This window comes from Fundulus heteroclitus, unplaced genomic scaffold, assembly GCF_011125445.2.
Source record: "Fundulus heteroclitus isolate FHET01 unplaced genomic scaffold, MU-UCD_Fhet_4.1 scaffold_443, whole genome shotgun sequence".
Lineage (NCBI taxonomy): Eukaryota > Metazoa > Chordata > Actinopteri > Cyprinodontiformes > Fundulidae > Fundulus > Fundulus heteroclitus.
Genome location: NW_023396861.1, coordinates 21,893 through 93,981, shown reverse-complemented (window position 1 = coordinate 93,981; position 72,089 = coordinate 21,893). Strand labels below are relative to the sequence as shown.

Below are 72,089 nucleotides of genomic sequence, written 5' to 3'. Positions count from 1 at the left end.
GAGGAAGCAAAAACCTTAAGGAGTGATTAACAGTATTTATCATTTAAGATGTTGTGCTGCTAATTTGTTTGGGTAAGATTATGCAAAGTAATTTAATAAATCAGTTACACAGAAGTGGGCCAGTTTGTTGGCCAACTGCTCAGATAAGATTATAAGAAAAATTGTAAGTTACAATAAGACGTGACTATTTTGAAAAATCTATTAGAGTCAAAGCATTCAGTCATAATCTTTTGTTTTCTCTGCTGACTTTGCAGATGAAGGAACAAAATCACGCAAATAGCATGTCAAAAAGAAGAGCCAGACTTAGTCCAGAAGCTGAGGCTATCCAGTTCATTTTATCTGGAATTGACAAGCCTTGTCTAAAGGTTCAAAGGATCAGTGTCTATAAAGGTATGTATGTTAAAATGAAGTCCCCAGATTTACTGTTTACTTAGAGAAAAGATATGATTAACTCACTGTCATAAAGTCCCATCTTGGTTCTGGTCTCTGCTGTATAGGTTTGGAAATTAGTGATTTGGATGTATTGCATGAAAATGATCAATTAGTTTTGTTTTATCAGGGCGTGGTGTATTTGCTTGGGAACCAATCGAAAAGGGAAGCTTTTTTGCCGAATACCGTGGGGAATTGATCTCAAAACATTAAAGTATGTCTGATTCTGATAAGTTGCGGTCTATCAAAATCATATGTTCTTGCCAGATTTATAGTTTTAGGGAAGAACACAGAGAAATCAAATTTAGATTTAGCATTGATGTCTCCCACAAAGATGGTTCTTTTGGTCGGGTTGTCAATGATGACCATAAATCCCCAAACTGTAAAATGAAGAAGCTAAATGTCAAGGGAAAACCTCATCTTTGCTTGTTTGCTATTAAAAACATCCAAGCAGAGTGTGAAATAACCTACAACTACGGAGACTCTCTATGGCCAAGGCGAGTGCTGGTAAATGAACCTTCTATTAAACAGTGTATGATCAGAGTTTGCGAAATTTCAGATAAAATAAATTCAAGTACTATTAAGAGTTATGTACATTGCAAATAGAACACGGTATTATTGACTTTGTAAAAGGTCTTCTATGATAAGTTTTGGACCTTATTCAACTAGGACTGTCATTAGTTTATTACATAATGAATTTAACAGTTTATTTGTATGTTTGTTGTAGTCACCAAATGCCGAGATCCAGACCCAACCTGCAGAAGAGCTGGGAATGAGGGAAAACTGCACCTCATTCTTCCAAAAGGTGATTTTATACATTTTCAATTCCAATTAAACACAAATAAATGTCACAGTTGGGTCCACTGCATAGGTAAAATACCTTTTCAACAATCAGATTGTTTAAAAGATCAACAATATGATCATTTCTATTATTTGTTCACCCATAATTTGGCAGAAATACTTTGGTTTCATCAATTCCCAGCAGTAAGGTCTGCTTTATACTTCAAATTAATCCTTAAACTATCATTAAGCTTTATATAGTTTTTCATTTTACATATTTTTGTCCTTTTAACATACTGCTGAAGGCTTTACATGAATTAATTCTTTAGGAAGTTGAGCCATTCACAATAGGGAAGACTTCAGAACTTGCTTTGACAACAGCAGAAGATGTCAGAAATTGGGAAGACAGATTGAACATGTTCATAGTCGTCATGTCCTCATATAGTCTGAATAAACGTTAGTGTGTGAGTCAAAATGTCCCCATATTGTATTAAATAGGAACAAAATGAGTGTGTTTAATCTATCGTCCTCATGGTCTAAATAAACGGTAGTGTTGGAGTCAAAATGTCCCCATATTGTATTAACTTTGAACAAAATTAGTGTGTTTAATCTAACGTCCTCACATGGTCTGAATAAACGGTTGTGTGTGTGTGTGACAGCGCCTTCATATTGTTTATGGTGAAATACTCTACAGTGTTAAATCTTTCTATAGGGTCTAGTATAATAAGCCTGACCCCTCGTTACACTAGGATTGTCATTGGCTTATTGCATAATGAATTTAACAGTTTATTTGTATGTTTTGTTGTAGACACCAAATGCCGAGATCCAGATCCCAACCTGCAGAAGAGCTGGGAATGAGGGAAAACTGCACCTCATTCTTCCAAAAGGTGATTTTATATACATTTTCAATTCCAATTAAACACAAATAAATGTCACAGTTGGGTCCACTGCATAGGTAAAATACCTTTTCAACAATCAGATTGTTTAAAAGATCAACAATATGATCATTTCTATTATTTGTTCACCCATAATTTGGCAGAAATACTTTGGTTTCATCAATTCTCAGGAGTAAAGTCTGCTTTATACTTCAAATTAATCCTTAAACTATCATCAAGCTTTATATAGTTTTTCATTTTACATATTTTTGTCCTTTTAACATACTGCTGAAGGCTTTACATGAATTAATTCTTTAGGAAGTTGAGCCATTCACAATAGGGAAGACTTCAGAACTTGCTTTGACAACAGCAGAAGATGTCAGAAATTGGGAAGACAGATTGAACATGTTCATAGTCGTCATGTCCTCATATAGTCTGAATAAACGTTAGTGTGTGAGTCAAAATGTCCCCATATTGTATTAAATAGGAACAAAATGAGTGTGTTTAATCTATCGTCCTCATGGTCTAAATAAACTGTAGTGTTGGAGTCAAAATGTCCCCATATTGTATTAACTTTGAACAAAATGAGTGTGTTTAATCTAACGTCCTCACATGGTCTGAATAAACGGTTGTGTGTGTGTGTGACAGCGCCTTCATATTGTTTATGGTGAAATACTCTACAGTGTTAAATCTTTCTATAGGGTCTAGTACAATAAGCCTGACCCCTCGTTACACTAGGATTGTCATTGGCTTATTGCATAATAAATTTAACAGTTTTTTTGTATGTTTTGTTATAGACACCAAATGCCGAGATCCAGACCCAACCTGCAGAAGAGCTGGGAATGAGGGAAAACTGCACCTCATTCTTCCAAAAGGTGATTTTATATATTTTCAATTCCAATAAACACAAATAAATGTCACAGTTGGGTCCACTGCATAGGTAAAATACCTTTTCAACAATCAGATTGTTTAAAAGATCAACAATATGATCATTTCTATTATTTGTTCACCCATAATTTGGCAGAAATACTTTGGTTTCATCAATTCTCAGGAGTAAGGTCTGCTTTATACTTCAAATTAATCCTTAACCTATCATCAAGCTTTATATAGTTTTTCATTTTACATATTTTTGTCCTTTTAACATACTGCTGAAGGCTTTACATGAATTAATTCTTTAGGAAGTTGAGCCATTCACAATAGGGAAGACTTCAGAACTTGCTTTGACAACAGCAGAAGATGTCAGAAATTGGGAAGACAGATTGAACATGTTCATAGTCGTCATGTCCTCATATAGTCTGAATAAACGTTAGTGTGTGAGTCAAAATGTCCCCATATTGTATTAAATAGGAACAAAATGAGTGTGTTTAATCTATCGTCCTCATGGTCTAAATAAACGGTAGTGTTGGAGTCAAAATGTCCCCATATTGTATTAACTTTGAACAAAATTAGTGTGTTTAATCTAACGTCCTCACATGGTCTGAATAAACGGTTGTGTGTGTGTGTGACAGCGCCTTCATATTGTTTATGGTGAAATACTCTACAGTGTTAAATCTTTCTATAGGGTCTAGTATAATAAGCCTGACCCCTCGTTACACTAGGATTGTCATTGGCTTATTGCATAATGAATTTAACATTTTATTTGTATGTTTTGTTGTAGACACCAAATGCAGAGATCCAGACCCAATCTGCAGAAGAGCTGGGAATGAGGGAAAACTGCACCTCATTCTTCCAAAAGGTGATTTTATACATTTTCAATTCCAATTAAACACAAATAAATGTCACAGTTGGGTCCACTACATAGGTAAAATACCTTTTCAACAGTCAGATTGTTTAAAAGATCAACAATATGATCATTTCTATTATTTGTTCACCCATAATTTGGCAGAAATACTTTGGTTTCATCAATTCCCAGCAGGAAGGTCTGCTTTATACTTCAAATTAATCCTTAAACTATCATTAAGCTTTATATAGTTTTTCATTTTACATATTTTTGTCCTTTTAACATACTGCTGAAGGCTTTACATGAATTAATTCTTTAGGAAGTTGAGCCATTCACAATAGGGAAGACTTCAGAACTTGCTTTGACAACAGCAAAAGATGTCAGAAATTGGGAAGACAGATTGAACATGTTCATAGTCGTCATGTCCTCATATAGTCTGAATAAACGTTAGTGTGTGAGTCAAAATGTCCTCATATTGTATTAAATAGGAACAAAATGAGTGTGTTTAATCTATCGTCCTCACATGGTCTGAATAAACGGTTGTGTGTGTGTGTGACAGCGCCTTCATATTGTTTATGGTGAAATACTCTACAGTGTTAAATCTTTCTATAGGGTCTAGTATAATAAGCCTGACCCCTCGTTACACTAGGATTGTCATTGGCTTATTGCATAATAAATTTAACAGTTTTTTTGTATGTTTTGTTATAGACACCAAATGCCGAGATCCAGACCCAACCTGCAGAAGAGCTGGGAATGAGGGAAAACTGCACCTCATTCTTCCAAAAGGTGATTTTATACATTTTCAATTCCAATTAAACACAAATAAATGTCACAGTTGGGTCCACTGCATAGGTAAAATACCTTTTCAACAATCAGATTGTTTAAAAGATCAACAATATGATCATTTCTATTATTTGTTCACCCATAATTTGGCAGAAATACTTTGGTTTCATCAATTCTCAGGAGTAAGGTCTGCTTTATACTTCAAATTAATCCTTAACCTATCATCAAGCTTTATATAGTTTTTTCATTTTACATATTTTTGTCCTTTTAACATACTGCTGAAGGCTTTACATGAATTAATTCTTTAGGAAGTTGAGCCATTCACAATAGGGAAGACTTCAGAACTTGCTTTGACAACAGCAGAAGATGTCAGAAATTGGGAAGACAGATTGAACATGTTCATAGTCGTCATGTCCTCATATAGTCTGAATAAACGTTAGTGTGTGAGTCAAAATGTCCCCATATTGTATTAAATAGGAACAAAATGAGTGTGTTTAATCTATCGTCCTCATGGTCTAAATAAACGGTAGTGTTGGAGTCAAAATGTCCCCATATTGTATTAACTTTGAACAAAATTAGTGTGTTTAATCTAACGTCCTCACATGGTCTGAATAAACGGTTGTGTGTGTGTGTGACAGCGCCTTCATATTGTTTATGGTGAAATACTCTACAGTGTTAAATCTTTCTATAGGGTCTAGTATAATAAGCCTGACCCCTCGTTACACTAGGATTGTCATTGGCTTATTGCATATTAAATTTAACAGTTTATTTGTATGTTTTGTTATAGACACCAAATGCCGAGATCCAGACCCAACCTGCAGAAGAGCTGGGAATGAGGGAAAACTGCACCTCATTCTTCCAAAAGGTGATTTTATACATTTTCAATTCCAATAAACACAAATAAATGTCACAGTTGGGTCCACTGCATAGGTAAAATACCTTTTCAACAATCAGATTGTTTAAAAGATCAACAATATGATCATTTCTATTATTTGTTCACCCATAATTTGGCAGAAATACTTTGGTTTCATCAATTCCCAGCAGGAAGGTCTGCTTTATACTTCAAATTAATCCTTAAACTATCATCAAGCTTTATATAGTTTTTCATTTTACATATTTTTGTCCTTTTAACATACTGCTGAAGGCTTTACATGAATTAATTCTTTAGGAAGTTGAGCCATTCACAATAGGGAAGACTTCAGAACTTGCTTTGACAACAGCAGAAGATGTCAGAAATTGGGAAGACAGATTGAACATGTTCATAGTCGTCATGTCCTCATATAGTCTGAATAAACGTTAGTGTGTGAGTCAAAATGTCCCCATATTGTATTAAATAGGAACAAAATGAGTGTGTTTAATCTATCGTCCTCATGGTCTAAATAAACGGTAGTGTTGGAGTCAAAATGTCCCCATATTGTATTAACTTTGAACAAAATTAGTGTGTTTAATCTAACGTCCTCACATGGTCTGAATAACGGTTGTGTGTGTGTGTGACAGCGCCTTCATATTGTTTATGGTGAAATACTCTACAGTGTTAAATCTTTCTATAGGGTCTAGTATAATAAGCCTGACCCCTCGTTACAGTAGGATTGTCATTGGCTTATTGCATAATGAATTTAACAGTTTATTTGTATGTTTTGTTGTAGACACCAAATGCCGAGATCCAGACCCAACCTGCAGAAGAGCTGGGAATGAGGGAAAACTGCACCTCATTCTTCCAAAAGGTGATTTTATACATTTTCAATTCCAATTAAACACCAATAAATGTCACAGTTGGGTCCACTGCATAGGTAAAATACCTTTTCAACAATCAGATTGTTTAAAAGATGAACAATATGATCATTTCTATTATTTGTTCACCCATAATTTGGCAGAAATACTTTGGTTTCATCAATTCTCAGCAGTAAGGTCTGCTTTATACTTCAAATTAATCCGTCAACTATCATTAAGCTTTATATAGTTTTTCATTTTACATATTTTTGTCCTTTTAACATACTGCTGAAGGCTTTACATGAATTAATTCTTTAGGAAGTTGAGCCATTCACAATAGGGAAGACTTCAGAACTTGCTTTGACAACAGCAGAAGATGTCAGAAATTGGGAAGACAGATTGAACATGTTCATAGTCGTCATGTCCTCATATAGTCTGAATAAACGTTAGTGTGTGAGTCAAAATGTCCCCATATTGTATTAAATAGGAACAAAATGAGTGTGTTTAATCTATCGTCCTCATGGTCTAAATAAACTGTAGTGTTGGAGTCAAAATGTCCCCATATTGTATTAACTTTGAACAAAATGAGTGTGTTTAATCTAACGTCCTCACATGGTCTGAATAAACGGTTGTGTGTGTGTGTGACAGCGCCTTCATATTGTTTATGGTGAAATACTCTACAGTGTTAAATCTTTCTATAGGGTCTAGTATAATAAGCCTGACCCCTCGTTACACTAGGATTGTCATTGGCTTATTGCATAATGAATTTAACAGTTTATTTGTATGTTTTGTTGTAGACACCAAATGCCGAGATCCAGTCCCAACCTGCAGAAGAGCTGGGAATGAGGGAAAACTGCACCTCATTCTTCCAAAAGGTGATTTTATACATTTTCAATTCCAATTAAACACAAATAAATGTCACAGTTGGGTCCACTGCATAGGTAAAATACCTTTTCAACAATCAGATTGTTTAAAAGATCAACAATATGATCATTTCTATTATTTGTTCACCCATAATTTGGCAGAAATACTTTGGTTTCATCAATTCTCAGGAGTAAAGTCTGCTTTATACTTCAAATTAATCCTTAAACTATCATCAAGCTTTATATAGTTTTTCATTTTACATATTTTTGTCCTTTTAACATACTGCTGAAGGCTTTACATGAATTAATTCTTTAGGAAGTTGAGCCATTCACAATAGGGAAGACTTCAGAACTTGCTTTGACAACAGCAGAAGATGTCAGAAATTGGGAAGACAGATTGAACATGTTCATAGTCGTCATGTCCTCATATAGTCTGAATAAACGGTAGTGTTGAGGTCAAAATGTCCCCATATTGTATTAACTTTGAACAAAATTAGTGTGTTAATCTAACGTCCTCACATGGTCTGAATAAACGGTTGTGTGTGTGTGTGTGTCACAGCGCCTTCATATTGTTTATGGTGAAATACTCTACAGTGTTAAATCTTTCTATAGGGTCTAGTACAATAAGCCTGACCCCTCGTTACACTAGGATTGTCATTGGCTTATTGCATAATAAATTTAACAGTTTTTTGTATGTTTTGTTATAGACACCAAATGCCGAGATCCAGACCCAACCTGCAGAAGAGCTGGGAATGAGGGAAAACTGCACCTCATTCTTCCAAAAGGTGATTTTATATATTTTCAATTCCAATAAACACAAATAAATGTCACAGTTGGGTCCACTGCATAGGTAAAATACCTTTTCAACAATCAGATTGTTTAAAAGATCAACAATATGATCATTTCTATTATTTGTTCACCCATAATTTGGCAGAAATACTTTGGTTTCATCAATTCTCAGGAGTAAGGTCTGCTTTATACTTCAAATTAATCCTTAACCTATCATCAAGCTTTATATAGTTTTTCATTTTACATATTTTTGTCCTTTTAACATACTGCTGAAGGCTTTACATGAATTAATTCTTTAGGAAGTTGAGCCATTCACAATAGGGAAGACTTCAGAACTTGCTTTGACAACAGCAGAAGATGTCAGAAATTGGGAAGACAGATTGAACATGTTCATAGTCGTCATGTCCTCATATAGTCTGAATAAACGTTAGTGTGTGAGTCAAAATGTCCCCATATTGTATTAAATAGGAACAAAATGAGTGTGTTTAATCTATCGTCCTCATGGTCTAAATAAACGGTAGTGTTGGAGTCAAAATGTCCCCATATTGTATTAACTTTGAACAAAATTAGTGTGTTTAATCTAACGTCCTCACATGGTCTGAATAAACGGTTGTGTGTGTGTGTGACAGCGCCTTCATATTGTTTATGGTGAAATACTCTACAGTGTTAAATCTTTCTATAGGGTCTAGTATAATAAGCCTGACCCTTCGTTACACTAGGATTGTCATTGGCTTATTGCATAATGAATTTAACATTTTATTTGTATGTTTTGTTGTAGACACCAAATGCAGAGATCCAGACCCAATCTGCAGAAGAGCTGGGAATGAGGGAAAACTGCACCTCATTCTTCCAAAAGGTGATTTTATACATTTTCAATTCCAATTAAACACAAATAAATGTCACAGTTGGGTCCACTACATAGGTAAAATACCTTTTCAACAGTCAGATTGTTTAAAAGATCAACAATATGATCATTTCTATTATTTGTTCACCCATAATTTGGCAGAAATACTTTGGTTTCATCAATTCCCAGCAGGAAGGTCTGCTTTATACTTCAAATTAATCCTTAAACTATCATTAAGCTTTATATAGTTTTTCATTTTACATATTTTTGTCCTTTTAACATACTGCTGAAGGCTTTACATGAATTAATTCTTTAGGAAGTTGAGCCATTCACAATAGGGAAGACTTCAGAACTTGCTTTGACAACAGCAAAAGATGTCAGAAATTGGGAAGACAGATTGAACATGTTCATAGTCGTCATGTCCTCATATAGTCTGAATAAACGTTAGTGTGTGAGTCAAAATGTCCTCATATTGTATTAAATAGGAACAAAATGAGTGTGTTTAATCTATCGTCCTCACATGGTCTGAATAAACGGTTGTGTGTGTGTGTGTGACAGCGCCTTCATATTGTTTATGGTGAAATACTCTACAGTGTTAAATCTTTCTATGGGGGTCAAGGGAAAATCGTACGAAACGACGCCTTCGGCCGTACAGCCGCAATGATTTTGAATACCGTACGTACGGATTTACACATACAATCTGTATGTATGTGTTCGTTACGAGGTAGTGTACGTACGCGCGCAATAAAAGCTCCAGCATTTCGCCCGCTTGGTCCAAGTCGGCGTTTCGTACGGGCGTGCCGCCTTCCGTGCACCATGTGATGGCGCTCTCTTCTAGATTTAGCGTATCGGGGGGTGTCGGAGGGGGGGGCGCGTACGAAAGGAAGGATAGCCGTACGTTACAACGGATTAGACCGCCCAGGATAGCGCCACCAACGTGTCGGAAAGTGCACTGCACGAACACAACTACGGAGGGGTGGGGAAGCTTCTGCTATTGGCCGAGACCGTGGCTTATTTAATTAGGGGCGTTTTTTAGGGGCCAAGGTGTACATAAGGAGGGAGGCTGTACAGAACTATTTCCATTGCTTTACAATGGAAGGTGTACAGAAGGAGGGAGGCTGTCCGGAACTGGTCCCATTGCTTTACAATGGCTTATTAGCCCACCCAGCATAGCGCCACCAACGTGTCGGAAAGAGCACTGCACCAACCAACTACGGGCGGGAAGGGAAAAGTGGGGAAGCTTCTGCTATTGGCCGAGACCGTGGCTTAATTAATTATGCGTGTTTTTTAGGGGCCAAGGCGTACATAAGGAGGGAGGCTGTACAGAACTGGTTCCATTGCTTTACAATTGAAGGTGTACAGAAGGAGGGAGGCTGTCCGGAACTGGTTCCATTGCTTTACAATGGCTTATTGGCCCACCCAGCATAGCGCCACCAACGTGTCGGAAAGAGCACTGCACCAACCAACTACGGGCGGGAAGGGAAAAGTGGGGAAGCTTCTGCTATTGGCCGAGACCGTGGCTTAATTAATTATGCGTGTTTTTTAGGGGCCAAGGCGTACATAAGGAGGGAGGCTGTACAGAACTGGTTCCATTGCTTTACAATGGAAGGTGTACAGAAGGAGGGAGGCTGTCCGGAACTGGTCCCATTGCTTTACAATGGCTTATTAGCCCACCCAGCATAGCGCCACCAACGTGTCGGAAAGAGCACTGCACGAACCAACTACGGGCGGGAAGGGAAAAGTGGGGAAGCTTCTGCTATTGGCCGAGACCGTGGCTTAATTAATTATGCGTGTTTTTTAGGGGCCAAGGCGTACATAAGGAGGGAGGCTGTACAGAACTGGTTCCATTGCTTTACAATGGAAGGTGTACAGAAGGAGGGATGGTGTACAGGCCTGTCCAAATATCAATAGCACCAATGGTGGTGGGGAATGGTACTGCAGCATATGGCCAAGAGTGGAAATCTGGGCCCGTTTTGTTTCTGGAGCTATGCCACCAGCCAAGCAATATTTGATTTTTGATAATTGAGGCCTTTGCAGCTCATGGATTTGGACCAAACTTATAAATGCTCATTTCCTGGAAGTGCTCTACAACATGCCACTAACCACATCTTCTTATCTCATTGCTAAAAGGAAGTAGATATAGGAAGGGGATACAGGTATGAGCTCTTACCCGTTGGTAGATGCCTCAAAGGGGCTCCTGTATGCCGAGTTTGAGCTGGAACAGACAAACCGTGTGTGAGCTGTGTGCCATCAAAGGTTGCAAATTTTCACCTTTTGACCCCCACTGTGTCCACGTGGAACCACCCAGGGAGTTCAAAATCACAGGTTCTGCTCCTCATAAGGTCACCTACAAAATATGTTAAAATCAGCCTCCTGTGAAAAAAACAACAAAAGCTGTTTGTCCCAAAAAATTCAGCCAACTTCCTAAGGGTTCAAGACAGTATTTGAGTCTCAAAAGCTGAGGAAGAAAGGTTTATTTATGCGCAGTGATACCAAACTTTAGATATGAGTTCTAGCTCACCCCTCAACCGCCGTCTGTGATTTTTGTGCCTCTGGGTGCTTGCGTCTAAGAATGGCAACCGTTTGAAGTATGAAAAAGAGATGCACAAAACACAGAGAAGCAGTGTGTTTTGTGCCACTGTTCAGCATAGGAGCAACAAAGGGTCACAAACTTGGTACCAAACGAAAGAGTAAATAGAGACGATCGAAACAAGCCCACTTGAGCCCATGTAGCTTTTTCCTTTGTCTCCCACCAGCTTGTTTTTTCACCTTGCTTAGGAGGCTCAATGGGGCCTCCTATAAACCAGTGTTCTGTGCCACTGTTTAGCAAAGCAGCATCGTAGCCTCACAAACTTGGTACCAAATGAAAGAGTAAATAGAGACGATCGAAACAAGCCCACTTGAGCCCATGTAGCTTTTTCCTTTGTCTCCCAGCAGCTGGGTTTTTCACCTTGCTTAGGAGGCTCAATAGGGCCTCCTAGAAACCAGTGTTCTGGGCCACTGTTTAGCAAAGGAGCATCGTAGCCTCACAAACTTGGTACCAAACGAAAGAGTAAATAGAGACGATCGAAACAAGCCCACTTGAGCCCATGTAGCTTTTTCCTGTCTCCCAGCAGCTGGGTTTTTCACCTTGCTTAGGAGGCTCAATAGGGCCTCCTAGAAACCAGTGTTCTGTGCCACTGTTTAGCAAAGCAGCATCGTAGCCTCACAAACTTGGTACCAAACGAAAGAGTACATAGAGACGATCGAAACAAGCCCACTTGAGCCCATGTAGCTTTTTCCTTTGTCTCCCACCAGCTTGTTTTTTCACCTTGCTTAGGAGGCTCAATGGGGCCTCCTATAAACCAGTGTTCTGTGCCACTGTTTAGCAAAGCAGCATCGTAGCCTCACAAACTTGGTACCAAATGAAAGAGTAAATAGAGACGATCGAAACAAGCCCACTTGAGCCCATGTAGCTTTTTCCTTTGTCTCCCAGCAGCTGGGTTTTTCACCTTGCTTAGGAGGCTCAATAGGGCCTCCTAGAAACCAGTGTTCTGTGCCACTGTTTAGCAAAGCAGCATCGTAGCCTCACAAACTTGGTACCAAATGAAAGAGTAAATAGAGACGATCGAAACAAGCCCACTTGAGCCCATGTAGCTTTTTCCTTTGTCTCCCAGCAGCTGGGTTTTTCACCTTGCTTAGGAGGCTCAATAGGGCCTCCTAGAAACCAGTGTTCTGTGCCACTGTTTAGCAAAGCAGCATCGTAGCCTCACAAACTTGGTACCAAACGAAAGAGTACATAGAGACGATCGAAACAAGCCCACTTGAGCCCATGTAGCTTTTTCCTTTGTCTCCCACCAGCTGGTTTTTTCACCTTGCTTAGGAGGCTCAATGGGGCCTCCTATAAACCAGTGTTCTGTGCCACTGTTTAGCAAAGCAGCATCGTAGCCTCACAAACTTGGTACCAAATGAAAGAGTAAATAGAGACGATCGAAACAAGCCCACTTGAGCCCATGTAGCTTTTTCCTTTGTCTCCCAGCAGCTGGGTTTTTCACCTTGCTTAGGAGGCTCAATAGGGCCTCCTAGAAACCAGTGTTCTGGGCCACTGTTTAGCAAAGGAGCATCGTAGCCTCACAAACTTGGTACCAAACGAAAGAGTAAATAGAGACGATCGAAACAAGCCCACTTGAGCCCATGTAGCTTTTTCCTGTCTCCCAGCAGCTGGGTTTTTCACCTTGCTTAGGAGGCCTCAATGGGGCCTCCTAGAAACCAGTGTTCTGGGCCACTGTTTAGCAAAGCAGCATCGTAGCCTCACAAACTTGGTACCAAACGAAAGAGTAAATAAAGACGATCGAAACAAGCCCACTTGAGCCCATGTAGCTTTTTCCTTTGTCTCCCAGCAGCTGGGTTTTTCACCTTAGTTAGGAGGCCTCAATAGGCCTCCTAGAAACCAGTGTTCTGGGCCACTGTTTAGCAAAGCAGCATCGTAGCCTCACAAACTTGGTACCAAACGAAAGAGTACATAGAGACGATCGAAACAAGCCCACTTGAGCCCATGTAGCTTTTTCCTTTGTCTCCCAGCAGCTGGGTTTTTCACCTTAGTTAGGAGGCCTCAATAGGCCTCCTAGAAACCAGTGTTCTGGGCCACTGTTTAGCAAAGCAGCATCGTAGCCTCACAAACTTGGTACCAAATGAAAGAGTAAATAGAGACGATCGAAACAAGCCCACTTGAGTCCATGTAGCTTTTTCCTTTGTCTCCCACCAGCTTGTTTTTTCACCTTGCTTAGGAGGCCTCAATGGGGCCTCCTAGAAAGCAGTGTTATGTGCCACTGTTTAGCAGAGGAGCATCGTAGCCTCACAAACTTGGTACCAAACGAAACAGTAAATGGAGACGATCGAAACAAGCCCATTGGAGCCCATCTAGCTCTATATTTTGTCTTCCAGCAGCTGGGTTTTTGACCTTAATGAGGCCTTAATCAGGGCCTCCTAAAAAGAAGTGTACCAAACTTGGTACTGTCATGGTTTTCAGATGACGAGCCCACATGCAGATATGATCGGGAAGCAAAGCACAGTTTTAAAATGTTTATTTAGGAAACAGGCAGCTATAACGGACGGGACTATGGACAACTCGGCAGGGTCAGAACGTCACGGCTGGAGAGACTGCAAAGAGAAGAAGAGTAAGTGACTCTGAAAGGTGAACCAGGAGAACTACTAGAAGCTGCACTGCTTACCATAAAGCTGGGCAGAAGTGGGTGACAGATGGATTGACCAGAGTGAGGGAAGAACCAGCAGGATCCAGAAGCACCAAAAACTGTGACAAAAACAGGGAGATCCAAAATTAGTTCAAAGTTCAAAGATGAAAAAACTCACCAGCAGGTTTTCAGGAGTTGGGTCAGAGGCCACGTCGTACCACCACTGCTTAAGGCTCTGGCGTCTTCCATCTGTCAGCGCTCTGCTTAAGAAGCCAGAGGAAGCCGCCTGCAACGAGCTGCAGGTGTGGGCCACACCCCCTCAGCCAACTAGGCACACCTGAGGAGTAGAGTTAGAGCAGGACAACACAGAGGGCCAAGGTGTACAGAAGGAGGGAGGCTGTACAGGCAACATGGAAGTACAAAACGGTTCTCTGCCCCCTATATATAGGGGCTAAGGGGTGTAGCAGAGTGGATAACAACACTGCCTTCCACCCAGAGGAGCAGGGTTCGAATCCCACCTCAGCCATCATATTCTCATTTACAACATTAAAGTAAATAAACAACTTAGACTTGAAATATTTTTCTAATTTCTTAATAGGGCTCTGGAAGGGAAATTTGGAAACAGATTTAATAATAATTTGAACATTATCTTTTAAAAAGTGGCGTTTTTTTTTTTCGATCCTAGATGTACATAACACGGTAGCAGACGTACATATAAATTGTACATAACACGGTAGGTTACGGGCTGAAGGTGGGACTCATTGGAAATCAAGCTCCACTGTTGTGTCTGAAACTGCACTACACGACCACAACTACCGGGGGAGGGGAACAGCTTTTGCTATTGGCTGAGAGCGTGGCCTATGTAATTATGTGGGTTAAGGAGGGGTCAAGGTGTACAGAAGGAGGGAGGCTGTACAGGCAACATGGAAGTACAAAACGGCTCTCTGCCCCCTATATATAGGGGCTAAGGGGTGTAGCAGAGTGGATAACAACATTGCCTTCCACCCAGAGGAGCAGGGTTCGAATCTCACCTCGGCCATCATATTTTCATTTACAAAATTAAAGCAAATAAACATCTTGTACTTTGAAATATTTTTCTAATTTCTTAATAGGACTCTGGAAGGGATATTTGGAAACAGATTTAATAATAATTTGAACATTATCTTTTAAAAAGTGGCGTTTTTTTTTTCGGTTCTAGATGTACATAATGCAGTAGCTGACGTACATCTAAAGTGTACATAACGGCGTAGCTGCCGTACATATAAAGTGTACATATCGCAGTAGGTTATTTTTAATAAATATAAACTGTAACCTGCTCTACCAAACATTTAGAGATGTTGCCTGATGTATGTCAGAGCTCCAGCAGGGGGGGTCATCGTTCCAGCACTCTAGCCCAGCGAGAGGCACTCTTCCTGGGGAGAGGTCTGTGACTGAGACCCCCCAAGCCTGGAGGTGGAATTTTTAAATATGTGTCAAAATGTCTGTGAGTAGTGGTAAGAGCTTAACTTAGCTTATCACTCATTTATTTCCTACAGTTTTCTCAAAACAGCGCAGGTTTTGTGGATGAGATGCTGCCAAAACCTGTCCCCGGGGGAACGATCGGTCAGCATCTCACTGGAATGAGCTCCAGCAGGGGGGGTCATCGTTCCAGCACTCTAGCCCAGCGAGAGGCACTCTTCCTGGGAAGAGGTGTGTGACAGAGACCCCCCCAGCCTGGAAGTGGGAGATTAATTTTTTTTTTTTAAATTTCACATTAAGGGTCTGGAAGCTATATTTGCAAACGGGTTAAATAATAATTTTAACATTATATTAAAATAAGTGGCGTATTTTTTTTGAGTTCTGTCTCCAGCATGGCGTGGATACGAATTTAACAGGAGTAGCTCAAATTATGCCTATGGTAAGGCAGACTTCCAGAAGGGGGGGTCCAGTCAAGCACTCTAGCCCAGCGAGAGGCACTCTTCCTAGGGAGAGGTCTCTGACAGAGACCCCCCCAGCCTGGAGGTGGAATTTTTAAATGTGTCAAAATGTCTGTGAGTAGTGGTAAGAGCTTAACTTAGCTTATCACTCATTTATTTCCTACAGTTTTCTCAAAACAGCGCAGGTTTTGTGGATGAGATGCTGCCAAAACCTGTCCCCGGGGGAACGATCGGTCAGCATCTCACTGGAATGAGCTCCAGCAGGGGGGGTCATCGTTCCAGCACTCTAGCCCAGCGAGAGGCACTCTTCCTGGGGAGAGGTGTGTGACAGAGACCCCCCCAGCCTGGAAGTGGGAGATTAATTTTTTTTTTTTTAATTTCACATTAGGGGTCTGGAAGCTATATTTGCAAACAGGTTAAATAATAATTTTAACATTATATTAAAATAAGTGGCGTATTTTTTTTGAGTTCTGTCTCCAGCATGGCGTGGATACGAATTTAACAGGAGTAGCTCAAATTATGCCTATGGTAAGGCAGACTTCCAGAAGGGGGGGTCCAGTCAAGCACTCTAGCCCAGCGAGAGGCACTCTTCCTGGGGAGAGGTCTCTGACAGAGACCCCCCCCAGCCTGGAAGTGGGAGATTAATTTTTTTTTTTTTAAATTTCACATTAGGGGTCTGGAAGCTATATTTGCAAACAGGTTAAATAATAATTTTAACATTATATTAAAATAAGTGGCGTATTTTTTTTGAGTTCTGTCTCCAGCATGGCGTGGATACGAATTTAACAGGAGTAGCTCAAATTATGCCTATGGTAAGGCAGACTTCCAGAAGGGGGGGTCCAGTCAAGCACTCTAGCCCAGCGAGAGGCACTCTTCCTGGGGAGAGGTCTCTGACAGAGACCCCCCCCAGCCTGGAAGTGGGAGATTAAATTTTTTTTTTTTAAATTTCACATTAGGGGTCTGGAAGCTATATTTGCAAACAGGTTAAATAATAATTTTAACATTATATTAAAATAAGTGGCGTATTTTTTTTGAGTTCTGTCTCCAGCATGGCGTGGATACGAATTTAACAGGAGTAGCTCAAATTATGCCTATGGTAAGGCAGACTTCCAGAAGGGGGGGTCCAGTCAAGCACTCTAGCCCAGCGAGAGGCACTCTTCCTGGGGAGAGGTCTCTGACAGAGACCCCCCCCAGCCTGGAAGTGGGAGATTAATTTTTTTTTTTTTAAATTTCACATTAGGGGTCTGGAAGCTATATTTGCAAACAGGTTAAATAATAATTTTAACATTATATTAAAATAAGTGGCGTATTTTTTTTGAGTTCTGTCTCCAGCATGGCGTGGATACGAATTTAACAGGAGTAGCTCAAATTATGCCTATGGTAAGGCAGACTTCCAGAAGGGGGGGTCCAGTCAAGCACTCTAGCCCAGCGAGAGGCACTCTTCCTGGGGAGAGGTGTGTGACAGAGACCCCCCCAGCCTGGAAGTGGGAGATTAATTTTTTTTTAAATTTCACATTAGGGGTCTGGAAGCTATATTTGCAAACAGATTTAATAATAATTTGAACATTATCTTTTAACAAGTGGCGTTTTTTTTTAGGTCCTAAATGTACATAACGCGGTAGCGTACGTACATATAAAGTGTACATAACGCGGTAGCGTACGTACATATAAAGTGTACATAACGCGGTGGCTGCCCTACATCTAAATTGTACATAACGCGGTAGCGTACGTACATATAAAGTGTACATAACGCGGTAGCGTACGTACATATAAATTGTACATAACGCGGTAGCTGCCCTACTTCTAAAATGTACATAACGCGGTAGCGTACGTACATATAAAGTGTACATAACGCGGTAGCGTACGTACATCTAAAGTGTACATAACGCGGTAGCGTACGTACATCTAAATTGTACATAACGCGGTAGCTGCCCTACATCTAAAATGTACATAACGCGGTAGCGTACGTACATATAAAATGTACATAACGCGGTAGCGTACGTACATATAAAGTGTACATAACTTGGTAGCGTACGTACATCTAAAGTGTACATAATGCGGTAGCGTACGTACATCTAAATTGTACATAACGCGGTAGCGTACATACATCTAAAGTGTACATAACGCGGTAGCGTACGTACATCTAAATTGTACATAACGCGGTAGCGTACGTACATATAAAGTGTACATAACGCGGTAGCTGCCCTACTTCTAAAGTGTACATAACGCGGTAGCGTACGTACATCTAAATTGTACATAACGCGGTAGCTGCCCTACATCTAAAATGTACATAACGCGGTAGCGTACGTACATATAAAATGTACATAACGCGGTAGCGTACGTACATCTAAAGTGTACATAACGCGGTAGCGTACGTACATCTAAAGTGTACATAACGCGGTAGCGTACGTACATCTAAATTGTACATAACGCGGTAGCGTACATACATCTAAAGTGTACATAACGCGGTAGCGTACGTACATCTAAATTGTACATAACGCGGTAGCGTACGTACATATAAAGTGTACATAACGCGGTAGCTGCCCTACTTCTAAAATGTACATAACGCGGTAGCGTACGTACATATAAAGTGTACATAACGCGGTAGCGTACGTACATCTAAAGTGTACATAACGCGGTAGCGTACGTACATCTAAATTGTACATAACGCGGTAGCGTACATACATCTAAAGTGTACATAACGCGGTAGCGTACGTACATCTAAATTGTACATAACGCGGTAGCTGCCCTACTTCTAAAATGTACATAACGCGGTAGCGTACGTACATATAAAGTGTACATAACGCGGTAGCGTACGTACATCTAAAGTGTACATAACGCGGTAGCGTACGTACATCTAAATTGTACATAACGCGGTAGCGTACATACATCTAAAGTGTACATAACGCGGTAGCGTACGTACATCTAAATTGTACATAACGCGGTAGCGTACGTACATATAAAGTGTACATAACGCGGTAGCGTACGTACATATAAAGTGTACATAACGCGGTAGCTGCCCTACTTCTAAAATGTACATAACGCGGTAGCGTACGTACATATAAAGTGTACATAACGCGGTAGCGTACGTACATATAAAGTGTACATAACGCGGTAGCGTACGTACATCTAAAGTGTACATATCGCGGTAGGTTATTTTTAATAAATATAACATTGTCTTATGAAGTTCAGCATGTGGCTACCACTGTTACAAACTGTAACCTGTCCTACCAAACATTTAGAGATGTTGCCTTATGCATGTCAGAGCTCCAGCAGGGGGGTCATCGTTCCAGCACTCTTACCCAGCAAGAGGCCCTCTTCCTGGGGAGAGGTCTGTGACCAAGACCCCCCCAGCCTGGAAGTGGGAGATTAATTTTTTATTTCACATTAGGGGTCTGGAATCTATATTTGCAAACGGGTTAAATAATAATTTTAACATTATATTAAAATAAGTGGCGTATTTTTTTTAGTTCTGGCCCGACGGCAGCGGCAAAGGGAGTCTATGGGTCCTGTACGGCCGGTCCACGTTTCGGACGCTTGGCCCTCCCAAAAATGCGCCACTTTGACGGACGTGCGGGCTCGGCCAATGCGTGAACCTTTCCCGTTTTTCCCTTCCCGCCCCCTGCCACGCTGGCGCCATCCCCGCTCCGACAGGTTGGTGGCGCCGAAGGCCCGACGCCAGCAGCAAAGGGAATCTGTGGGTCCTGTACGGCCGGTCCACGTTTCGGCCGCCTGGCCCCTCCCAAAATCGCGCCACTTCGACGGACGCGCGGGCTCGGCCAATGCGGGGCTGTACGGCCCCCCCCCTCCGCCTGCGTACGGTTCTCGACCCTACCCCCGGGCGCCACACTGTGGATGGAGCCCGCGCTGCGAGCGGAGAAGGGCCTTCTTTGGGGGGCCGCCGCACGGCCGCCGTGCGCGGCGGCGGGACGGCGGCGGCGGCGTGGCGGGCGGGGATCCGCTCTGCACCTGCCCGGCCCGCCCGCCGATTTTTAAGGGGGCCGGCCCGGCCGCGGCGAGCTTCGGAACGCCGCCGCGCATACCTGGGCATTGGGGCTGTACGGGGCTGTACGGAAATGGAGGGTCTCGTTTCGCCCGCCCGCCCTGGAAATTTTGGTTTTGGCCCTAGGGGGGTCTAGTATAATAAGCCTGACCCCTCGTTACACTAGGATTGTCATTGGCTTATTGCATAATAAATTTAACAGTTTTTTTGTATGTTTTGTTATAGACACCAAATGCCGAGATCCAGACCCAACCTGCAGAAGAGCTGGGAATGAGGGAAAACTGCACCTCATTCTTCCAAAAGGTGATTTTATACATTTTCAATTCCAATTAAACACAAATAAATGTCACAGTTGGGTCCACTGCATAGGTAAAATACCTTTTCAACAATCAGATTGTTTAAAAGATCAACAATATGATCATTTCTATTATTTGTTCACCCATAATTTGGCAGAAATACTTTGGTTTCATCAATTCTCAGGAGTAAGGTCTGCTTTATACTTCAAATTAATCCTTAACCTATCATCAAGCTTTATATAGTTTTTCATTTTACATATTTTTGTCCTTTTAACATACTGCTGAAGGCTTTACATGAATTAATTCTTTAGGAAGTTGAGCCATTCACAATAGGGAAGACTTCAGAACTTGCTTTGACAACAGCAGAAGATGTCAGAAATTGGGAAGACAGATTGAACATGTTCATAGTCGTCATGTCCTCATATAGTCTGAATAAACGTTAGTGTGTGAGTCAAAATGTCCCCATATTGTATTAAATAGGAACAAAATGAGTGTGTTTAATCTATCGTCCTCATGGTCTAAATAAACGGTAGTGTTGGAGTCAAAATGTCCCCATATTGTATTAACTTTGAACAAAATTAGTGTGTTTAATCTAACGTCCTCACATGGTCTGAATAAACGGTTGTGTGTGTGTGTGACAGCGCCTTCATATTGTTTATGGTGAAATACTCTACAGTGTTAAATCTTTCTATAGGGTCTAGTATAATAAGCCTGACCCCTCGTTACACTAGGATTGTCATTGGCTTATTGCATATTAAATTTAACAGTTTATTTGTATGTTTTGTTATAGACACCAAATGCCGAGATCCAGACCCAACCTGCAGAAGAGCTGGGAATGAGGGAAAACTGCACCTCATTCTTCCAAAAGGTGATTTTATACATTTTCAATTCCAATAAACACAAATAAATGTCACAGTTGGGTCCACTGCATAGGTAAAATACCTTTTCAACAATCAGATTGTTTAAAAGATCAACAATATGATCATTTCTATTATTTGTTCACCCATAATTTGGCAGAAATACTTTGGTTTCATCAATTCCCAGCAGGAAGGTCTGCTTTATACTTCAAATTAATCCTTAAACTATCATCAAGCTTTATATAGTTTTTCATTTTACATATTTTTGTCCTTTTAACATACTGCTGAAGGCTTTACATGAATTAATTCTTTAGGAAGTTGAGCCATTCACAATAGGGAAGACTTCAGAACTTGCTTTGACAACAGCAGAAGATGTCAGAAATTGGGAAGACAGATTGAACATGTTCATAGTCGTCATGTCCTCATATAGTCTGAATAAACGTTAGTGTGTGAGTCAAAATGTCCCCATATTGTATTAAATAGGAACAAAATGAGTGTGTTTAATCTATCGTCCTCATGGTCTAAATAAACGGTAGTGTTGGAGTCAAAATGTCCCCATATTGTATTAACTTTGAACAAAATTAGTGTGTTTAATCTAACGTCCTCACATGGTCTGAATAAACGGTTGTGTGTGTGTGTGACAGCGCCTTCATATTGTTTATGGTGAAATACTCTACAGTGTTAAATCTTTCTATAGGGTCTAGTATAATAAGCCTGACCCCTCGTTACAGTAGGATTGTCATTGGCTTATTGCATAATGAATTTAACAGTTTATTTGTATGTTTTGTTGTAGACACCAAATGCCGAGATCCAGACCCAACCTGCAGAAGAGCTGGGAATGAGGGAAAACTGCACCTCATTCTTCCAAAAGGTGATTTTATACATTTTCAATTCCAATTAAACACCAATAAATGTCACAGTTGGGTCCACTGCATAGGTAAAATACCTTTTCAACAATCAGATTGTTTAAAAGATGAACAATATGATCATTTCTATTATTTGTTCACCCATAATTTGGCAGAAATACTTTGGTTTCATCAATTCTCAGCAGTAAGGTCTGCTTTATACTTCAAATTAATCCGTCAACTATCATTAAGCTTTATATAGTTTTTCATTTTACATATTTTTGTCCTTTTAACATACTGCTGAAGGCTTTACATGAATTAATTCTTTAGGAAGTTGAGCCATTCACAATAGGGAAGACTTCAGAACTTGCTTTGACAACAGCAGAAGATGTCAGAAATTGGGAAGACAGATTGAACATGTTCATAGTCGTCATGTCCTCATATAGTCTGAATAAACGTTAGTGTGTGAGTCAAAATGTCCCCATATTGTATTAAATAGGAACAAAATGAGTGTGTTTAATCTATCGTCCTCATGGTCTAAATAAACTGTAGTGTTGGAGTCAAAATGTCCCCATATTGTATTAACTTTGAACAAAATGAGTGTGTTTAATCTAACGTCCTCACATGGTCTGAATAAACGGTTGTGTGTGTGTGTGACAGCGCCTTCATATTGTTTATGGTGAAATACTCTACAGTGTTAAATCTTTCTATAGGGTCTAGTATAATAAGCCTGACCCCTCGTTACACTAGGATTGTCATTGGCTTATTGCATAATGAATTTAACAGTTTATTTGTATGTTTTGTTGTAGACACCAAATGCCGAGATCCAGTCCCAACCTGCAGAAGAGCTGGGAATGAGGGAAAACTGCACCTCATTCTTCCAAAAGGTGATTTTATACATTTTCAATTCCAATTAAACACAAATAAATGTCACAGTTGGGTCCACTGCATAGGTAAAATACCTTTTCAACAATCAGATTGTTTAAAAGATCAACAATATGATCATTTCTATTATTTGTTCACCCATAATTTGGCAGAAATACTTTGGTTTCATCAATTCTCAGGAGTAAAGTCTGCTTTATACTTCAAATTAATCCTTAAACTATCATCAAGCTTTATATAGTTTTTCATTTTACATATTTTTGTCCTTTTAACATACTGCTGAAGGCTTTACATGAATTAATTCTTTAGGAAGTTGAGCCATTCACAATAGGGAAGACTTCAGAACTTGCTTTGACAACAGCAGAAGATGTCAGAAATTGGGAAGACAGATTGAACATGTTCATAGTCGTCATGTCCTCATATAGTCTGAATAAACGTTAGTGTGTGAGTCAAAATGTCCCCATATTGTATTAATAGGAACAAAATGAGTGTGTTTAATCTATCGTCCTCATGGTCTAAATAAACTGTAGTGTTGGAGTCAAAATGTCCCCATATTGTATTAACTTTGAACAAAATGAGTGTGTTTAATCTAACGTCCTCACATGGTCTGAATAAACGGTTGTGTGTGTGTGTGACAGCGCCTTCATATTGTTTATGGTGAAATACTCTACAGTGTTAAATCTTTCTATAGGGTCTAGTATAATAAGCCTGACCCCTCGTTACACTAGGATTGTCATTGGCTTATTGCATAATGAATTTAACAGTTTATTTGTATGTTTTGTTGTAGACACCAAATGCCGAGATCCAGTCCCAACCTGCAGAAGAGCTGGGAATGAGGGAAAACTGCACCTCATTCTTCCAAAAGGTGATTTTATACATTTTCAATTCCAATTAAACACAAATAAATGTCACAGTTGGGTCCACTGCATAGGTAAAATACCTTTTCAACAATCAGATTGTTTAAAAGATCAACAATATGATCATTTCTATTATTTGTTCACCCATAATTTGGCAGAAATACTTTGGTTTCATCAATTCTCAGGAGTAAAGTCTGCTTTATACTTCAAATTAATCCTTAAACTATCATCAAGCTTTATATAGTTTTTCATTTTACATATTTTTGTCCTTTTAACATACTGCTGAAGGCTTTACATGAATTAATTCTTAGGAAGTTGAGCCATTCACAATAGGGAAGACTTCAGAACTTGCTTTGACAACAGCAGAAGATGTCAGAAATTGGGAAGACAGATTGAACATGTTCATAGTCGTCATGTCCTCATATAGTCTGAATAAACGAACGGTAGTGTTGGAGTCAAAATGTCCCCATATTGTATTAACTTTGAACAAAATTAGTGTGTTTAATCTAACGTCCTCACATGGTCTGAATAAACGGTTGTGTGTGTGTGTGTGTCACAGCGCCTTCATATTGTTTATGGTGAAATACTCTACAGTGTTAAATCTTTCTATAGGGTCTAGTATAATAAGCCTGACCCCTCGTTACACTAGGATTGTCATTGGCTTATTGCATAATGAATTTAACATTTTATTTGTATGTTTTGTTGTAGACACCAAATGCAGAGATCCAGACCCAATCTGCAGAAGAGCTGGGAATGAGGGAAAACTGCACCTCATTCTTCCAAAAGGTGATTTTATACATTTTCAATTCCAATTAAACACAAATAAATGTCACAGTTGGGTCCACTGCATAGGTAAAATACCTTTTCAACAGTCAGATTGTTTAAAAGATCAACAATATGATCATTTCTATTATTTGTTCACCCATAATTTGGCAGAAATACTTTGGTTTCATCAATTCCCAGCAGGAAGGTCTCCTTTATACTTCAAATTAATCCTTAAACTATCATTAAGCTTTATATAGTTTTTCATTTTACATATTTTTGTCCTTTTAACATACTGCTGAAGGCTTTACATGAATTAATTCTTTAGGAAGTTGAGCCATTCACAATAGGGAAGACTTCAGAACTTGCTTTGACAACAGCAAAAGATGTCAGAAATTGGGAAGACAGATTGAACATGTTCATAGTCGTCATGTCCTCATATAGTCTGAATAAACGTTAGTGTGTGAGTCAAAATGTCCTCATATTGTATTAAATAGGAACAAAATGAGTGTGTTTAATCTATCGTCCTCACATGGTCTGAATAAACGGTTGTGTGTGTGTGTGACAGCGCCTTCATATTGTTTATGGTGAAATACTCTACAGTGTTAAATCTTTCTATAGGGTCTAGTATAATAAGCCTGACCCCTCGTTACACTAGGATTGTCATTGGCTTATTGCATAATAAATTTAACAGTTTTTTTTGTATGTTTTGTTATAGACACCAAATGCCGAGATCCAGACCCAACCTGCAGAAGAGCTGGGAATGAGGGAAAACTGCACCTCATTCTTCCAAAAGGTGATTTTATACATTTTCAATTCCAATAAACACAAATAAATGTCACAGTTGGGTCCACTGCATAGGTAAAATACCTTTTCAACAATCAGATTGTTTAAAAGATCAACAATATGATCATTTCTATTATTTGTTCACCCATAATTTGGCAGAAATACTTTGGTTTCATCAATTCCCAGCAGGAAGGTCTGCTTTATACTTCAAATTAATCCTTAAACTATCATCAAGCTTTATATAGTTTTTCATTTTACATATTTTTGTCCTTTTAACATACTGCTGAAGGCTTTACATGAATTAATTCTTTAGGAAGTTGAGCCATTCACAATAGGGAAGACTTCAGAACTTGCTTTGACAACAGCAGAAGATGTCAGAAATTGGGAAGACAGATTGAACATGTTCATAGTCGTCATGTCCTCATATAGTCTGAATAAACGTTAGTGTGTGAGTCAAAATGTCCCCATATTGTATTAAATAGGAACAAAATGAGTGTGTTTAATCTATCGTCCTCATGGTCTAAATAAACGGTAGTGTTGGAGTCAAAATGTCCCCATATTGTATTAACTTTGAACAAAATTAGTGTGTTTAATCTAACGTCCTCACATGGTCTGAATAAACGGTTGTGTGTGTGTGTGACAGCGCCTTCATATTGTTTATGGTGAAATACTCTACAGTGTTAAATCTTTCTATAGGGTCTAGTATAATAAGCCTGACCCCTCGTTACAGTAGGATTGTCATTGGCTTATTGCATAATGAATTTAACAGTTTATTTGTATGTTTTGTTGTAGACACCAAATGCCGAGATCCAGACCCAACCTGCAGAAGAGCTGGGAATGAGGGAAAACTGCACCTCATTCTTCCAAAAGGTGATTTTATACATTTTCAATTCCAATTAAACACCAATAAATGTCACAGTTGGGTCCACTGCATAGGTAAAATACCTTTTCAACAATCAGATTGTTTAAAAGATGAACAATATGATCATTTCTATTATTTGTTCACCCATAATTTGGCAGAAATACTTTGGTTTCATCAATTCTCAGCAGTAAGGTCTGCTTTATACTTCAAATTAATCCGTCAACTATCATTAAGCTTTATATAGTTTTTCATTTTACATATTTTTGTCCTTTTAACATACTGCTGAAGGCTTTACATGAATTAATTCTTTAGGAAGTTGAGCCATTCACAATAGGGAAGACTTCAGAACTTGCTTTGACAACAGCAGAAGATGTCAGAAATTGGGAAGACAGATTGAACATGTTCATAGTCGTCATGTCCTCATATAGTCTGAATAAACGTTAGTGTGTGAGTCAAAATGTCCCCATATTGTATTAAATAGGAACAAAATGAGTGTGTTTAATCTATCGTCCTCATGGTCTAAATAAACTGTAGTGTTGGAGTCAAAATGTCCCCATATTGTATTAACTTTGAACAAAATGAGTGTGTTTAATCTAACGTCCTCACATGGTCTGAATAAACGGTTGTGTGTGTGTGTGACAGCGCCTTCATATTGTTTATGGTGAAATACTCTACAGTGTTAAATCTTTCTATAGGGTCTAGTATAATAAGCCTGACCCCTCGTTACACTAGGATTGTCATTGGCTTATTGCATAATGAATTTAACAGTTTATTTGTATGTTTTGTTGTAGACACCAAATGCCGAGATCCAGTCCCAACCTGCAGAAGAGCTGGGAATGAGGGAAAACTGCACCTCATTCTTCCAAAAGGTGATTTTATACATTTTCAATTCCAATTAAACACAAATAAATGTCACAGTTGGGTCCACTGCATAGGTAAAATACCTTTTCAACAATCAGATTGTTTAAAAGATCAACAATATGATCATTTCTATTATTTGTTCACCCATAATTTGGCAGAAATACTTTGGTTTCATCAATTCTCAGGAGTAAAGTCTGCTTTATACTTCAAATTAATCCTTAAACTATCATCAAGCTTTATATAGTTTTTCATTTTACATATTTTTGTCCTTTTAACATACTGCTGAAGGCTTTACATGAATTAATTCTTTAGGAAGTTGAGCCATTCACAATAGGGAAGACTTCAGAACTTGCTTTGACAACAGCAGAAGATGTCAGAAATTGGGAAGACAGATTGAACATGTTCATAGTCGTCATGTCCTCATATAGTCTGAATAAACGGTAGTGTTGAGGTCAAAATGTCCCCATATTGTATTAACTTTGAACAAAATTAGTGTGTTTAATCTAACGTCCTCACATGGTCTGAATAAACGGTTGTGTGTGTGTGTGTGTCACAGCGCCTTCATATTGTTTATGGTGAAATACTCTACAGTGTTAAATCTTTCTATAGGGTCTAGTACAATAAGCCTGACCCCTCGTTACACTAGGATTGTCATTGGCTTATTGCATAATAAATTTAACAGTTTATTTGTATGTTTTGTTATAGACACCAAATGCCGAGATCCAGACCCAACCTGCAGAAGAGCTGGGAATGAGGGAAAACTGCACCTCATTCTTCCAAAAGGTGATTTTATATATTTTCAATTCCAATAAACACAAATAAATGTCACAGTTGGGTCCACTGCATAGGTAAAATACCTTTTCAACAATCAGATTGTTTAAAAGATCAACAATATGATCATTTCTATTATTTGTTCACCCATAATTTGGCAGAAATACTTTGGTTTCATCAATTCTCAGGAGTAAGGTCTGCTTTATACTTCAAATTAATCCTTAACCTATCATCAAGCTTTATATAGTTTTTCATTTTACATATTTTTGTCCTTTTAACATACTGCTGAAGGCTTTACATGAATTAATTCTTTAGGAAGTTGAGCCATTCACAATAGGGAAGACTTCAGAACTTGCTTTGACAACAGCAGAAGATGTCAGAAATTGGGAAGACAGATTGAACATGTTCATAGTCGTCATGTCCTCATATAGTCTGAATAAACGTTAGTGTGTGAGTCAAAATGTCCCCATATTGTATTAAATAGGAACAAAATGAGTGTGTTTAATCTATCGTCCTCATGGTCTAAATAAACGGTAGTGTTGGAGTCAAAATGTCCCCATATTGTATTAACTTTGAACAAAATTAGTGTGTTTAATCTAACGTCCTCACATGGTCTGAATAAACGGTTGTGTGTGTGTGTGACAGCGCCTTCATATTGTTTATGGTGAAATACTCTACAGTGTTAAATCTTTCTATAGGGTCTAGTATAATAAGCCTGACCCTTCGTTACACTAGGATTGTCATTGGCTTATTGCATAATGAATTTAACATTTTATTTGTATGTTTTGTTGTAGACACCAAATGCAGAGATCCAGACCCAATCTGCAGAAGAGCTGGGAATGAGGGAAAACTGCACCTCATTCTTCCAAAAGGTGATTTTATACATTTTCAATTCCAATTAAACACAAATAAATGTCACAGTTGGGTCCACTACATAGGTAAAATACCTTTTCAACAGTCAGATTGTTTAAAAGATCAACAATATGATCATTTCTATTATTTGTTCACCCATAATTTGGCAGAAATACTTTGGTTTCATCAATTCCCAGCAGGAAGGTCTGCTTTATACTTCAAATTAATCCTTAAACTATCATTAAGCTTTATATAGTTTTTCATTTTACATATTTTTGTCCTTTTAACATACTGCTGAAGGCTTTACATGAATTAATTCTTTAGGAAGTTGAGCCATTCACAATAGGGAAGACTTCAGAACTTGCTTTGACAACAGCAAAAGATGTCAGAAATTGGGAAGACAGATTGAACATGTTCATAGTCGTCATGTCCTCATATAGTCTGAATAAACGTTAGTGTGTGAGTCAAAATGTCCTCATATTGTATTAAATAGGAACAAAATGAGTGTGTTTAATCTATCGTCCTCACATGGTCTGAATAAACGGTTGTGTGTGTGTGTGTGACAGCGCCTTCATATTGTTTATGGTGAAATACTCTACAGTGTTAAATCTTTCTATAGGGTCTAGTATAATAAGCCTGACCCCTCGTTACACTAGGATTGTCATTGGCTTATTGCATAATAAATTTAACAGTTTTTTTGTATGTTTTGTTATAGACACCAAATGCCGAGATCCAGACCCAACCTGCAGAAGAGCTGGGAATGAGGGAAAACTGCACCTCATTCTTCCAAAAGGTGATTTTATACATTTTCAATTCCAATTAAACACAAATAAATGTCACAGTTGGGTCCACTGCATAGGTAAAATACCTTTTCAACAATCAGATTGTTTAAAAGATCAACAATATGATCATTTCTATTATTTGTTCACCCATAATTTGGCAGAAATACTTTGGTTTCATCAATTCTCAGGAGTAAGGTCTGCTTTATACTTCAAATTAATCCTTAACCTATCATCAAGCTTTATATAGTTTTTCATTTTACATATTTTTGTCCTTTTAACATACTGCTGAAGGCTTTACATGAATTAATTCTTTAGGAAGTTGAGCCATTCACAATAGGGAAGACTTCAGAACTTGCTTTGACAACAGCAGAAGATGTCAGAAATTGGGAAGACAGATTGAACATGTTCATAGTCGTCATGTCCTCATATAGTCTGAATAAACGTTAGTGTGTGAGTCAAAATGTCCCCATATTGTATTAAATAGGAACAAATGAGTGTGTTTAATCTATCGTCCTCATGGTCTAAATAAACGGTAGTGTTGGAGTCAAAATGTCCCCATATTGTATTAACTTTGAACAAAATTAGTGTGTTTAATCTAACGTCCTCACATGGTCTGAATAAACGGTTGTGTGTGTGTGTGACAGCGCCTTCATATTGTTTATGGTGAAATACTCTACAGTGTTAAATCTTTCTATAGGGTCTAGTATAATAAGCCTGACCCCTCGTTACACTAGGATTGTCATTGGCTTATTGCATAATGAATTTAACAGTTTATTTGTATGTTTTGTTGTAGACACCAAATGCCGAGATCCAGACCCAACCTGCAGAAGAGCTGGGAATGAGGGAAAACTGCACCTCATTCTTCCAAAAGGTGATTTTATACATTTTCAATTCCAATTAAACACAAATAAATGTCACAGTTGGGTCCACTGCATAGGTAAAATACCTTTTCAACAATCAGATTGTTTAAAAGATCAACAATATGATCATTTCTATTATTTGTTCACCCATAATTTGGCAGAAATACTTTGGTTTCATCAATTCTCAGCAGTAAGGTCTGCTTTATACTTCAAATTAATCCTTAAACTATCATCAAGCTTTATATAGTTTTTCATTTTACATATTTTTGTCCTTTTAACATACTGCTGAAGGCTTTACATGAATTAATTCTTTAGGAAGTTGAGCCATTCACAATAGGGAAGACTTCAGAACTTGCTTTGACAACAGCAGAAGATGTCAGAAATTGGGAAGACAGATTGAACATGTTCATAGTCGTCATGTCCTCATATAGTCTGAATAAACGTTAGTGTGTGAGTCAAAATGTCCCCATATTGTATTAAATAGGAACAAAAATGAGTGTGTTTAATCTATCGTCCTCATGGTCTAAATAAACTGTAGTGTTGGAGTCAAAATGTCCCCATATTGTATTAACTTTGAACAAAATGAGTGTGTTTAATCTAACGTCCTCACATGGTCTGAATAAACGGTTGTGTGTGTGTGTGACAGCGCCTTCATATTGTTTATGGTGAAATACTCTACAGTGTTAAATCTTTCTATAGGGTCTAGTATAATAAGCCTGACCCCTCGTTACACTAGGATTGTCATTGGCTTATTGCATAATGAATTTAACAGTTTATTTGTATGTTTTGTTGTAGACACCAAATGCCGAGATCCAGTACCCAACCTGCAGAAGAGCTGGGAATGAGGGAAAACTGCACCTCATTCTTCCAAAAGGTGATTTTATACATTTTCAATTCCAATTAAACACAAATAAATGTCACAGTTGGGTCCACTGCATAGGTAAAATACCTTTTCAACAATCAGATTGTTTAAAAGATCAACAATATGATCATTTCTATTATTTGTTCACCCATAATTTGGCAGAAATACTTTGGTTTCATCAATTCTCAGGAGTAAAGGTCTGCTTTATACTTCAAATTAATCCTTAAACTATCATCAAGCTTTATATAGTTTTTCATTTTACATATTTTTGTCCTTTTAACATACTGCTGAAGGCTTTACATGAATTAATTCTTTAGGAAGTTGAGCCATTCACAATAGGGAAGACTTCAGAACTTGCTTTGACAACAGCAGAAGATGTCAGAAATTGGGAAGACAGATTGAACATGTTCATAGTCGTCATGTCCTCATATAGTCTGAATAAACGGTAGTGTGTGAGGTCAAAATGTCCCCATATTGTATTAACTTTGAACAAAATTAGTGTGTTTAATCTAACGTCCTCACATGGTCTGAATAAACGGTTGTGTGTGTGTGTGTGTCACAGCGCCTTCATATTGTTTATGGTGAAATACTCTACAGTGTTAAATCTTTCTATAGGGTCTAGTATAATAAGCCTGACCCCTCGTTACACTAGGATTGTCATTGGCTTATTGCATAATAAATTTAACAGTTTTTTTGTATGTTTTGTTATAGACACCAAATGCCGAGATCCAGACCCAACCTGCAGAAGAGCTGGGAATGAGGGAAAAACTGCACCTCATTCTTCCAAAAGGTGATTTTATACATTTTCAATTCCAATAAACACAAATAAATGTCACAGTTGGGTCCACTGCATAGGTAAAATACCTTTTCAACAATCAGATTGTTTAAAAGATCAACAATATGATCATTTCTATTATTTGTTCACCCATAATTTGGCAGAAATACTTTGGTTTCATCAATTCCCAGCAGGAAGGTCTGCTTTATACTTCAAATTAATCCTTAAACTATCATCAAGCTTTATATAGTTTTTCATTTTACATATTTTTGTCCTTTTAACATACTGCTGAAGGCTTTACATGAATTAATTCTTTAGGAAGTTGAGCCATTCACAATAGGGAAGACTTCAGAACTTGCTTTGACAACAGCAGAAGATGTCAGAAATTGGGAAGACAGATTGAACATGTTCATAGTCGTCATGTCCTCATATAGTCTGAATAAACGTTAGTGTGTGAGTCAAAATGTCCCCATATTGTATTAAATAGGAACAAAATGAGTGTGTTTAATCTATCGTCCTCATGGTCTAAATAAACGGTAGTGTTGGAGTCAAAATGTCCCCATATTGTATTAACTTTGAACAAAATTAGTGTGTTTAATCTAACGTCCTCACATGGTCTGAATAAACGGTTGTGTGTGTGTGTGACAGCGCCTTCATATTGTTTATGGTGAAATACTCTACAGTGTTAAATCTTTCTATAGGGTCTAGTATAATAAGCCTGACCCCTCGTTACAGTAGGATTGTCATTGGCTTATTGCATAATGAATTTAACAGTTTATTTGTATGTTTTGTTGTAGACACCAAATGCCGAGATCCAGACCCAACCTGCAGAAGAGCTGGGAATGAGGGAAAACTGCACCTCATTCTTCCAAAAGGTGATTTTATACATTTTCAATTCCAATTAAACACCAATAAATGTCACAGTTGGGTCCACTGCATAGGTAAAATACCTTTTCAACAATCAGATTGTTTAAAAGATGAACAATATGATCATTTCTATTATTTGTTCACCCATAATTTGGCAGAAATACTTTGGTTTCATCAATTCTCAGCAGTAAGGTCTGCTTTATACTTCAAATTAATCCGTCAACTATCATTAAGCTTTATATAGTTTTTCATTTTACATATTTTTGTCCTTTTAACATACTGCTGAAGGCTTTACATGAATTAATTCTTTAGGAAGTTGAGCCATTCACAATAGGGAAGACTTCAGAACTTGCTTTGACAACAGCAGAAGATGTCAGAAATTGGGAAGACAGATTGAACATGTTCATAGTCGTCATGTCCTCATATAGTCTGAATAAACGTTAGTGTGTGAGTCAAAATGTCCCCATATTGTATTAAATAGGAACAAAATGAGTGTGTTTAATCTATCGTCCTCATGGTCTAAATAAACTGTAGTGTTGGAGTCAAAATGTCCCCATATTGTATTAACTTTGAACAAAATGAGTGTGTTTAATCTAACGTCCTCACATGGTCTGAATAAACGGTTGTGTGTGTGTGTGACAGCGCCTTCATATTGTTTATGGTGAAATACTCTACAGTGTTAAATCTTTCTATAGGGTCTAGTATAATAAGCCTGACCCCTCGTTACACTAGGATTGTCATTGGCTTATTGCATAATGAATTTAACAGTTTATTTGTATGTTTTGTTGTAGACACCAAATGCCGAGATCCAGTCCCAACCTGCAGAAGAGCTGGGAATGAGGGAAAACTGCACCTCATTCTTCCAAAAGGTGATTTTATACATTTTCAATTCCAATTAAACACAAATAAATGTCACAGTTGGGTCCACTGCATAGGTAAAATACCTTTTCAACAATCAGATTGTTTAAAAGATCAACAATATGATCATTTCTATTATTTGTTCACCCATAATTTGGCAGAAATACTTTGGTTTCATCAATTCTCAGGAGTAAAGTCTGCTTTATACTTCAAATTAATCCTTAAACTATCATCAAGCTTTATATAGTTTTTCATTTTACATATTTTTGTCCTTTTAACATACTGCTGAAGGCTTTACATGAATTAATTCTTTAGGAAGTTGAGCCATTCACAATAGGGAAGACTTCAGAACTTGCTTTGACAACAGCAGAAGATGTCAGAAATTGGGAAGACAGATTGAACATGTTCATAGTCGTCATGTCCTCATATAGTCTGAATAAACGTTAGTGTGTGAGTCAAAATGTCCCCATATTGTATTAAATAGGAACAAAATGAGTGTGTTTAATCTATCGTCCTCATGGTCTAAATAAACTGTAGTGTTGGAGTCAAAATGTCCCCATATTGTATTAACTTTGAACAAAATGAGTGTGTTTAATCTAACGTCCTCACATGGTCTGAATAAACGGTTGTGTGTGTGTGTGACAGCGCCTTCATATTGTTTATGGTGAAATACTCTACAGTGTTAAATCTTTCTATAGGGTCTAGTATAATAAGCCTGACCCCTCGTTACACTAGGATTGTCATTGGCTTATTGCATAATGAATTTAACAGTTTATTTGTATGTTTTGTTGTAGACACCAAATGCCGAGATCCAGTCCCAACCTGCAGAAGAGCTGGGAATGAGGGAAAACTGCACCTCATTCTTCCAAAAGGTGATTTTATACATTTTCAATTCCAATTAAACACAAATAAATGTCACAGTTGGGTCCACTGCATAGGTAAAATACCTTTTCAACAATCAGATTGTTTAAAAGATCAACAATATGATCATTTCTATTATTTGTTCACCCATAATTTGGCAGAAATACTTTGGTTTCATCAATTCTCAGGAGTAAAGTCTGCTTTATACTTCAAATTAATCCTTAAACTATCATCAAGCTTTATATAGTTTTTCATTTTACATATTTTTGTCCTTTTAACATACTGCTGAAGGCTTTACATGAATTAATTCTTTAGGAAGTTGAGCCATTCACAATAGGGAAGACTTCAGAACTTGCTTTGACAACAGCAGAAGATGTCAGAAATTGGGAAGACAGATTGAACATGTTCATAGTCGTCATGTCCTCATATAGTCTGAATAAACGGTAGTGTTGGAGTCAAAATGTCCCCATATTGTATTAACTTTGAACAAAATTAGTGTGTTTAATCTAACGTCCTCACATGGTCTGAATAAACGGTTGTGTGTGTGTGTGTGTCACAGCGCCTTCATATTGTTTATGGTGAAATACTCTACAGTGTTAAATCTTTCTATAGGGTCTAGTATAATAAGCCTGACCCCTCGTTACACTAGGATTGTCATTGGCTTATTGCATAATGAATTTAACATTTTATTTGTATGTTTTGTTGTAGACACCAAATGCAGAGATCCAGACCCAATCTGCAGAAGAGCTGGGAATGAGGGAAAACTGCACCTCATTCTTCCAAAAGGTGATTTTATACATTTTCAATTCCAATTAAACACAAATAAATGTCACAGTTGGGTCCACTGCATAGGTAAAATACCTTTTCAACAGTCAGATTGTTTAAAAGATCAACAATATGATCATTTCTATTATTTGTTCACCCATAATTTGGCAGAAATACTTTGGTTTCATCAATTCCCAGCAGGAAGGTCTCCTTTATACTTCAAATTAATCCTTAAACTATCATTAAGCTTTATATAGTTTTTCATTTTACATATTTTTGTCCTTTTAACATACTGCTGAAGGCTTTACATGAATTAATTCTTTAGGAAGTTGAGCCATTCACAATAGGGAAGACTTCAGAACTTGCTTTGACAACAGCAAAAGATGTCAGAAATTGGGAAGACAGATTGAACATGTTCATAGTCGTCATGTCCTCATATAGTCTGAATAAACGTTAGTGTGTGAGTCAAAATGTCCTCATATTGTATTAAATAGGAACAAAATGAGTGTGTTTAATCTATCGTCCTCACATGGTCTGAATAAACGGTTGTGTGTGTGTGTGACAGCGCCTTCATATTGTTTATGGTGAAATACTCTACAGTGTTAAATCTTTCTATAGGGTCTAGTATAATAAGCCTGACCCCTCGTTACACTAGGATTGTCATTGGCTTATTGCATAATAAATTTAACAGTTTTTTTGTATGTTTTGTTATAGACACCAAATGCCGAGATCCAGACCCAACCTGCAGAAGAGCTGGGAATGAGGGAAAACTGCACCTCATTCTTCCAAAAGGTGATTTTATATATTTTCAATTCCAATAAACACAAATAAATGTCACAGTTGGGTCCACTGCATAGGTAAAATACCTTTTCAACAATCAGATTGTTTAAAAGATCAACAATATGATCATTTCTATTATTTGTTCACCCATAATTTGGCAGAAATACTTTGGTTTCATCAATTCTCAGGAGTAAGGTCTGCTTTATACTTCAAATTAATCCTTAACCTATCATCAAGCTTTATATAGTTTTTCATTTTACATATTTTTGTCCTTTTAACATACTGCTGAAGGCTTTACATGAATTAATTCTTTAGGAAGTTGAGCCATTCACAATAGGGAAGACTTCAGAACTTGCTTTGACAACAGCAGAAGATGTCAGAAATTGGGAAGACAGATTGAACATGTTCATAGTCGTCATGTCCTCATATAGTCTGAATAAACGTTAGTGTGTGAGTCAAAATGTCCCCATATTGTATTAAATAGGAACAAAATGAGTGTGTTTAATCTATCGTCCTCATGGTCTAAATAAACGGTAGTGTTGGAGTCAAAATGTCCCCATATTGTATTAACTTTGAACAAAATTAGTGTGTTTAATCTAACGTCCTCACATGGTCTGAATAAACGGTTGTGTGTGTGTGTGACAGCGCCTTCATATTGTTTATGGTGAAATACTCTACAGTGTTAAATCTTTCTATAGGGTCTAGTATAATAAGCCTGACCCCTCGTTACAGTAGGATTGTCATTGGCTTATTGCATAATGAATTTAACAGTTTATTTGTATGTTTTGTTGTAGACACCAAATGCCGAGATCCAGACCCAACCTGCAGAAGAGCTGGGAATGAGGGAAAACTGCACCTCATTCTTCCAAAAGGTGATTTTATACATTTTCAATTCCAATTAAACACAAATAAATGTCACAGTTGGGTCCACTGCATAGGTAAAATACCTTTTCAACAATCAGATTGTTTAAAAGATCAACAATATGATCATTTCTATTATTTGTTCACCCATAATTTGGCAGAAATACTTTGGTTTCATCAATTCTCAGGAGTAAAGTCTGCTTTATACTTCAAATTAATCCTTAAACTATCATCAAGCTTTATATAGTTTTTCATTTTACATATTTTTGTCCTTTTAACATACTGCTGAAGGCTTTACATGAATTAATTCTTTAGGAAGTTGAGCCATTCACAATAGGGAAGACTTCAGAACTTGCTTTGACAACAGCAGAAGATGTCAGAAATTGGGAAGACAGATTGAACATGTTCATAGTCGTCATGTCCTCATATAGTCTGAATAAACGTTAGTGTGTGAGTCAAAATGTCCCCATATTGTATTAAATAGGAACAAAATGAGTGTGTTTAATCTATCGTCCTCATGGTCTAAATAAACTGTAGTGTTGGAGTCAAAATGTCCCCATATTGTATTAACTTTGAACAAAATGAGTGTGTTTAATCTAACGTCCTCACATGGTCTGAATAAACGGTTGTGTGTGTGTGTGACAGCGCCTTCATATTGTTTATGGTGAAATACTCTACAGTGTTAAATCTTTCTATAGGGTCTAGTATAATAAGCCTGACCCCTCGTTACACTAGGATTGTCATTGGCTTATTGCATAATGAATTTAACAGTTTATTTGTATGTTTTGTTGTAGACACCAAATGCCGAGATCCAGTCCCAACCTGCAGAAGAGCTGGGAATGAGGGAAAACTGCACCTCATTCTTCCAAAAGGTGATTTTATACATTTTCAATTCCAATTAAACACAAATAAATGTCACAGTTGGGTCCACTGCATAGGTAAAATACCTTTTCAACAATCAGATTGTTTAAAAGATCAACAATATGATCATTTCTATTATTTGTTCACCCATAATTTGGCAGAAATACTTTGGTTTCATCAATTCTCAGGAGTAAAGTCTGCTTTATACTTCAAATTAATCCTTAAACTATCATCAAGCTTTATATAGTTTTTCATTTTACATATTTTTGTCCTTTTAACATACTGCTGAAGGCTTTACATGAATTAATTCTTTAGGAAGTTGAGCCATTCACAATAGGGAAGACTTCAGAACTTGCTTTGACAACAGCAGAAGATGTCAGAAATTGGGAAGACAGATTGAACATGTTCATAGTCGTCATGTCCTCATATAGTCTGAATAAACGGTAGTGTTGGAGTCAAAATGTCCCCATATTGTATTAACTTTGAACAAAATTAGTGTGTTTAATCTAACGTCCTCACATGGTCTGAATAAACGGTTGTGTGTGTGTGTGTGTCACAGCGCCTTCATATTGTTTATGGTGAAATACTCTACAGTGTTAAATCTTTCTATAGGGTCTAGTACAATAAGCCTGACCCCTCGTTACACTAGGATTGTCATTGGCTTATTGCATAATAAATTTAACAGTTTTTTTGTATGTTTTGTTATAGACACCAAATGCCGAGATCCAGACCCAACCTGCAGAAGAGCTGGGAATGAGGGAAAACTGCACCTCATTCTTCCAAAAGGTGATTTTATATATTTTCAATTCCAATAAACACAAATAAATGTCACAGTTGGGTCCACTGCATAGGTAAAATACCTTTTCAACAATCAGATTGTTTAAAAGATCAACAATATGATCATTTCTATTATTTGTTCACCCATAATTTGGCAGAAATACTTTGGTTTCATCAATTCTCAGGAGTAAGGTCTGCTTTATACTTCAAATTAATCCTTAACCTATCATCAAGCTTTATATAGTTTTTCATTTTACATATTTTTGTCCTTTTAACATACTGCTGAAGGCTTTACATGAATTAATTCTTTAGGAAGTTGAGCCATTCACAATAGGGAAGACTTCAGAACTTGCTTTGACAACAGCAGAAGATGTCAGAAATTGGGAAGACAGATTGAACATGTTCATAGTCGTCATGTCCTCATATAGTCTGAATAAACGTTAGTGTGTGAGTCAAAATGTCCCCATATTGTATTAAATAGGAACAAAATGAGTGTGTTTAATCTATCGTCCTCATGGTCTAAATAAACGGTAGTGTTGGAGTCAAAATGTCCCCATATTGTATTAACTTTGAACAAAATTAGTGTGTTTAATCTAACGTCCTCACATGGTCTGAATAAACGGTTGTGTGTGTGTGTGACAGCGCCTTCATATTGTTTATGGTGAAATACTCTACAGTGTTAAATCTTTCTATAGGGTCTAGTATAATAAGCCTGACCCCTCGTTACACTAGGATTGTCATTGGCTTATTGCATAATGAATTTAACATTTTATTTGTATGTTTTGTTGTAGACACCAAATGCAGAGATCCAGACCCAATCTGCAGAAGAGCTGGGAATGAGGGAAAACTGCACCTCATTCTTCCAAAAGGTGATTTTATACATTTTCAATTCCAATTAAACACAAATAAATGTCACAGTTGGGTCCACTGCATAGGTAAAATACCTTTTCAACAGTCAGATTGTTTAAAAGATCAACAATATGATCATTTCTATTATTTGTTCACCCATAATTTGGCAGAAATACTTTGGTTTCATCAATTCCCAGCAGGAAGGTCTCCTTTATACTTCAAATTAATCCTTAAACTATCATTAAGCTTTATATAGTTTTTCATTTTACATATTTTTGTCCTTTTAACATACTGCTGAAGGCTTTACATGAATTAATTCTTTAGGAAGTTGAGCCATTCACAATAGGGAAGACTTCAGAACTTGCTTTGACAACAGCAAAAGATGTCAGAAATTGGGAAGACAGATTGAACATGTTCATAGTCGTCATGTCCTCATATAGTCTGAATAAACGTTAGTGTGTGAGTCAAAATGTCCTCATATTGTATTAAATAGGAACAAAATGAGTGTGTTTAATCTATCGTCCTCACATGGTCTGAATAAACGGTTGTGTGTGTGTGTGTGACAGCGCCTTCATATTGTTTATGGTGAAATACTCTACAGTGTTAAATCTTTCTATAGGGTCTAGTATAATAAGCCTGACCCCTCGTTACACTAGGATTGTCATTGGCTTATTGCATAATAAATTTAACAGTTTTTTTGTATGTTTTGTTATAGACACCAAATGCCGAGATCCAGACCCAACCTGCAGAAGAGCTGGGAATGAGGGAAAACTGCACCTCATTCTTCCAAAAGGTGATTTTATATATTTTCAATTCCAATAAACACAAATAAATGTCACAGTTGGGTCCACTGCATAGGTAAAATACCTTTTCAACAATCAGATTGTTTAAAAGATCAACAATATGATCATTTCTATTATTTGTTCACCCATAATTTGGCAGAAATACTTTGGTTTCATCAATTCTCAGGAGTAAGGTCTGCTTTATACTTCAAATTAATCCTTAACCTATCATCAAGCTTTATATAGTTTTTCATTTTACATATTTTTGTCCTTTTAACATACTGCTGAAGGCTTTACATGAATTAATTCTTTAGGAAGTTGAGCCATTCACAATAGGGAAGACTTCAGAACTTGCTTTGACAACAGCAGAAGATGTCAGAAATTGGGAAGACAGATTGAACATGTTCATAGTCGTCATGTCCTCATATAGTCTGAATAAACGTTAGTGTGTGAGTCAAAATGTCCCCATATTGTATTAAATAGGAACAAAATGAGTGTGTTTAATCTATCGTCCTCATGGTCTAAATAAACGGTAGTGTTGGAGTCAAAATGTCCCCATATTGTATTAACTTTGAACAAAATTAGTGTGTTTAATCTAACGTCCTCACATGGTCTGAATAAACGGTTGTGTGTGTGTGTGACAGCGCCTTCATATTGTTTATGGTGAAATACTCTACAGTGTTAAATCTTTCTATAGGGTCTAGTATAATAAGCCTGACCCCTCGTTACAGTAGGATTGTCATTGGCTTATTGCATAATGAATTTAACAGTTTATTTGTATGTTTTGTTGTAGACACCAAATGCCGAGATCCAGACCCAACCTGCAGAAGAGCTGGGAATGAGGGAAAACTGCACCTCATTCTTCCAAAAGGTGATTTTATACATTTTCAATTCCAATTAAACACCAATAAATGTCACAGTTGGGTCCACTGCATAGGTAAAATACCTTTTCAACAATCAGATTGTTTAAAAGATGAACAATATGATCATTTCTATTATTTGTTCACCCATAATTTGGCAGAAATACTTTGGTTTCATCAATTCTCAGCAGTAAGGTCTGCTTTATACTTCAAATTAATCCTTCAACTATCATTAAGCTTTATATAGTTTTTCATTTTACATATTTTTGTCCTTTTAACATACTGCTGAAGGCTTTACATGAATTAATTCTTTAGGAAGTTGAGCCATTCACAATAGGGAAGACTTCAGAACTTGCTTTGACAACAGCAGAAGATGTCAGAAATTGGGAAGACAGATTGAACATGTTCATAGTCGTCATGTCCTCATATAGTCTGAATAAACGTTAGTGTGTGAGTCAAAATGTCCCCATATTGTATTAAATAGGAACAAAATGAGTGTGTTTAATCTAACGTCCTCACATGGTCTGAATAAACGGTTGTGTGTGTGTGTGACAGCGCCTTCATATTGTTTATGGTGAAATACTCTACAGTGTTAAATCTTTCTATAGGGTCTAGTATAATAAGCCTGACCCCTCGTTACACTAGGATTGTCATTGGCTTATTGCATAATGAATTTAACAGTTTATTTGTATGTTTTGTTGTAGACACCAAATGCCGAGATCCAGACCCAACCTGCAGAAGAGCTGGGAATGAGGGAAAACTGCACCTCATTCTTCCAAAAGGTGATTTTATACATTTTCAATTCCAATTAAACACAAATAAATGTCACAGTTGGGTCCACTGCATAGGTAAAATACCTTTTCAACAATCAGATTGTTTAAAAGATCAACAATATGATCATTTCTATTATTTGTTCACCCATAATTTGGCAGAAATACTTTGGTTTCATCAATTCCCAGCAGGAAGGTCTGCTTTATACTTCAAATTAATCCTTAAACTATCATTAAGCTTTATATAGTTTTTCATTTTAAATATTTTTGTCCTTTTAACATACTGCTGAAGGCTTTACATGAATTAATTCTTTAGGAAGTTGAGCCATTCACAATAGGGAAGACTTCAGAACTTGCTTTGACAACAGCAGAAGATGTCAGAAATTGGGAAGACAGATTGAACATGTTCATAGTCGTCATGTCCTCATATAGTCTGAATAAACGTTAGTGTGTGAGTCAAAATGTCCCCATATTCTATTAAATAGGAACAAAATGAGTGTGTTTAATCTATCGTCCTCACATGGTCTGAATAAACGGTTGTGTGTGTGTGTGTCACAGCGCCTTCATATTGTTTATGGTGAAATACTCTACAGTGTTAAATCTTTCTATAGGGTCTAGTATAATAAGCCTGACCCCTCGTTACACTAGGATTGTCATTGGCTTATTGCATAATAAATTTAACAGTTTATTTGTATGTTTTGTTATAGACACCAAATGCCGAGATCCAGAACCAATCTGCAGAAGAGCTGGGAATGAGGGAAAACTGCACCTCATTCTTCCAAAAGGTGATGAGACATTTTCAATTCCAATTAAACACAAATAAATGTCACAGTTGGGTCCACTGCATAGGTAAAATACCTTTTCAACAATCAGATTGTTTAAAAGATCAGCAATATGATCATTTCTATTATTTGTTCACCCATAATTTGGCAGAAATACTTTGGTTTCATCAATTCTCAGCAGTAAGGTCTGCTTTATACTTCAAATTAATCCTTAAACTATCATTAAGCTTTATATCATCTGTCATTTTACATATTTTTGTCTTTTTAACATCCTGCTAAAGGCTTTACATGAATTAATTATTTAGGAAGTTGAGCCATTCACAATAGGGAAGACTTCAGAACTTGCTTTGACAACAGCAGAAGATGTCAGAAATCGGGAAGACAGACTGAACATGTTCATAGTGAATGTGTGTTATGAAAATAGTTTTCCTCTTAAAGATATAAATTTTTCATGATGCATACTTCATCTTTTCAGATTCACAGCAGGACACACATTCTGGTACACCTTTTTTGACAGCTGGGTTGGTGAGACGCAAGTGGACAGATGATGAGGTGAAGGCTGTTGAATGGCACATGTTGCAATTCATAACAAGCTGCAAAGTACCAGGTAAAAAGGACTGTGAAGCCTGCCTCCCGGCAGAGCAAGTAGCTCTAAAAGATAGAGACTGGGCTGGAATCAAATACTACATTCATAACAGAATCATAATATTTAAAAGGAGGATGAATAAATAGAACTATAAAATCCTAAAGTTTACCCAAAAAAAGATTTTTTTTAAAAATTTACTCTGGTGCAATTTTCCAGTGATGGGAAATTTTATTTTCATTGTCTGCCTTTGTAAGATCTTTGTTCCGTCAAATTGATTTTCTGTTCATGCATTTTTCCCAACTCTTTTATTTAAAGCACCTGTTCTGTCATAATTTTCAAGATACATTCAGACATTGCATTTTGTTTAACAAAATTACTGGAAGGTATTGTTATCCTATTATCAGTGTTTCTTTGTTGTTGTTTTTAGGTCTGTAAATGTGTTTGTTTTTGTTTTTTTACATTTATAAACAAATCCTTTGGAATGGGAGTCATAGATTTAATTTGAGTTTGACTTTTTCTCATCCAATCCTATTTATTTATTTTTATTATAATCTTTCTTCCCTTCCTTCCTTCTTTCTTTCATTCCTTCTTTCAGTCTTTCCTTTTTTCCTCCTTCCTTTCCTTCCTTTTATTTTCTTTCTTACCTTCTTTCCTTTCTTTCCTACTTTCCTGCCTTTTTTCTTTGCTTTCCTTCCATCTTTCTTACCCTCTCTCCTTTCTTTCATTTCTTATTTCCTCTTTCCTTCCTTCTTTCCTCATTCTTTCTTTACATCCTTCTTTCCTCCTTTCTTCATTCTTCTTTCTTTCTGTCCTTCTTTTCTCTCCTTTCTTTCCTTTCCTTCTTCTTTCCTTATTTGATATTTCTTTCTTTACTCCTTTTTCCTGCCTTCTCTCCTCTTTTTTCTTTCTTTCCTTTCTTCTTTTTTTCCTTCATTCCTTCCTTTACTTTGTTTTATTTATCAACTTTTTTTTGAATACCACAAAGGTAAAGCAATATTCATTGTTTGAGTGTAAATTTGTTGCCAGCAATTAAAGAAAAAAACAATATTTTTTCAAGAAATCAGTGTGCTGTGCTTTTTTCCCCTCTTTCAACATGAATGGCATCCACACAATTCATAAATGCTGTACAATAGGAATTAAAAGTAGACTTACCATATTCTTTGACCATGTCTCTCAAGTCCAGGACTCTCAACTCTCTCACATTGGGCGTGTGACACACGCAACACATGGCATTTCTCAGTATTAAAATAAGAAAGCCCATGTGGGCCACAGGTGACCCATTCACAGGTCTGTCCATCCAGAGCTCAGTCTAAACCCGCCTTCTGTGGAGCTGTTTCAACTTCTTTCACAGCTTGTGGCCATCATTAATTGATTATTCCTGTTGTGATTCATGTTAACAGAGGAGCAGGAAGAGCGATCAGTTATAAATAATTTTGGTCTTAACCAGTGGTGAAAGTAAGCCGGTACTGCATATGCAGGAGGCAAGGGGGGAGAGTGGCTGCCATATAAATTTCATTTCCTTCATTCAGAACCAGTCATGGCTGCACGCTGGATCAGAAAACAGTTCTGTTAACCAGATGCAGTCCAAATACCACCTAGTCTGTATGAATTTTAAACTTTATTAATTCTGCGTTTTTTTAACTCCCAGCTCACCGCCGCAAACCGGTATCATTAAACTATGCTAGTATGAGACTGGCCCAAATCCGCGCAACGGATTTGGCCAGTGTCTTTTAACACAACAGGGCAATTCAATTGCATTTTACTGGTAACAGCCAGGTAGGTGTGGTATCAATACCAGATTTGTCTGTATTCCCTTATCTGCTCTCGATTTGGGCCAAATGTTCCACTGATCCTCTGATACTGTTGCAGAATTGTACCGAATAAGGAGTCAGGCCACTTTCACACTGCAGGCCTAGCTAATGTGAGCTGAACTTTGGCCAAATCTGCATCTCCTGTACTTTCTGATACATTGAAAGATCTATATATCTATTTGTCTGGTCAGCGTGGAGACTAAGATGAGAAACCCGTTGCTGTGAAAGTGAATGGTTGTTATAAGTGCATGGAGCTGAAAAGAAGAAAAACATCTGCTGCTGGATCAATGGTAAAACGTGAGCCTCTGTGCTTCAAGTAACGGAACTGAGGGCAAAATGTCGAACCATAAAGGCTTGATGAAATTCAGCCTCATTCACCAATGAGTTTATCGATCTACAGTGATAAACCCATAGATTAATGATAATCGGGTGTTTTCAAGAAAAAAAGATTTTGTTCCGCTGTTTTTGAAGAACTTGTGCTTGCAAAAAACAACCATATTTCCCCCATTTAAAAAAATATTTTTAATTCAACATTATTTGATCTAAAAACTAGTAATTCAAAACAGAATAAAAAGTTAAAGCTGGCAAAATGTGAAATGCAGATGCACAGAAACTAAAAACTTCAAATGACATCTCAAACTGTTTTAAGAGAACATTAAATAAGTGAAATGGCCTTCATGTTATGTAAAACTACTGGAATCTAGAGATTTTGCAACAGAGTGCAGTTACCCATCTTTCCATCTTCTAGCTCACTTATCTCTCATGGCCCGGGGTCACAAGGGATACTGGTGCCTAGCTCCAGGGTTCAATGGGCGAGAGGCAGGGTACACCCTGGACGGGTCAAAGTGCGTTTACCTCTTTTGAAATCTGTTTTTCAGATAAAAACTGATGTGCCAACCTGGGCAAATGAGAGGGAGAGTACAGATTAATCAGGTCTGACAGATCCTGGAAACCCATGCCATGAAAACATTAAGAAACAGAATTTTAAAATCTATCTGAATGGGAGCCAGTAGCCAATTAATTGTTGCTTAAACTGGAGAAATGTGGTCTCATTTTCTGATAAGTTCAAAGAAGAGCAGCAGCATTTTGGACCAGCTGCAGTCAAGTCACTAGAATTTTGTAAAGCCCAGAGTGATGTGCAGTAATCTAACCAAGTTATAATTAACGCATAGATTAAAATCTTCTTTCAGCTGCCTCAGTTTGAAAAAGATAGATTTAACCACAGATTTTAATTGTGCATCAAAGTTAAGATTATTCTCAAGTCTTACACTCAGGTCTGTAGCAGTATGTGTCAGATATTTACTTTAAGTCCCAGATCAACACTGATGTTAGAGACATCAAGGCTGCCAAACAATATAAACTTTTGAGAAGTTTATTTTTAGACCAACTATTCTCCTTTTTAGTGTCATAAAATCTGACTGTGTTCTGCCTAAAAAAGAAAGCTAAACAATGGTTTCTCATAACTGACTCTTGAGGAATAGGGTAAAGAGTGAAAAGAAAGAGGCCAAGAATGGAGCCTTGAGGCACTCTGCATGAGTTGTACACTTTTAATAAAATAAAAACAGCAGTTCTCCATTCTTTAAAGTAGTGTAATAATACTGTCAACTTATAACTAATTAATCAGTATTATTTAAATAGCTACCTTTTTATTTATGTTATAACCTACTAAATGATCCACAATGTGTTAACACTTCTCTTTCACTTTTTAACAAAAGTAATGCATGACTACTTCCATGTCGGGTTGGACAAAAATGATATGGGGCTGACTGAACCCTCTCAAGGGTCCAGTCAGCCACCCCCCCCCCCCCAGAAACTTAACATAATCTCACTCCTAACTTTTGATAAGACTAGAGGTATGCTTAAGTCCCCAAACAGGTTAGTTTTACTGTCTTGTAACAACATAAATATCTGATTAATATCAGATATTATTTGGTGAGTTTGATGGGTACACAACTCTGCTTATTATGCAGTTATTGCAAACAGGCCATGTTGCAAATACTGATACTGTAGTTGTCGAGTCTTCAAAAGTCACATATACTAGAAAATATTGTGTGTATCTTAGGGTCTCACAATTCACTTAGACATGAAATAACTGTGTGAGGGGTTTTTGTGCTCAAAAGTCACATAAACCTGAAAATGTTCCCATAAGTGACATAAAAATCAGGTTTGACCAAAATGTTGCTCTAGCTAAAATCTCAATAGATGAATGTTTTCGTGGAAGCTTGGGTCAAAAACTGTTTGATTTTCAGGCTTCTAGAACCTTCGGAAAGGCATGTACCCATTTGTCCCATGCTTGTCAAACGTCCTGGTATTTCACAAAAACACGTATGTGTGTGTGTGTGTGTGTGTGTGTGTGTGTGTGTGTGAAGGAGGGAGGGGGGATTATGGAAAAACAAAAATGGTCCCTCACTAACATTTGGAAAGAAATTACTTGTTTGTAGCCAACATATTACTTCCTGGAAGGACTGTTTTAACGGTGCAGTTAGTTGGGTTTGCATTTTAGTCCCTTTTAATTGGTCCCAGTTGTTTACACTCAAGGGGCTTGTTTAGACTCTGTCATTTTTCCACATGCTCAATTCTTGCCATATTTCATGTCCACACATTGACATTTTCTCCTCCCCAGTTTCACTCTGTACCCAAAACCAATCCATTTCACACCTCTGTACCTAACCCGTTGTTTATCACTTTATTTTCCATGACAGCCATGAATTTTCATGATTTATAATCAAACCTTAAATGCTCAAGTCTAAATTGAAAATCCAACAATATTGTTTTCCTCCGAAAACTTACATTGCCTCCCATTTCCACTGATATTGCTAGTAAATAGCATTTGGGCTGTTGATTGTGAACGTTTTTTTTTTTGCCAGTTCCCAAAGCAGATGAAGAGGGTCAAAACTGATGACAGCAACGCTTGAAGAACCAGGAAGCATCTGTTCTTTACTGACCAATGGATTTTAGCTAGTGGTCTTCATCAGGACAGAAAAGTGTTGGTCAGCACATGAAGTTTCCTGGTACTTTGAGTCTTGCCGGAGGCTTCATTTTACCAGATCTTTGACCCCTGAACAAACAAATATATCTTTATTTGATACTATGCTGGTAGATAATATTCCTCAAACAAATGTCCTTCAGGTAGACTGGATTATAAAAAATTTCCCGCTTGTCAAAGTGGGTACATAAGTCTACAAGGCAGGTATGAATTGATACATTTTGGTAATCTTTATGTATAAAGCCCCTTTCAAGATAAAGATAACAAAGTGCTTCACAAATAAATGGTAAAAAAAATACAAGAAAAAGAATAAACAAAAGCAACTTTAAAAAGCTACATATTTTTAGCTGGCTTTTAGAGGAAACCACTGAGTTTGAAGACCTCAGAGACCAATTAAGGGAGTTCCAGGGTCTTGGAGCCACAGAAGAGAAAGCTCTGTCTCATTTAGTTTTCAATTTGTAAGAGGGGACATCAGCAGGTTTTAATCTCAAGACCAGCTGCTAGCTACAGGAAATCTACTGAGAAGAAAAGAGGAAGTGGAACCGAACGGTTTGGTTCAATGACCTGCTGCCTGGGGTCGGAGAATGAGGAGCGAGAACTTTTGACTCGGCCAAAGAGCTGCGTAGGGTGAAAAGGTTATGAGGTGATAAGGGACACACATTAAGTTCCTCCTCCTATAACAGCATTGCAAAAACCCTTATTGCAGCAACCTTCCCAGCCATGAATGACACAAAATATAATTTCTAGATTTTGGTCTATGCTTAATTACGAAACAAGTTCAGAACCAGATCTGATAAAGAAGGGAAATTCTGTAGAATTGCTTTGTGTCATTTCCCCATTTTGTGGATGATGGCATGTTTAGAAGCTGTATAAGTAGCCTGTGATTCCATGGTGAAGGCAAGTTGTTGCTGGCTGATTCAGGAAACAGATCCTTCTGCATCAGGTTGGCTGATAACATTTCTGCATATCTTTTTCAACATTATGAGATTGAATGTTCTTAACATGTTTGCTTTATTTTTACTTGATTTCAGTTTTCAGATCTGCATCATCTCATCACCTCATCATGAAGCTGCTGGCTGTGTGTGTCCTGGTTTTCTCTGTGATGGCTCAGACCAGAGCTGACCGTGAGCATTTCTTAAGTATTCAGCTATGTAGTAGAAACTAAGACACCCAGAGTCTCACTAACTCCTGTTTTTAATATCCACAGCTATTCCAGATGATGGCTCCCCTGATCCAGGTGAGTGGGTCTGTTTTTTCTCATTGTTTTATTTCCCAGCATGAGGGTTAGGAACCCTAACTAATCCATAATAAATTGGACATTTATGTCTCCTTGTGTCATCAAAACATAAAAAAAAAATTTCTTTAGATAATGAAGTAGACTTCCTAGTCCTTTTAAACTACATGCAAAATATTAATGGGGTTATTCTTTATGATTGTGTGAGCAAACATTTTACCCCTATTATAAGCTTCTAGTTAGCAGTTCAGAATATCACCACCAGCGGTTCTTTGCTTTAATTGAGAGACCATTTAAACAAAACAAATCAGATTGTCTCATTATTGATTGTGACAGACCAGGAATTTAATATTTAAATATACATCTCATGAATATACTGTTATGTTTTTTTTTTTTTATAAATTTGACTTTGTCTCATCTTGATCTTATAACCTGTAATATTAAATAAAGGTAATATAAACTAATGGCAGCTACAACATCTTTAACTGAGACTCTATGTGTTTGGCATCAGAAGTTGTTGTGGTCCATGAATCTTCTTGTCCTACCGGCTGGACTCTGATCAACAATCGCTGCTTTCACTATGTTGCCAGAACCATGACTTGGGCTGGAGCTGAGGTGATTTAAAACAACACTGTCCTTTTATCTTCTTTTAACATCTCTTTTCAAAGTTTCAAAGTTCTTTATTAACACCCAGCTACTAATTCACCTCATCATGTGTTTGTCTGTAGAGACACTGTCTGTCCATGGGAGCAAACCTGGCATCAGTTCATGACACGAGCGAGTACCATCAGGTTCAGTCTGTGATAACTACAGCAACTTACGGGTCTGGAAAAACATGGATTGGAGGCACTAACGCACAGGAGGTATTTTCAGCAGTACAGTTTATGTAATAAGTATTTTGTGAAATACTGAATGAAACGGATCATCTGCTAAATTATTTCTTTCAGCTGGCCATTTGGTTGTGGAGCGATGGACGCCCTTTCATCTACACAAACTGGTGTCATGGACAGCCTGATAATACTGCAGGCAGGCAGCGCTGTTTGTTGATGAACTTTTCAGGTAAAAGAAAATATCCTGTTTTTATAGATGGCAAAGGGACTCATAGGTGATAAGCTGGTTTACTCTGCAGTTAATCTTTTTAGCTACGTTAGACATTTTTACTGGATTAAAGGCCAGAGCTTATACAGACTTTATTAGGGATCACAAGTTTCACTAGATCAACCTTTACCATAATTTCAATACTGTGCAGACCCCTTCAGGGTTTTGTTTCTGTGATGGTGACAGTTTCTTTTTTTTATTCTTTTGCTCTCATAGATGAAAAGTGCTGGGATGATGACACCTGTTCTGTCCATTTTCCTTTTATCTGCGCCAAGAAAGTCTGATGATTCAGATGTTAAAACAGAATCCAGTGGAGGACTGGTGTTGTGTGTTTCTGTTAACCTCATAGATATCCAAAAATCTCTTTTTGATTCAATTTCTCTTTACTGAAATGAGGCCACAAATAAACAGCAGGTGGACTTTTTCTCTTTAATGAAAGAGTATCATTTGAGCAAAACACTTTCCTGTTTTCCTTGGCCTTCCAAAAAATAAACCTTTGATGCATTAAAAAGAAGACTGTGTGTGGTTAGTTCCCCGCCTTGGATTTTTGAATGTTTACCTTTTGTTTGTTTTTTCACCTTTGCACTTAAAATCAAAGTTCAGTCTAACAACACCATTCTCTTTCACATGTACACTCTTCATTTGATTCAAATATGTTTAATATGGCTGTGTTTGAAACATTTACAGTCATATTTTTCACTTACATGGGTAAACAACGCTGACTTGACCTGCGTCTATCAATTCTCAGTGACTGAAAAAAAATCAGGGACTTACATTAAGTTAATCTTTATTGTTTTACCCGTATAAACATACTAAAATAAGGCATAAAATTATTTGAAAGACACCCAGGTTCCTGAAATGATATTTTGGTGACAGAGTTAACAAACATACTGGCCGAAATAATCAAAACTAAAATATTTCAAAGCGTTCATACATAATTAATTGTATGGCCACCCCACTCGCCAGTGTAAATGGTAGTAGCGTCAGTTTAGCGTTTCATCCCATTATACAGAGCCAGCAACACTGCCGCTCTTCTTGACCTTCTAGGGCACTGTAGCTCACCAGCCGCTCCCCCCCTCCGCCGCCCGCCCCCACTCCGTCCCCTGCATAGACATCATATACGTAGACGCGTCATTGGGCGGGTTCTGCCTATGCTGCGATGCGTCAGAGCGTCCGCCATCTTAAATGTGGCAAATCTGCAGTTACTCAGTCACTTAAACATTATCAGAGGGACTTTATTGTCTGAATATACTTTGTATTTGTAGTATTTTTGTTTTTGTAATATTACAAGTTTATTTTCGTATCCCTTTAGCTTCATTCTCCTGAATTTATTCTCCTAAAGAATTAAAATATTTAACATAATCTAACCTGGCCCTATTACACCAGGAGTGAAATAATTCTGCAAACTGTGACTATTCTGGAAATGTTCCTTCTTAATTCTCATAATATGACAATTTTCTCATAACATTACCACTTTTATGTTTGTTATTTTTTTTTTTTACTTTATTGACCTAATTTTACCTCTTTAATACTGCCCCAAAAAGTCTGTTCCTAAAGGTTCACATGTGACACGGTTTTATGAAATAAGATAAGATAAGATAAGCTTTATTGATCTCACAGTGGAGAAATTCACTTGTCCCATCGGCTCAATTGTCAAAAGTCAGAAGAAGGTGTCAAAGTAGGTAAGTAGAATCAGTTAGATACAGTTATCCAGCTATATACAATTCTGATTAGATAATACAAAGCAATTATAGTTCAACTCAAAATGTTAACTGTACTGTTATTGGTCTATATCTTTTTTTTTTCCTTTTTTTTCCCCCAGTGTCCTGTCTAGCAATGTGGCAATAGGAATTGATGTCTAAATGCCAGATAGAGCTCGACAGATTTTGCTTTCACAAGTGGAGCAAACAGCTTCGCCATAGTGTTCCGCTTGATTTATGCTTGTTAATAGCTTTATTGTGATTCCTGCAGAGTAAACATCAAATTATTTAGACACTACAATGGGAGAGTAAAGGAAGAACAAGAAGAGAGAGAGAAAAAAAGAGAAGAGGTGAAAGAAAGAAGAGATAAAAGGGAGAGAACAATAAAATGTCCTCTGTCTGCTCCATCACCAGGAAAAAGAGATGCAAAAAGAACAGCACAACCAACAGACATAAAGTAACTGATACAATCGAGTAACACCTACATGGCATTGCTAAATCATATGTACTATTATTTAAGCTAACATGTGTAAAGTGAGACCTGAAAAAAGAGGGTGAAAGAAAATAAATTACAGGCTTTCTGTATATAAGTGAACACTTAATACCTGGAACCCTGCACCTGTGGGAGTTTGTGAGAGTGCTCTAGTTTAGGTGAAAATTATCCAGAAGGAAGTAGCTCGATAGTGGTTGTGGAGAACCAAAGGCCCGCCTTCCCCGAGCACAGAGGCAGGAGTCAGGGGACCCATAACCCCGGACTCCCAAAGAGGCCCCCAAAGTAGGGCGCCCAAGAGGGGCCGACACAGGACATCCGCAACCCCCCCCCCCCCCCAAGGAAAGAGGAGAGACAACCCCAAGGAAATCCCCCAGCCACCGCAATGCCGACGCCCCCAAGACCCCGGGGACGAGCCCGTGGGCCCTGAGGACCCATGGCCGTGGGCCCTGAGGCCCTAAGGACCCATTACCCCCACCGCAGGGGCCCCGGCCGCCCCCCGGGGGGCCAGGCCCCGCGAAGCAGCCACCGGGAATGGGCCGGCACACACCCGAGAACCCGCCCCAAACTCGAGGCCCACCAACGCGCCAGAGGACCAAAGGCGCCCGCCAGCGCAGCGAGGAGGGCAGGACGTGGTGGGATGGGCTCCGCACCTAGCGGAGACTTGAGATGTTCTTGGGAGAAGGAGTGGACCGGATCCATACCCGGAAAAAAAAAAAAATATTTCACACCATCCCTCCCTAGTGCCCCACTCACCACACACAGATTTACAAAAAAAAAAAAAAAGACGCTGTACACACATTCCAGCATAACACTCATATCCAAAACTCACAAGAGGGGGGTCACCACACTTCAACTATACGACTGCCTGTGCCCGACCTCCGGCCCCGCCCCCGGACCGGACGCCCCCCGGACCAGGCCCCACCAAGAGGAGGGGCCAACACGACCCGTACGGGCCACCCAGCCAGAGCACCCCACACCCCTTAAATTCCTAATAAACCCCCTTCCTCCCCCACCTTACCCTATCCACCCCTGCCCCCTACCCCTCATGGGGGGAGCGGAGGCTTCAGCCCCAGATCCGGTAAGCCGATGATTACCAGCAGCAGCCCCCCGCCAACACCCCGGACACAGTGGCCCACACCTCCTCCAGGTCCCAGACTCCTTGCCGCCATCGGAGAACAGGGGTGTACAAAAGACCCCGATCCAACCTACGCCCACTCAGATGTTGTGTTGTTGCATGTTGTTCTCAAGTGTGTTTAAAACTGGGAGCGTCGAAGGGGGTGCATGGCACAGCCCACCACCCCTCCGGAAGGAAGCTTGTGCCAGCGCACCCCCTCCAAGCAACTACCCAGAACCCTCAATGTCTAAATGTGAGAGGAGGTGAAGGGAGCCGTCCGAGGCGAGGCTCACACAACATAAGCCCCCCCCAGACGTCTTCCCCCCCCCCACCCCACCCCCATATCATGGCCTACATGAATGTGTGTTGTGAAAATGTTTGGAGTGAAAGTGTCTAAAATGCATGATAAAAATTGGGGAGAGGGACGTCACCAGGAAGTGGCAACCCCCAGTAACGCCCCCTCCCCAAGGACCCACATGTGTGGCGGTATAATGGAGCAGGCAGAGGGAGGAGTCTGGGGATGGGGAGCAAAGGGCTGGGGAGCCAACCCAGGGAGCCAGCTCCCTTACTGACTCCAATAGGCACCCCCGCTCCCCGAAAGCCCCACCCAGAAAAGGTGGCCCCGCCAGCGGCACCACTGTTATTGGTCTATATCTATGCACATTAGATCATTAGTAACATTAAAAATCACACAATAACCCAAAATATATCAATAGGTGTTTATTTAAATCTTCCTGGTAATTTTCTATAGGCAGCTTTACTACAACCGTAGAATAAAATCCTGAAAATATGGCCTTTAGCTTCAGTGTACCACCCCAAGAATTTAAGTGGCCCCATCTGGCCACCCCTATGAAAAATTTCTGGAGGCGCCACTGTGTTGATGGCCAACTTCTTATAGAGTAACTGTTGTTTTTTCCAGCAAAATGATCATCCAAAATACATCAAAATGATTCAGAAAGTTTGGAATGGCCGCATCAATGACCTTAATGACAATTTATAGATAATGCTTCGACACTTTTCTGACAATAGTTGTCCTTTATCCAGTTAGAACTATACCAGGTCCTTGTTCGTAGCAACAAGGACCTGGAGTGTGTTCATAGCGACACACTCCATGTGTGAGATTTTAATCCATGCTTTTATTACAACTCATTCAGTAGCGCATGTTACAGAAGCCTTAACAAAACTTCAGTGGTTCAACTACTGTCATGTTTTTGGATGAACCCGAACATAACCACAGACAGAGTTCAGTTTAGAGAGCATTTATTGAGATGATGAATGGTGGAGGGTGATGACCAGAGTCCAGACAAGGCTGGAGCAGGAGGCAGTTAATGGCTGGAGCTGGTAAGAAGGATGGAGCCGGAGCACGGAGGTAGCAAGAAAAGCAGCATGGCAGGGTAAAGACTTGGAGCCAAAACCACAGCAGGATTAGGAGCACGACTGAGTGAATACTTGCAGAACACAGAGACAAAGGGAATTCAGGCTGGCAAGGAAAAGGTAAGGCGAGCAGAAGTTAACAGTAGCAAACAGAACGAACGGACAGGGAAGAGCAAACTGAAGGGAGCTTAAATAGGGAGGTTGACAGGTGTGCTGAATGCTAGCTGATTAGTAGCTGATTACTGAACTGTGGGACTAGAGCTATATGGAGAGTGAAAAGTGTCCTGAATATGTGCATGGTGCAGCAGACAAAGCTGCACCATGCACATATTCAGCTGCTGCAAAATGTGGCTGCTTGTCTTTTAACTGTTACAGAAAACAAGAGCACGTTTCTCGAGTTTTAGCAACAAATCATTGGCTAACGGTTGGCTTACAAAATTATGTTAAAAATAAAACAGCACACACTCACACTTGAGGCCAATTTAGAAAGAACAAATAACCTCACAGTCATGTTTTTGGACTGTGGTAGGAAGCCAGACTCAGACATTTCCTGTTCAAACATAGTTTCTTTACCAGGTACCGACACTGAATAAACTGAACAAGGTCGTAGGCCTATGCTGCTAAGGTATTTTTATCATGATGACCTATTAAACTTGGCTGAGTAGATCTGTGGTGCAGACACTATGACTTTAGTTCCATTTTACACAAAGTCAGAATTATTTTCAGCCAGATCTACGTATCTAACGCGCTGATGAGACTAATTTTGTCTCATCAGTTAAAAGCCACACATTTAAACACACAGGCTGGAACGGTCCTCCTCAGTTTCCGTGTTTAGACAGTTATAAAAGTCACACAAAAATAAAATAGAAACACAAAGTTGCTGCTGGGCAAGGCAAGGCAAATTTATTTATATAGCACAATTCAGTACAAAGACAATGGAAAGTGCTTTACATGATTAAAATATAGCAAAATAAAACAGAATAAAAGCAAGTAGGAATTAAATGTAGATAAAAAATAGAACAAAAAAGTGTTGATTCAGTTAACTAGAACAGTTGAAAGCAGTCCTAAACAAATGTGTTTTTAATCTTGCTTTAAAGAAACTAAGGCTTTCCGCACCTTTACAGTTTTCTGGAAGTTTGTTCCAGATCAGTGGAGCATAGGAACTAAATGCTGCTTCTCCATTTTTGGTTCTGGTTCTAGGTATGCAGAGTAGGCTGGAGCCAGAAGACCTGAGTGGTCTGGATGGTTGATAGACTGATAACAAGTCTGTGATGTATTTAGGTGCTAAGCCATTCAGGGATTTATAGACTAACAGAAGGATTTTAAAGTCTATATTCTGAGATACAGGGAGCCAGTGTAAGGACTTTAGACTTTTGCTGCTGCAGCTGAAAGTTAACAGGCATCTGCATATGTTTCTTCACTAATGCCAGCTTTGAGAAAGCATTGTTTTACTTGGAAAAAGTCAGACATATTGTGGGCAAGAAGCTGAAAGGATTAAGAAAAGAAGAGCTGAAACAAAATGTTAAACTTAATTAACCTGACTCCGCCAGATAGATTTGCTCCGCATATCCATCTGGAAACTTTCCGTTGAAGTAATTTTGGGAAGGGGCGAAAATACTGGTTAGCTGATTGGCCTATATTGGTGATAGACGGGCCAAATGAACCAATCAGATTCGTCGTCACTCTGTTACGAGCGACGACGAAAACACAACCACAAGCCAAGCTACTCTTGCTGCTGCAGGTAAAGGCTCGTTAGCTCAGCAAAGAAATACTCTGTAATTCCGATAAAACTTGCTCGATAGCCACGCTAACGCTAGTTTCATCGGCTGAAGCCGCCATGTTCTTTAGACTGAACTGACGCGCTTCCCGTTGCGTCACACCTCAACCCGCCTCAAAGCCAACGCTGATTGGACGTTCGTTTGGTGAACGGCTCCAAATTTTCTTTAACGGAGAGTAGCCAGACTGATCTGCGAGTGAAACCTTGAAAGCTCGCGAGATCAGGATGGTCTCACGAGGCTAAAACTTACTGTGGTTTTCTAATGAATGTTTTCTTTTTTACTCTGTCAGGGTCAATGGTTTTCATGGCAACCACTGAGCAATATTCATCTGAACAGGAGTCAACCTTTGCTTTAATTGCCTTTAAAAAGAAAAGTTAAATTAATTTGAATCCAATTCTATTTTATTTATATAGCAGCAATTCATGATACACGTCATCTCAAGGCTTTTTCCAAAGTGAATTCCACCAAATCCTCTAGGTTGGTCAGAAAGTTTCCTCTCTAAGGAAACCCAGCAGGTTGCATCAAGTCTCACCAAGCAGCACCTGAAAGAGCGTAGAGCCACAGTGGACAGTCGTCTGCATTGTTGATGGCTTTGCAGCAATCCCTCATACTGAGCATGCATGCAGCGACAGTGGAGAGGAAAACTCCCCTTTAACAGGGAGGAAAACCTCCAGCAGAACCAGGCTCAGTGGGAACGCTCATCTGCCTTGACCCACTGGGGGTTAGAGAAGACAGAGCAGAGACACAGAAAGCAGAGAAGCACACATTGACCTAGGAGTACTTTCTATGTTAGATGGTAATTGTCAGGATTCTGTAGGTTGTGCTGTTTGCACGGCCCGTGCTCTGCTAATTTTCATCCACACGTGGCTGTAGTTGACAAGTGGGCATGGTTCGCACCTCCTGCTGGTTTGGGCAGCTCTGGCTGGAGCTTAAAACGAGCACTCAGTCAGCTGTAGGACGCCAGAGTGTTAACCTGTTATGTTCGTTGTGTCTTGGATTACTCACCTGTTGGGACTCCGTGCTCTGAAGACTGGTTCCTGAATCCCTGCCCCTCAGAATCTGCTCTGGTGTTCACCCTCGAGATTCTGTGGTGTTACCAAGCCGGACAAGGAACCCCATTCCCTGGATTCACTCTGGTTCCTTCAGCTGCTCCTCGTACCTGTCTCCACTGGGGTGCTGCTCAGGCTCCCCGCCTACGTTCCATCTAAATGCTCACCCGTCACTCAGCCACCTTCTCCATCGGGAAGCGGAGAGCTGCAGAATCCGTTCTTCCACTAGTAGTAACAAACTGCTAGTTTATCCATGTGTCCAGTTAGCTTAGCGGCGAGGTTAGTGGTTAGCTTCGGTGTTAGCCCTTCATTGTAGCTCTGCTGCTCTCACCGTATACTTTAACATGGCTAAGAATTGTGGGAAGTGAACCACATTCATGTTTATGAGAAGAAGAAGACTGCCTCTGTAGAAAGGAATAAGACCAGAGTGGATCTGGGAGATTTTTTTTTTTTTTACATGTGATTCCCCCTGAGGAGCTAAAGAACAGGTAAGACGGTCTTGTACATGTGCAGTTATTGAAAAAAGGAACTTGGGGAAACTTCCGGAAAAATGCTGACCTTAGCTTTAAAGGTAGAGTGGATGTTTTTTCTGTAAATGTAGGTAAGAAACGCCCAAGTCCTTTTTTGAAAACAATCTCCCAAATACACTCTGGTCTCATTTCTTTCTTCTGAGGGCTTCCTCTTCTTCTCTTTAACACGACAGTTTGCTTCTTGTGACTCTCAGACATTTTCAAAGTATACGATGAGAGCAGCGAAGCTACAATGAACGGCTAACACTGAAGCTAACTGGATACATAAACACTAGAAATGCGCATGTGCAACCAGCAAGCAAAAACTAGCTTAATGGCTAGCTCGACGGTCTGATGGGTTACACGTGCAGCAGCTCCAATTGCTAAGAGTTGCTGCACCTGGGAGGAGCACTATTTATACCTGCTCTCCCAGTGGTTAACTGCCAGATTATTGAGAGCCATTGTGTGTGTAAACCATCCAGAGTTCCTTGATTGCCTGCATTTTATTGACTTGTCTCGTTCCTGTGGATTTTTCCTCCCTATCTTTCTCCTGCCAGATTCTCCTGTGTCTTCTGATTCTGGACATTGAAAACCCTGAACTATCTCTCAACCAAGTCCCCCTGTCTCTGATGCTGTTAGATATTTTTTTTCAGAACCCTAGCTTCTGAAAACCTTAGAGACTTTTATTCAGTGCTCACATCTTTACACTGAGGTGCTCTTTGCCACTACCCTTGTTCTCTCCCCCACAGTGGTTTCTGAGTGGTGTCCAGTCAGCTCCTGTTCCAGCAACACCAGTTCATTAAATAAACCTTTTAAACACATTTATGTCAGATGAATTATCGGGTCTCCAGATTCTTGTGCATTACAATACAATGCGTTTTGAGACTTGTTTTCCAAAGTGCAAAATCCATCTGACTGAATCACCATACAGATAAAACAACTATAGAGGACAGGGAGGAGCTATTTTGAGAATTGAAGAACAGACGAAAACAGTTCACATCATTATTAGCATAGACTTTTCCATCTCAGGAACAGCACCAAGACTTCAACCACGTCTTTGAATTAAAAGACCTTTACTTGTAAAACAGACGGTATCTATCTAACATTACATTGAAGTCAGTACATGTCTGCCTCCTGCTTTGTCAACATCAGTGATAACCCAGACAGGAAGAGGAAGTTCAGAGCTGCATAGGACCCTGGTGATACTGAGTACCTGTCAGTCAGTATTTAGCATCAGTCATGGAGGTCACAGCTCGCTGCATCCAAATATGTAAGTTTTATCATTTTGTCATATTTGTGCATTATGTGTTTGGATTGACAGTGATAATCATGATTCTGCAGTGATGATCGAGTTTCTCTTGCTGTCAACATTACCTGGCCAGAGTTGCACTTTTCAGAAGAACGGTGGGTTTGAATTTTTTTAATGTTTTTATTTTCTTAACAGTATTAAATTACTCTACATGAATAGTTGGAAGTATTTTATATTTCTACAGAGAAAAACCCAGGTCAAAGCAGTAGTAATTTAGAAATAGAGTAATCCAAACTGCTTCACTAGCTGCTGATAAAATAGGATTGCATTACTGTTGTTGTTTTTAAATATGCAGATTGCTGTCTGTATTGTACTTCATTAATGTATTCATATTATCTTCTACCATCTCAGATTATCCAATTATCTCTCCTGACAAACATCAGTTTTTTGAGTACGAGTCTTTCCTTATAAGCTGTGTGGGGGACAAAGACATGAATGCATGGAGAGTGATGAGAAAACTTCATGAAATGAGTTCAACAAATAAATCAGAGGACTGCAGCATCCCAGTATATCTTTTTATTTAGTTTACTTCAAACATAACACATACAATATGTTCAAAATATATAAACAGACACATATAAAATGAACAGATATAAATAATATTTATACTTGATATCTTGAAGTCATGTTTGGACTGGAACAAGGCTGCAGGAATTTATATTGTGAAAAAATATCTAATTTCTGTTTTTGCTACAAAACTTATTTTTAATGCACCCAGAAGTGGAGAGTATTAAGGCATGGGTGTGTTTCAAACACATCCAAAGACTGCAAAATCACTTTGTCAAACATTTTCAGAGACTTCTGTTTGTGATGTATTATATAAATGCATTTAATTGTGTATTCAATAATTTATTCAACATTGGTTCAATACTTATTCATCACCCAAGTGAATCATTGTAGTCAACTTTGTAAACATAATATTAATGCATAGAATATGAGATTCCAACAATTTAAAATGTCATAACATGTGTCTATTTGCTGAGCAAGTGCTTTTGCTTTAATGAACAAGGTCTAGTTAACTCCCTGACTATAGTAATTAGTACAGGGGGCATATGTATAAATGCAGCATGTTCTCAGGCTGGAATCAATGGGATATGAATTTGTACCACTTGATCAAAAGGTTTAAAGGAGCAATAAGCATCATTTCATAAATTTAGATACTAAGAACCAAAAAGTAGTTTTGTGAAGAACTAAAGTTATCTTTTTAGATGTACTAAACATCATGCACTATCTCTCTGTATTGTTCCCCAATTTCGTTTACATAGCCGGGCTGGCCGTGCCTGGGCATACGTGCACTTGAACAGCAGCCACTCAGGATTACCCTCTCCCTGCCAATAAAAGGTCATCGCCAGGCACAAAATGGTGGAGAGCACACCCAACAAATCAAAACGTACTCTTTCTAGCAGCATTATAAAGTTATGAGTTACTTCCTTCTTTACTAAGCATGTTCCTCTGAAAGGTGATGCTGTTCTGCTGTGTATTTACCCTTTGCGAACAGGCTCATACGAGCTGATGTGGGTGCCGCGTGCTGGAGCGAGCTAGAGAAAGGCGTGGCTTATTTTGGTCTACAGACAGTGCTCAAGCTCCACCTAGTAATGAAAAATCACTTATTCCTCCTTTAAGTAAAAACGTATAAAACCTACAACAGTGAAATAGGTTTGATAACATCTGCACCTGTTGTTTTATGCTTGTCCTTTTACCATTTCTCTGTGCATTTCAGCCTCATAATGCAAATGAGGAGGGGGCGGTCTTAAAGGGAACACTGCTCCCTATCGGTTGGCGAGCATCAGCCTTCCATAGCCTGAATCTACAAATTGCTGCCATCATGGCTGCCACTACCGTCCAGCTCTCCCTAACAGAAACAGCCCCAGTACTGGGAACACACATAGGGCACGAGCGGCAAATCCAGTCGGCACCATCTCATTTCAAGCCATCTAGTCGTGGAAATAGAGATAATAAAAAGCGAAAGAAGAGTTGCTATCCCATCTTTACTTCAGTTAGTTCTTGCAACAGAAAACTGCCTTTTATGGTCCTCCCGTGGTGTCACAGGCAATGTGATTGTTTGAGCACTGCTTGCCTAATATGGGGATGATCATGTCGGTTTAAACTTAAATTCATAAAAACAGCCTGACAGTCCAGGTCCATTGGCCAGCCCTGTTCGTTACATAACAGGGTTTGCAACAGAGGGCTGCTCCATTCACTTGCAGCAGTAGAGCCAAGCGCAGAGTTGTGGTTGTGTGTGATCTCATTTATAAAACTTCTCACTCACTACTCGTCATACATTGATGATTGGTCAGGTTCCCTCAGAATCACAAGTTGTCGAACAGGGAACACAGCCTACATTTTTAACATTTAAGCAAAACAACTGTTTACATCTATTTTAGACATTTCTAGTGAGAAGTATGCATATTATTTTCATAGTCTTCATTGAGGGAAGGTAGACGATCTTTTATTCAGTAGTCTAGCTGAGCATTTTAATTTGTTCTGTCTCAGAAGGATGGGAGGAAGTGACGTTTCTGACTGTGTGACTGTGTTTACATGCTGTGTTTACATTCATTTCAAAGACATTTTTAGCAAGATGTTTATTATTTTCAGACTCATCGTTCAGGGAAGGTAGACAATGTTTTCATCTTTCATGCCATGGCCCCCAATGCCCGGTCACACTAAATACTAGTATATCGAAAGGCAACTAGACTTTTTTCTTGTTTCATGATAAGGTTTCTCCTCTTCAAAGATTATTAAATAGATTTTCGTATTTTCTATTGTCACTGAAAAAGTAAACAGAATCTACCACCAGTCATTGCTGTCTTACTGAGCTAATTTGTCTCTAAACTGTGTTTTTTATGTTCACACGCAGGAAATCCTGAGTTGCCTCGTCCTCTCGATGGAAACGTTGTGCTTTCTATAATGGTCACCAGCGTCTCACTCTTCTTAGTGATGATTTTCTGTCTGTGGAGAAACAACCAAGGTCAGACATTACTTGCTTTTACCTTGTCTGTTGTTGACGTAGTAGAAATATGAAGACGTAGAAATATGAAAGGAATATGAAAACTGTCCATGTTAAGCCTGAAGAAATCCAACATCTTATTGCAAGCTGTAACTAAATGTAGTCCAAATCAAGATTGAAATCAAGCAAAACTTATTTAGTAAGATTAAATGAAATGCAGTGTTATTGTGATTAGTATTTTGTCTTTAAATCTCCTTGTGCAGCTAATCTACATATTAAGTATTTTTCTAACCAATGACTGATATTTTTCAGGTGATCTCAAGAGGGGGCACTCTTCTGTATACTCTACTGTGGTTGTATGCAGACCAGTTGGCCAGGGTTCGGACTCATAAAGGCTGCAAAGACTAAAGAGCCACCTTTTCACCTTTTCTAAAAAAGATGTGTCTCACCTGTGAACTAGATCATTTAGGACCAAATCTCCCAAACACTGCCCGAGAAACAAACTTTCTGTACAAAGTTCTCTAATATTTTACAGTCAATGAAGGATATGGTAAATGGTAAATGGACTGAACTTATATAGCGCTTTTCCAGTCATGTTGACCACCCAAAGCGCTGTACACTATAGCCACATTCACCCAGTCGCTCTCACTAACGCACACACATTTATACACCGAGACGCAGCTCGGTAGGCAACTTGGGGTTAAGTGCCTTGCCCAGGGGCACATCGACATGTGGCAGGGGGAAGCTGGAATCGAACCCACAACCCTCAGATTGCCAGACGACTACTCAACCCACCAAGCCACAGTCGCCACAGTGTTTATATATAGCAGAAGAAACTGACAACAATTTTTAAGCAATGACCATCTTTAAGCTAGTTTAAATGTTTTGATTTGCTCCATGACATCTGTATTCCTCTAAATAAATAATAGTAATAAATAACTTACAGGAGGTGAGATTGCTTGATTGGCAGTATTTGTAGTCTATGTGTCCCTTAAACATAGTTTATGACTGAATGCACTTTTAACATACAAACTTTGTACAAATAGTAAATTACTGATGGGTTTTAAAGTCAATATTAATGTTAATAAATAAAATACCTCCTTCCCCTTGGCAATATCTTCCGCAAATTTAACATCCACTTCCACTGCTATGCCGATAACACCCAGCTCTACCTTACCACGAAACCGTCATTCTCTCTTCCGCCCACCTCCCTCACAGATTGCATCTGTGAAATAAAAGCCTGGTTCACTCACAACTTCCTTCAATTAAACAGTAGTAAAACTGAGGTTCTCCTCATCGGCACCAAATCAACTCTTTCCAAATCCGACAGTTTCCCACTTGTTATTGACAGTTCCTCTATCTCCCCCTCCCCCCAGGTTAAGAGTTTGGGTGTCATCCTCGATAGCACCCTATCTTTTCAATCCCATATCAATAACATTACCCGGTCTGCCTATTTCCACTTAAGAAACTTCAACCGCTTCCATCCCTCCCTTACCCCACGCACTGCTGCCATACTTGTGCACAGCCTCATCACCTCCGGACTGGATTACTGCAACTCTCTCCTCTTTGGCCTTCCTCAAAAATCACTCCATAAACTACAACTGGTCCAGAACTCAGCTGCTCGCATTATAACAAGAACTCCCTCTATCCACCACATCACTCAGGTCCTCTGACAGCTCCACTAGCTCCCTGTGCAGTTCCGCATTCAATACAAAATTTTCATGATGACATTCAAGACTCTTCATCACCTTGTCCCCCCATATCTGTCAGGCCTCCTGCATGTTCCCACCCCCTACCATGCTCTTAGATCCTCATCTGCTTTACACCTGTCTGTCCCTTCCGCCTGTCTCACCACCATGGGGAACAGAGCATTCAGCCGCTCTGCCCCCCGCCTCTGGAACTCTCTACCACCCCTACTTAGAAACACAGACTCACTTCTCCATTTTAAATCACAACTCAAAACTCATCTATTTAAGACTATTCTCTTTAATATCAATTTCCCTGTCCCAGCCTTTATATTTTTTAAATATTTTTTGTTTTGACTTTGTTTCTGACATTGTGTTTTTTATCCTTTTGTATGATGACCTTGAGTGTCCAGAAAGTTGCCTTTTAAATAAAATGTATTATTATTATTATTATTATTATTATTATTATTATTATTATTATTATTATTATTATTAAAAGATAACTACAACAACAAAATTTTCAAATGGTTGTGGTTAAGGGCTATCATTCTTGATTATCACTAGCAATTGGCTTAATAATTGACAATTATTAACCTTATTTAACCCGGAAGATGGGCGTCTAGAACATTAATAACCTTAAATTACAATTGCAATTGGACTTTTTGATCATTAGTCAATAACCACAAGCAAATTAAAAAGTTAATTTGGTTGTTAACTTAAAACAAAGATCCGATCACTGTTTTATAATAAACACAGACTACCACGATTAGCTAGTTAAAATATAAGGAACCAACAACTTCCTGTTACAGCAATTATTCTGTTCAACAACACTCATTGAACACACTAACTAGTGAATAAAAACAAAAATATAGAAAACAAGTAAAAATGAAGGTCAGCAAAATAGATTAATTGTGGAGGTAGCAACGTTTAGTTAATTTCACAGTAAATTAAGTCCTACTTCATGCAACATTGAATAATTAATAATCAAATAGCAACACTTGTGATGTAAACAACATTTAAAAGGGGTCTGGCCTATAACTTTGAGGTAGTGTAATGGCTAGCCCACACTAGGCCTATAAGCTTAAAATGGTGGGCACCTCAGAAAAATGAGCTAGCCCCTATCAATGGTTAGTCCATGCAACATTTAGCTTAAAAAACAGCCGAAAAAACAAACATTTAGCTTAAAAAATTCTGGCTCGGGGCTTCAAGATGGAAGGTGGACAACGATGACCAGCCTGTTAGCCACATTTTGCTTCACAGTAGCTTCTAACTATGGGTCTCAAGGTGGCAGCGACTTAGCCAATAAGCTAACTCACTAGCCACTATTAGCAACAACCCTCCGGATGGGAGGGCTCAACTCTGACAATGGCTACTGGCTAACACAATGAGCTTCAACAAAAAACGCAGGTAACTCAAAGACGGACAAAGAAGCGGACAGAAAAGGACAGAGAAGAGGGAGGGGTAATCCTAAACAGAAACAAAGCACAAATTACAACTTTTCACATAAATTCAGTCACACAGTAGAGATATTGAACAATATTCAACAAACTAGCGATTGGAGTCAACTTGAGCATTAAACTCTACTTCTACATAAACATTTGCCCAGGTGCTTAATCAATCAACTAGAAGACGCGGGACTTCCCAGTCTTCTCCTTAGGATTTAGGTTTAAAAATCTATATTTATAAATAAAAAAACAACAGAGCGATGCTGTACTTTGGTTCTACAAAGTGGTTCAACCACGGTCCCACCACGTGTTAAAACAAGCAGACTTCAGCTGATATGTCTCCTCAGTACAACGCCTCTTCCTCTGAACATATGTTACATTTTTCTGTAACCAAGAGTCTTATATGTAACTAAATTAAAAAGATTAACTTTAGGTTTGCCATAAAATTGGAAGCCAAAGCAGGTTGAGTACTTCAGATTTCAAACCTCGTACAAACTTTGTACGAGGAGCTGAACAATCAAACATGAAGTTGTGGTTGCACCGACAGCTGAGGTGCATCATTCAGCCTTTGGTCAGAATGGAGATCACAAAGCTGGGTGTTTTTGTTGGTAAGTAATAAAGATTGTTAAGAACTGATCTAATAAATTTTCAGATTTGTCAGTATAAATGTGTACAAATGCATACTTTTTGCAAGCTTCTGAGGGTCCTTCACAGCAGATCCCAGTTCTTTTAGAAGGAATTTGCCACAGTGAGCAGCAATCTTCAGGGAAACCTGACTGAGTAGACAACAGAGGGTAATCTCTCAGTGTCATAAATCACACAGAAGACCTACAACTCAACAACAACATAAACAGTTTTATTGAAGCAGAATGAATAAATCAGTTAGAATATGGCTTGTCAGTTTAAAACTCTGTGGAAAGAGGGAACAGGGTGGCGACTCAGATGACTTGGTCACGAAAGGAACTTGAAATGTTAACTTCCACTAACCTACAATGCTTTTCCAGCAAACGGAGCAGCAACTGCAGTGACATAAGAGTAGCTGGACGATTCACAGTGCAGACACTCAGTCCAGACTCATAGGGCGTGTTGGGCTGGGGAGAAATTGAGCTCTCCTCTTCAGTCTGTGAGACTTGGCACCAGGGGCAAGACAGACACTAATAATTATTTCAAACTGGTCTGTTATCCAGCACACAAAAGTGAGGTCAGTCTTTTGGGAATTTGTTCCAGATAAGTGGAGTATAAGAACTAAATGCCGCTTCTCCATGTTTGGTTCTGGCTCTGTGTATGCAGAGTAGATTTGAGCCAGAAGACCAGAGTGGTCTGGAGGGTTGATACACAGATAAGGCTGTGATGTATTTAGCAGTGGCGGCTGGCCAGTAGGGGGCGTTCGGGCGCCGCCCCCTTTAAATTGTTTAGATAATAAATGATTTCTGAACTGCAAAGTACATAGAAATGTATTTATTCATACTGTGTGTCCAATAGACATGTTAGAATTTATTAAAATAGTAAATAATTCTATGTAATTGCTCACATTGTGCACACTTCCTTTCCTGTGTGCAGGGCGCCGTTCTAATGAGAATGAATGTAGGCGCATCAACTTTGTCAGGATGCAGCTTGTAGGCTGCATGCTGAGCTTCTCTCCCTCTCTCTCTTTCCTGCGCAGCCTAATTGGTTTCACCTGACAGGCTGCAATTAACCTCCAACTGCTTCCACCTGGTTCCACCCTTATTTAAACTCACCTCTTTCTGCTCTCGTCGCTGGTCCGTAGTGTTCACTCCTGCTCAGTCTCAGCCAGTATTCGGTCTCAGCTCAGTTTTTGTTGCAGTCAGCCTGAAGAACGTTGCTTCTACTTGGTTTCTGTTCAAGTCACTTCTCTCCGACTCTGCTCAGCTCTGCTCCATCGGAAGTTCTCAAGTTCTGCAACTCAGATCCACGCTCTCAAGTTCTGCAGCTCAGTTCCACGCTCTCAGGTTCTGCAACTCAGTTCCACGCTCTCAAGTTCTGCAGCTCAGTTCCACGCTCTCAGGTTCTGCAACTCAGTTCCACGCTCTCAAGCTCTGCAACTCAGTTCCACGCTCTCATGTTCTGCAACTCAGTTCCACGCTCTCAAGTTCTGCAACTCAGTTCCACGCTCTCAAGTTCTGCAACTCAGTTCCACGCTCTCCGGTTCCGCAGCTGTTCCACGGTCTCAAGTCCTCCGCTCCAGAGTTTCCTCCCGGTCAGTCTCCCCGCGCTTCTCCTGTCAGCCAGCTTCTGCACCCTTCATCTCCGTCCATAAAGACTCTGGTTCCTCTCGTCATTAACCCTCCATTCTGTACAATAAAACTCACTTCAAGAACTAGCTCTGTGTGTGCGTGCTGTGTCCGGGTTCATCCAAAGACAAATCATGACAATTACGGACCGGCCAAAAGGGATGAACCCGAGCAAGCACAGAGCTTGGTGTAGAAGCTGGCAGGATCTGCTCCGTCTCTGCTCGGGGACTTCATGGATTCCCCGCTTCCTGTTCGTCCCGCCCGGGTCGCCGTTTGGCGACGCCCTGCCTCTGCCTGTGTTTCCGGGATCGCTCCCAGCGAGGCCCGCCCCTGACGCTGCCCAGCGTTTTAAGACGGCGCCTCCAGTCGTCGCTGCCAGCGTAACTGTTGCCGCTGCCCAGCATGTGGACTATGCTGCCCAGCGTTTTTTCTAGTTTCAGTTGTTGTTTTGAGTTATTTTGGCCCTGAGGTTTTGAGTTACTTAACATTCTTTGGTTTTACAGTTTTCTAGTGATCCTTTAGAGTTCTTTAGTTTGGTTTGTTGTTCTGCTTTCTGTTAATTTATATAGGCTTAACCCTAGTTTTGGTTTACCTAGGATTTTTTGTGCTTTAGAATTATTTAGGAGTTTTTTGTTTTCTTTAGAGTAGTTAAGTTTCTGTTTGCTTTGGGTTTTATTTCTTTTCAGCTCAGTTCTATTGTTCTAGGTTTGCCTTTAGTCTTTCGCGTTGTGCTTCTAAATTCTAGTTTTTTTTCCTTTAGATTTTCTGTTGTTTGTGTTCTATTTTCTAGCTTAAGTTATCTAGTTTTTCGTTTGTTTAGCTGCACCTGCCCTCGTCTCCCTGTTTTGCTTAGTTATAGTTATTCTTTAGGTTTTGGTCCCCATCCTAGTGTTCTGGTTTGTTTTCGGTTTTCTAGCTTTAGTCCCTGTTTCCCGTTTAGCCCTGTGGTTCCCTGTCAAGTTTATTAATTCAGGTTTTAGTTCCGTATTTGTATTTGTTGTCTATCCCCTGGGCTTAATGCGCTGTCTGGGTTCCTGCGCTGGATAGGTTCCAGCATTTTTAAAGGTCCCTGCGCTCTAAAAGATCCCTGCGTTTTGAAAGGTCCCTGCACTCTTTTAGGCCCCTGCTCCTTCCAAGGTCCCTACGTTTCACTTCTCCTGTTTCCTTATCTTAGTTTTGCCCGGTTAGGTTAGTCTAGTCCTCTCTAGCCCTCCGTGGTTTTCATTTCGCTTATTTTCCCCAAGTATCGCTGTTCGGTTCCCCTGTCTCCTAGTGTTCAGTTTTTCGTGTCTCCCAGCGTGTTAGGACGCCCTCTGATTCCTAGGGTTTAAATTTCGTGTTCCCGGCGTGTTAGGACGCCTTATGGTTCCTGGTATTTTAGAAATTCCTCTCAAGCGCCGGCAATTTCTTCCCTTGCGCCCCGGCGTTTTCCTCACGCCCTGGTGATCTTTTCCCTAGCGCCCTGGCGTTTTCCTCACGCCCCAACAAGTTTTTCCCTTGCGCCCCGGCGTTTCCATCACGCCCTGGCGATCTTTACCTAGCGCCCCGGCGTTTCCCTCACGCCCCGGCGAGTTTCTCCCTTGCGCCCTGGCGAGTTTTTCCCTTGCGCCCCAGCGTTTCCCTCACGCCCTGGCGATCTCTCCCCTGCGCCCCGGCGGTTCCCTCACGCCCCGGCGATCTCGTCCCTTGGGCCCCAGCGTTTCCCTCACGCTCCGGCGGTGTCTCCCCTTGGCGTTTCCATACGCCCGTACCTTCCCCTTGGCGTTTCCATACGCCCGTATCTTCCCCTTGGCGTTCCCATGCGCCCGTTCCTTCCCCTTGGCGTTTCCATGCGCCCGTTCCTTCCCCTTGGCGTTTCCATACGCCCGTTCCTTCCCCTTGGCGTTTTCGCATGCCCGTTCTTTCCCCCGGCGTCTCTGTGCGTTAGTTGTGCCCCAGCGTTCCCTTACGCTGTTGAGCCCTAACGTATCAGTCCGCCTGTCCTTCCCTTTGGCGTTGTGTACGCCCGTTCCTTCCCCTTGGCGTTCCCATGCGCCCGTTCCTTCCCTTGGCGTTTCCGCACGCCCGTTCCTTCCCCATGGCGTTTCCATACGCCCGTTCCTTCCCTTTGGCGTTGTGTACGCCCGTTCCTTCCCTTTGGCGTTGTGTCACCCGTTCCTTCCCTTTGGCGTTGTTGTACGCCCGTTACTTTCCTTAGCGCTGCCGTTGGCCCGTTCCTCCCCTTTGGCGCTGTCCTGCGTCCATTCCTTCCCTTTGGCGTTCCCGTACGCCCGATCCTTTCCCTTGGCGTTCCCGTACGCCCGATCCTTTCCCTTGGCGTTCCCGTACGCCCGATCCTTCCCCTTGGCGTTTCTGTACGACTAGTTGTGCCCCAGCGTTTCCGTACGCTGTTGAGCCCTAGCGTATCAGTCCGCCCGTTCCTTCCTCTGGTGTATCCATACGCCCGTTCCTTCCCTTGGCGTTCCCGTACGCCCGTTCCTTCCCTTGGCGTTCCCGTACGCCCGATCCTTCCCGTTGGCGTTTCTGTACGACTAGTTGTGCCCCAGCGTTTCCGTACGCTGTTGAGCCCTAGCGTATCAGTCCGCCTGTCCTTCCCCCTGGCGTTTCCACACGCCCGTTCCTTCCCTTTGGCGCTGTCGTGCGCCCGTTCCTTCCCTTTGGCGTTGTCATACGTCTGTTTCCGTTCCCTGCGTATGCCTGCTTTGGTTTCTCCGTGTCCCCTAGTCTCTGGGCTCCCCAGTGTTCTCTAGGCCTTGGTCCCCCGTGTTCTCTAGCTTTTGGTCCCCTGTGTTCTATAGCTTTTGCTCCCCTGTGTTCTCTAGCTTTTGGTCCCCCGTGTTCTCTAGCCGCTTTTGGTCCCCCGTGTTCTCTAGCCTCTTTTGGTCCCCCGTGTTCTCTAGCCCCTTTTGGTTCCCCGTGTTCTCTAGTCTTTTGGTTCCCCGTGCTCTCTAGCCTTTTGGTTCCCCGTGTTCTCTAGCCCCTTTGTTTCCTCTGTGTTTTCTGGCCCTTATTACCCCAGTGTTCTCTATCCTTAGGTCCCTCGTGTTCTCTATTAGGTCCCTAATGTTCTCTAGTCTTTGATCCTTTTGGTTTTCTGTGTTTGCTGGCTCTTTGGTCCCTCAGTATTCAGTTTTGACTCTTGACAAATCATGACAAACTTGGGCAAGCACGTGATCTGAGGCTGACTTTTAATTGGTTATTTAAGGTTTTCCACAGGGCGCAGCGCTCTGCGTCCCGGACACACCCATTTTGTTGTGTCATTACTGGTAGAGTGTCAGTACTGGCTAATTTTTTTTAAAACATTGTGTGATTGGACAATCCCCGATTCGACTCATTAGCGCAGCTGCAGTTCGTTAGGTTGATCCACGTTTACGTTTGCAAAGTGGAGTAGTTTCAAAATGAGAGAAAATTCTGTTTTGTCTTTACAAAAAAATGCTTTTACAAAGCGTTCACTTGAAGAAAAAAACAGGATAAAGGAGCTTGGACCGGATCGTCTTAATTTACAAATTCAGAAGCAGGCAAGTGATCTCTCCACTCCATGGTTGGACAAAGCAGTGTAGGTAGTAGTCAGCCAGTGAAGAGGCGTCGGGCACTCAGTGTAGAAGACCATGAAAGGATTGCTGCAGAGGTGAGTTGTTGTGGAAAATCACTGTTACACTGGTTTATAGTAATGTTATGTAATATTCAGAAACTGTCACGCTCTTGAAGATCCTCATCACCACACCCATGACCACAGCAGAAGCTGAAAGGTGCTTTTCAACTCTGAAAAGAATCAAGACTTTTCTGAGAAACTCAATGACTCAGGACAGGCTGAATGCATTGGCCATGTTGTCAATGGAGAAAAGACTAGTCACAGAGATGACTGACTTTAACAAGAATATAATTGAGAAATTTGCTGGGCAGAAGGAAAGGAGGGCAAAATTCATGTTCAAATAGTGCTATTTTTTAAGAGTTGTTTTGTTTTTTCATTTGTTTGTTTGTGTGCGCCCCCCTCAGTTTTTTTAGCACCAGCCGCCACTGGTATTTAGATGCTAAACCATTCAGGGATTCGTAAACTAACACAAGTATTTTAAAGTCTATTCTCTGAGATACAGGGAGCCAGGGGAAGGACTTCAGAACAGGGTCAATGTTGTTTACATTTTTAGTTTTGGTGAGGACACGGGCACCAGCATTCTGCAATAACAATAAGTAGTTCACAAATATTGATAATACAGCATATTAAGGTAAAAAGTAAATTTAAAGTTAAGCGTAGA

At 39.5% G+C, this 72,089-nt stretch overlaps 1 protein-coding gene and 1 long non-coding RNA gene across 2 annotated transcripts; both read left to right on the top strand.

Annotated features, from left to right (window-relative positions):
• Positions 1–40,876: 40,876 nt before the first annotated feature.
• LOC118560533 lies at positions 40,877–43,237 on the top strand. The gene is made up of 2 exons (XR_004929423.1): positions 40,877–40,925; positions 42,942–43,237. It is a non-coding gene; the product is annotated as an uncharacterized LOC118560533 (long non-coding RNA).
• Positions 43,238–48,759: 5,522 nt separating this feature from the next.
• LOC118560535 (ladderlectin-like) lies at positions 48,760–50,693 on the top strand. The gene is made up of 7 exons (XM_036131610.1): positions 48,760–48,792; positions 48,881–48,973; positions 49,057–49,086; positions 49,595–49,698; positions 49,812–49,946; positions 50,031–50,142; positions 50,398–50,693. The coding sequence occupies exons 2-7, from the start codon at positions 48,913–48,915 to the stop codon at positions 50,463–50,465; spliced, it is 510 nt and encodes a 169-aa protein (XP_035987503.1). The 5' UTR covers positions 48,760–48,792; positions 48,881–48,912; the 3' UTR covers positions 50,466–50,693.
• Positions 50,694–72,089: the final 21,396 nt, after the last annotated feature.

What these genes read in the sequence shown, in the direction of transcription:
- LOC118560535 (XM_036131610.1), top strand. Translation starts at nt 48,913, where the DNA reads ATGAAGCTGCTGGCTGTGTGTGTCCTGGTTTTCTCTGTGATGGCTCAG. An exon ending in TGATGGCTCCCCTGATCCAG is followed by an intron (nt 49,087 to 49,594) that starts GTGAGTGGGTCT and finishes GTTTGGCATCAG; the next exon opens with AAGTTGTTGTGGTCCATGAA. An exon ending in TGACTTGGGCTGGAGCTGAG is followed by an intron (nt 49,699 to 49,811) that starts GTGATTTAAAAC and finishes GTTTGTCTGTAG; the next exon opens with AGACACTGTCTGTCCATGGG.